The sequence below is a fragment of the Hoplias malabaricus genome, chromosome 15 (assembly GCF_029633855.1).
Source record: "Hoplias malabaricus isolate fHopMal1 chromosome 15, fHopMal1.hap1, whole genome shotgun sequence".
Classification (NCBI taxonomy): domain Eukaryota; kingdom Metazoa; phylum Chordata; class Actinopteri; order Characiformes; family Erythrinidae; genus Hoplias; species Hoplias malabaricus.
The window spans coordinates 5461124-5533212 of NC_089814.1; the positions used below are offsets into that span (position 1 = coordinate 5461124).

The 72089-nt window shown below is 43.5% G+C and overlaps 2 protein-coding genes across 4 annotated transcripts; one reads left to right on the plus strand and one right to left on the minus strand.

Annotated features, from left to right (window-relative positions):
• Positions 1-6937: 6937 nt before the first annotated feature.
• gsna (gelsolin a) lies at positions 6938-29987 on the plus strand. Its single transcript, XM_066645483.1, has 16 exons — positions 6938-7007; positions 14765-14958; positions 15340-15494; positions 16636-16797; positions 17385-17534; positions 17623-17712; positions 17804-17936; positions 19967-20271; positions 20458-20591; positions 21052-21142; positions 24869-25039; positions 25646-25820; positions 26641-26762; positions 26999-27076; positions 27367-27427; positions 29730-29987. The coding sequence occupies exons 2-16, from the start codon at positions 14766-14768 to the stop codon at positions 29897-29899; spliced, it is 2190 nt and encodes a 729-aa protein (XP_066501580.1). The 5' UTR covers positions 6938-7007; position 14765; the 3' UTR covers positions 29900-29987.
• Positions 29988-32925: 2938 nt separating this feature from the next.
• stom (stomatin) lies at positions 32926-53744 on the minus strand. 3 transcript variants are annotated; one of them, XM_066645843.1, is made up of 8 exons: positions 49126-49273; positions 48017-48049; positions 44574-44683; positions 42782-42854; positions 38312-38394; positions 37527-37730; positions 36919-37053; positions 32926-36281 (listed from the first exon to the last, which is right to left on the minus strand). In XM_066645843.1, the coding sequence occupies exons 1-8, from the start codon at positions 49184-49186 to the stop codon at positions 36093-36095; spliced, it is 888 nt and encodes a 295-aa protein (XP_066501940.1). In that variant the 5' UTR covers positions 49187-49273; the 3' UTR covers positions 32926-36092. The 3 variants fall into 3 exon arrangements, with proteins under 3 accessions (XP_066501940.1, XP_066501942.1, XP_066501941.1); XM_066645845.1 differs by lacking the exons at positions 48017-48049; positions 49126-49273 and adding an exon at positions 53620-53744; XM_066645844.1 differs by lacking the exon at positions 48017-48049.
• Between the last annotated feature and the right edge of the window lie 18345 nt (positions 53745-72089).

Here is a 72089-nt window from a genome sequence, read left to right on the forward strand (position 1 = left end):
TTTCTCCCCCAGACGGCCGCTCTGAGCCAGGCTACATTACAGCTAATCCGAGCTGGGGTTACGAGCCAGGCAAAGATCAAAAGTTCAAGGAGGCCCGGTTCTCTGAGTGTGCACATGGTGGAGAAGGGCTCCATCTGGAGGACACAACGCTAACACTTTAAAGCATTCATCCGCCTTTTGCAGAAGTTACAGCTTCTACTCTTCTGAGATGGACTGACGTAATAAGTTGGAACATTTCTGTAAGAAATTGATGGCATTCAGCCACATAAACGTAAGAGACGTGTGGTTCTGTTGTTGAAAGTTTAGTTCTGGATCATGAGCACCACTCATCTTAAAGGTACTGGATAGAGCTCTGTTATGCCACAGAGGGCAAGACACACGCTTTGAAATGAGCATGGTGAGTTAGGCTCATGGACCGTCTGTTATTGTTTTTTTTTAAGAGTAGAGATGATGAGGCCTGGCCTCTGGTAATGATATGGCAGTGACACTTCTACAGTGCTTTTCTAGACTCAGAAGCCTTTTATGTTTTTTAGAACAGTAAGAAATGGCCTCACCCACCACCAATATGCAGAATCCACATGGACGATGAGACAGCGGCCATCTTGCGCCAGTACACTCACCACATATTAGCTAGAGAGGAGAGGACATGAGAAAGAGTAACCAAGAAGATTGGGATGATTAGGACACCAAACACCAAGCTTGTTTAGTATGGTCTCCCTGTCACTGCACTCAGGCATTGGGATCCATACAGATCACAAGGACAGCGCCCCCTGTTGGCCACATCAACACCACTTTCAGCAGCCGCCCAAACTTTCTTTGGAAGCCTCCCGTCCAGGTACTGGCTTAGCTTCATTCATTCATTATATGTAACCACGGACACTTTTGCGTCACCAATCCTCCTACCAACGTGTGTTTTTGGACTGTGGGAAGAAACCAGAGCACCTGGAGGAAACCCACGTGGACACTGGGAGAACACACCACACTCCTCACAGACAGTCACCTGGAGGAAACCCACGCAGACACAGGGAGAACACACCACACTCCTCACAGACAGTCACCTGGAGGAAACCCACGTGGACACTGGGAGAACACACCACACTGCTCACAGACAGTCACCCGGAGGAAACCCACGCAGACACAGGGAGAACACACCACACTCCTCACAGACAGTCACCCGGAGGAAACCCACGCAGACACAGGGAGAACACACCACACTCCTCACAGACAGTCACCCGGAGGAAACCCACGCAGACACAGGGAGAACACACCACACTCCTCACAGACAGTCACCCGGAGCGGGAATCAAACCCACAACCTCCAGGTCCCTGGAGCTGTGACTGTGACACTACCTGCTGCACCCAGCTTAGCTTCAGTGGATTTGTATTTTCTGTTGATAAGGATAATATTGCTCTGGAGTGGCTTTGTTCTGAGACTTCTTGGCAGCTCCATCTTCTTTCAGACCCACAGCACTGACAAGAGTTCTGAAAAAGAAGTAAATGTGGTGTGGTCACTGACTTGTACAAGGTACACGGATTGGGCCCTTAAACCTGAACAGTCCTGGAGCCCTACACAAAACTACAGGGATTTCCGTAATTTAACACAGACACAGTTCACTCCAATGAGGTGTGAATCAAAGAAAAGCTTAAATTGTGTCTTAAGCTACTCATTCAAGAACACTGCACTGTTCACCTCTTTAACAAAGTCCTTTATACTTCACACCTGAGTCACATGTTCCAGTGAACACATAGCTCCCAGTGGAGGGCAGATAAAGGCAAAACTTCACCCTCATCCCCATGGTAACGGTTCACTGCTGAGCATGAATCACACACCAGTTCTGTATTTCCTTCTCTCCAACTCAGCAGGCACGAGTCTACAGCACATAACTCGGGCGAGGCTATGTTCACATGACTTATTTACTACAGCCAGTTCTAGACTAGGGCTACTCCATTAACAGTGTGTGGAGTTTCAGTACTCAGTCAGAAGTGTGGCTCACTGGATTTGGATACTTTTTACACATCACTGCGTTTTACAGGAGTGTGGTGTGTTCTCCCTGTGTCTGCGTGGGTTTCCTCCGGGTGACTGTCTGTGAGGAGTGTGGTGTGTTCTCCCTGTGTCTGCATGGGTTTCCTCCGGGTGACTGTCTGTGAGGAGTGTGGTGTGTTCTCCCTGTGTCTGCATGGGTTTCCTCCGGGTGACTGTCTGTGAGGAGTGTGGTGTGTTCTCCCTGTATCTGCGTGGGTTTCCTCCGGGTGACTGTCTGTGAGGAGTGTGGTGTGTTCTCCCTGTGTCTGCATGGGTTTCCTCCGGGTGACTGTCTGTGAGGAGTGTGGTGTGTTCTCCCTGTATCTGCGTGGGTTTCCTCCAGGTGACTGTCTGTGGGGAGTGTGGTGTGTTCTCTCTGTGTCTGTGTGGGTTTCCTCTGGATGACTGTCTGTGAGGAGTGTGGTGTGTTCTCCCTGTGTCTGCGTGGGTTTCCTCCGGGTGACTGTCTGTGAGGAGTGTGGTGTGTTCTCCCTGTGTCTGCGTGGGTTTCCTCCGGGTGACTGTCTGTGAGGAGTGTGGTGTGTTCTCCCTGTGTCTGCGTGGGTTTCCTCCAGGTGGACTGTCTGTGATGAGTGTGGTGTGTTCTACCTGTGTCTGTGTGGGTTTCCTCCGGGTGACTGTCTGTGAGGAGTGTGGTGTGTTCTCCCTGTGTCTGCGTGGGTTTCCTCCAGGTGACTGTCTGTGAGGAGTGTGGTGTGTTCTCCCTGTGTCTGTGTGGGTTTCCTCCAGGTGACTGTCTGTGATGAGTGTGGTGTGTTCTCCCTGTGTCTGTGTGGGTTTCCTCCGGGTGACTGTCTGTGAGGAGTGTGGTGTGTTCTCCCTGTGTCTGCGTGGGTTTCCTCCAGGTGGACTGTCTGTGATGAGTGTGGTGTGTTCTCCCTGTGTCTGTGTGGGTTTCCTCCGGGTGACTGTCTGTGAGGAGTGTGGTGTGTTCTCCCTGTGTCTGCGTGGGTTTCCTCCAGGTGACTGTCTGTGAGGAGTGTGGTGTGTTCTCCCTGTGTCTGTGTGGGTTTCCTCCAGGTGACTGTCTGTGATGAGTGTGGTGTGTTCTCCCTGTGTCTGTGTGGGTTTCCTCCGGGTGACTGTCTGTGAGGAGTGTGGTGTGTTCTCCCTGTGTCTGCGTGGGTTTCCTCCAGGTGACTGTCTGTGAGGAGTGTGGTGTGTTCTCCCTGTGTCTGTGTGGGTTTCCTCCGGGTGACTGTCTGTGAGGAGTGTGGTGTGTTCTCCCTGTGTCTGTGTGGGTTTCCTCCGGGTGCTCCGGTTTCCTCCCACGCTCCAAAAACACACATTGGTGGATTGGCGACTCAGAAGTGTTCCTAGGTGTGAGTGACTGTGTGAGTGTTGCCCTGTGAAGGACTAGCGCCCCCTCCAGGGTGTGTTCCCGCCTTGCGTCCAGTGATTCCGGGTAGACCCACCACGACCCTGAACCGGACAAGCGGTTACAAACAATGAACGAATGTATCACACACAGGTATTTTTAAGGATAATCATCCACTCCAGGGGCAGCTGATCAACAGAGGGCACTAGGGCACTTCCTGGTGAAAAATATATATTCTGACATTATTAAATGAACGTTTCTGTAAAAGTATTAAACACTTTTGAGATATGAGTAAACTACCAATGTAAAATAATATGTTTCATTTAAAATATATTGAGAAAATTAGTTGTTTCTCCTGCAATGTGTTCCATTTGCTGCTCTGTCTGCAGAGGGTGAAATTTCAGGCCCCGGGGGTCAATGCTGAAGTACACCCACTCAAAAAGCTCAAAAAGTTCAGTAAGTTCTCTCTCTTCAAAGTCTCTCTGAGAGGAGAGGTTTTGTAAAGAAACTGCATGTTAAAAACCTGGCAACACACACACAAACACACACACAGACTTCTGTCCATTCTTGAGAGCTTAGCTCAGTGCGTGTGGGTGTTATGTGATGTGTGAGCTGTCATGAAGCATGTTTACCAACAGACAAAGAAGGTGCTGTTGTTCTCAGCATCACTGGAAATGTTCAGACTTTATTTAAGATACAAGCAGGACCTGGTGTGGCAGGTAGTGCCGCTGTCACGCAGCTCCAGAATTGTGGGGTTGTGGATTCAGTCCCCACCTCTGATTACAATCTGAGAGGAGTATGGTGTGTTCTCACTGGGTTTTTTTCCCCTTTGTTGAGTCGGACAGGAAATGCTTTTGGGCTGAACTCTAGTCACTTCTGTTGCTTTTCCAAACTTTTCAGCTGTGTACTGGGCACACAAAGTGCTGAAGTCAGTGTCTTCACTGGACCAGGTTAACCTCATATTTCTAACATATTATAGTTTATCACCATTTCTTGTAGATGAAGCCAAAATGACACAATGCTGAGACGAATCATCAGCGGAAACCACCCTGTTTCATTCAAATCAGAACCTGCTGTAAACACAGAGACTAAAACACAAGTCATACATCATCCTGATCAACACTGGCAACCCATACACTGCTGCTGCTGTTTACTGTAACATTTGGAAGAGCTCATCTGTGCAAAAAAGAACATAACGAGGGATTTTTTGAATGCCCTCAAAACGTCAGAACCGAGGACTTTTTCCTTTAGAGTGGTTTCAAAACTTCACCAAGAACACTTTATTTAACGCCACTGCTGTTAATATCACTAGCTGTTGCTATAGCAGCTCTGGAGTTGCTCAAGGAAACTAAAGGAAAGAGAACACTTCATACTTTGGAAGTTCATGTTCTGCTTTAAATTATCCAGAAATCTGAATCTATGCTTAAATCTCACAGCTTTGGAAACCTGCTGATTTCACTAGAGACCATTTTTTTAGCCTCTTCACCCAATTCTTCAATAGCCAGGGCCCCCACAACACCACCACAGAGCAGGTATGACATGGCTTGCGGATCCGTCTCAGAGCTGCAGTGCCACTGACATGATGGTGGGGTGTTAGTTTATGTTTCTGTGTGGATCAGACACAGCAGTGCTGTTGGAGTTTTTAAGTTCCTCACTGTCACTGCAGGACTGAGAATATTCCACCATCTAGAAGTATCCAGCCAACAGCATTCAGTGTCCAATGCTGAAGGACTAGAGGAAGACCAACGCAAGCTGTGCAGAAACAGATGAGCTACCGTCTCTGACTTTACATCTACAAAGTGGACCAGCAAGGCAGGCCACGCTAAGCTCTTAAAGCTGCATTAGTTGGTCTCATTTTCTTCATAGTTTACACTTAATTTGTACTAGTTAGTAAATGAATTTAATTTGTCTAATGCACCGTTAATGAGCACCATTTACAATAACAGCAATATCCCTGAACTGAGAGTGCAGTGTGTGAACAGCAGATGGCGCCAGAAGCACTTCTAAGACATCAAAGACGTCAAAGACATCAAATCTGTGCTTGTTTTACTCTCATGACTCCTGATTAAATTCACTATCAATGTCACATCACACACAGGCGGTGCAGAGAGGATCGTGGATGTAGAACTTACAGTAACGTGCGTTTATAAGCTGCCTTTGCAGAGAAGCACTAAGTTAACGTAGCTTTAGCCGAGTCAATAAAAAACGAATCGATACTTCGAATCAGGGCACGCTGTAACCGACAGTTGACTCTAAAATCTAGGACTCGGTTCGAAAATAATTTCAGCAGGCAGAAAGTAGTGTTTCGTAGATCTTCCAGTGCATTACACTCAGTAAATAAATAGAAATTGTGCGCTAAAGTTAGCGGTTTAAGTGTGTTCCCTTTAAAGGATGTGTTCACTTACGAAATGAACTATTTGGTTTGGTTTTGGGAATACATGGCCCTCGTTTATAAATGTCCTTGAATTTCATGCTAAAATCTGTTCTTGTGTTCTTAGCAAGGCCTCAGTAATGTCACAGTGTCCTTAAGCCAGCATTTTAAAGCCTAAAATATATCTGTAACACAGACTGAGGTCAAACTAACGGATGGGAAGCTTGGGTTTATCAACGGCTTTGATTATAAGCCTCAAATTATCAACGTTCAATTCAGGATCAGCGTGGATATATGAGGCTGATGTAGGGTGACCAGATGTCCTCTTTTACCCGGACATGTCCTCGTTTTTAGACTTAAAAAATGTCCGGCTGGAATTTCACAAACGTCCGGCATTTTGTTTTCTAGAGCTTACATAGAACTTCGAGAAGTTTCGTTCACAAACTAGTCCCGCCCTCCCCTACTCCGATTGGTTCGCTTGAGTGAGAAGGGGGCCTAAAATCTTCTGATTGGATGGGCTGACTGTAGAGCTACCGTTATTGGTCGATAACCTTCTCTGTAAACATTTAATTGGTCAGTCTGCACGTCAGTAGTCGCCCCCCTCTCCTCAGGAATACCTCAGGCCCTTTAACTGCACACTATTGTGACGTGTTCAGAGGATGAATACATGTTACATAGCATAAATAGCACATCTCATTACTATTTATTCTATACTCATATTGGGACACGCCCTCTGTGTGAAAACAAGGTCTACAACACTCTTGCAAGCTCAACAAAGACCTGTTACACTTAACTCTTTAAGATACAACTAAGGACCAATCAGAACAGACAGTTTATTTTATATCAACACAGTTAAGAGAAAAGTACTAGCATATGACCCTGTAGATCCGCGGTCACCAAAATGTAGGCTTTGACTAGGAAGTCACGACTTAGGGCTCCGTTTAGGACACGGCTTTATTATTAATATGTGGATCGACTCCTGGAATCGACTCCGTAGATTCCAGGGCCATTGGATCGAACTTGAAATCGACTCCCAAATTTGAGGATCCGAACAGCTAGACGCATGCGCGGTGTAGTGCAGAGATTTGCCTCGCCCCATGCCTTGTCTGCAGAGTAAGTGAGCAGTGTGTGTGTGTGTAGAGGGGGAGTGGGAGTAGACAGGCCTGTTTTAACCACCGACTCACAGGGGTGTTACCCTTCCTCAGGATTAAAACAGACCCCTTACCGTCCAAACCTCTACACTCAGCAGCAGTCAGTCAGTCAGTCAGCCAGCAGGTAAGAGCTTTTAATTCACTCATCCTACCCTCCCTTTGTTCCACACTTAGTTTCAAGCTTTGTGTCTGATTACTTTACAAGCTGCTGCTTCTTCTTAAGCCAGTATAGGCTTTAATTCACATGGAATAATAATAATAATAATAATAATAAAAAACCTAAGTGGCTTTAGACAATGAGTTCCCTTCACCTGGGTTGGTTTTACTAAACCACACTTCATTTGCAGTTGTATTTAAATGTGACCTAACTTCCATTACCCTTTTTCCAACAAGGCCATATATGGTATTATGGTGGCTGTGGCAGGATTTGCACAGATTAATCCATTAATTCTTCCAGATTCACAAGGTCAAAATTCTCATCAATGAACAAAGCTGCTAACAAATGTGCCTCATTTCAAACTAGAGTTTTGAAGTGTTAATAAAGTATGGCACAGTTAGTTGTCAGTTAAAAGCGAGGAAGGTAAATGAATGCGTTAATTCCAGACACACTGCCAGATTTAGTAAGTTGTGTTAATCATTGTTTTGGCCATGTCCTCCTATACATCAGCTGCAGAATTTGTGGACATGACTTTGGAACATCACTTGCTTCTGATAACGATCTGCAAAGATATTGATCATATCATCAGTGCACTCAGTACGTGATGTCAGCTCCACCAGGCAGCAGTGCAGTGAAAGTGAATGTGTTGATGTCGTTCACTCTGATGCATTTTCAGAGATATAATAATAAATCAGAACACATTTAAACAGATACACTTTTTACTTGTTGATTAATCATTTTAATAAAGTATTCCAAATCTGAACAACATATCTTTGAAAAAAAAAACAGTTAAAATATTGTATGTACTTAGTGCAATAGCTTAAAATATTGCAAGATTAATTTGTCATTTTGTGTAGTCTAAAATTTGTATTGGCGTTTGATACTTGAAACAGTGATAAAAGTACTGTACATGATGAGCTCAAACTTAAAGGCCCTTAATGGACCTCCATGAATATTTCACATTATTTTAGTTACTGACAGATACAAGTATGAATTAAAATGAAAATAGCAGCTTAATTCGCTTTAAAACTGACAATTTTATTAAATTGACGGAAAAACCCGAGCTCGCTACGGAAATTCTTGAACGCAACCGTGACGTCACTGGTGGACAACAGCTGAACAACGCCGCGGTAAAACACCGTTATGACTGACTGTTATGACAGTATCTAGCTAAATAACCAACATTATTCATGACAATAGCCTAGCAATAAGCTAAACTCAAATTTAGAGGCACCTTTATTCTTGTAAATGTGATCAAAGTCGAACTTGAATTCATCCGACACTATAAACCTCCGTAATGCAGCTACGTAGCCGAGTATAATCTGAGACACCGAGTTTAGCGAGTCAAGCTAACGTTAACTAACACCAACTAAAACAGGCGAAGTGAGTGTCCTTACCCTGTGTACCTCCATGTTACAGAGGCTCTTGAACACCTTTCGTTGGTGTCCTTACATGCCCATATTGTTGGAAAAGCGCCAGTGAAATGAGCTACAGATAACGGAGTGAGCGGATGGTCCTTTCCAAAGTGCCCGTTTAAAGTTGACAAATTTAGTCCATTTTCTGGATATTTTGGGATCTTTGGGCCATTTGTTCACAGATGTCCCACTGTACATTGAATGATTGCAGCCAAAAACAACACACCTTTTCCTCATTCTGCATTAAATTAAGTGCAGCTTCTAGAGTTGTTGTCCACCATCTACGTCACAGGCAAGACGCCTATTAGAGTTTCCCAACACCGCTGGGAGGGGGGACCAACGGTCTTTTAAACCTTATTCCTTCAATTAGTAAGAAATAACGTGTTTTCTGACGATCAATAAACACAAGTTAGGAACTCAAATTCCACTGGATTTATTTGTTTGACACTTTCATAGAGCTGGTGCTTTTAAGGGTTCTCCAGTGCTCAAATTTGAGAATGTAACTTTTTTAAACCGTGTAACACAACCCCATTCATGAGTCGAAGGAGTGCTGTATGCATTCAGTCTTAGTCCCTCAGGCTACAAGTGTTACCAGTTGTATGACCCACCTATTACAGTGTAAGGGTAATACAATCACAAAAGGCTCGTCTTGCCCACGGCCTCAAATCTATTCAAAGTGAACATGAGGAATTTACGTTGGCATGAAGAAGTGTCATAGGTGAAGAGAATTTCCTGTTTTGATTGCTAGGCAACCTCTCATGTGAAGATACCCACCATCACCCTGGAAACACACTCAACACAAACAAACACCATGACTGCACTAAATATACTCACTATCACGAGAGGAAGTACTTGGTACTTTAGTTGTTGCATCACTTCATGGAAACCTAGAGTAACTGCAGACATGAAGATGACACTAAATACACTGCAGAAGATCATATTTATCTTGTAACTATAAGTGACACACACACCCCTTACATATTGTTGCTGTTCAAATAAAAACACATCTCCAATACAGTAAAAGCCCTCTTAATTTTGGGTGGTAGTCAGTGTACAAAGATTTAATTCCAAGTCATTTTGGAGCATTTCTATTGGTCCATTCATCATGAAATTGTCACACAATGCGAAGGACAGCTGCTATGTGAGTAATGCTCCCTGCAGCCTGTAAAATCAATAATGACGTCATCCTGCGTAGAACCAGGAAAGGCAACACATTCAAATTGACCAAAGCCTGATAACACTCTAGAGAGACTTTCTTTATGCTTCAGCCACTGAATTTATCTTGGCTTTAACAAAGGCACTGTAATCTATGAGCAGCTGGCTCCTTCAGAAAGGGATGCGCAGCCTCAGCTTCACACCAGCATCCAGCGGACAGTCGCCACCTTCCTAATCTTCTAATGTTGTGTTCTGTAGCTCCGCCGCAGCACAGTGCACTGTTCATCGTCCTGCAGCTTTTACCCCATCATTCGGACCCAGCCGTTAAATTATACAGCAGGGTGCCAGCATCCCCTTCCTCCGGACTAGTGGAGATCACAACTCGGTCTTTACAGAGTGTTTTCAGATCAACATGCAATTACACTGTGCACGGTTACGTCCGGAGAAGACTTTGAACCCTTATATAGTCTGGTTTACGCTCCAGATTACTGTCCTCTCAGCTTCGGAGTGACTTTTTCTCTTTAATTGTGTAATAAACAGACTCTTTAGTGCACTCTTTAGTGAAGGTCTGTTCCCTTTGGATAAACATCATGCTGGGTTAAGGGCTGAGTGGGTGCCTGAACAGCCCTTCTACTCCTACATTTCAGACTAAAGGACTTAAGACAAGGAGGTGGGGGGAGGGTGGCCTCTGTCCACATGGAGAGAATGAGTCACCAAGGAAGCTCAGGCTGAGGCATGTGTTTGACCAGGGATCCAGGAACCACCAGAAAAGTGTCTTAATAATGGACTAAGTCATAGACATAGAAAATACTTCTTCTGTACATGTCAACTCTTAAACCCTTACAATTACAACTTCGCTGACCTGTGATTGGGGAAAACGGAGCATTTGTCGCTGCTGCTTGGGACTCAGCACTGCAGAAAGAGCACTATGTAACATTTGGAGGACAGTAGGAAAACAACAACCTCCCTCCCGTCCCCATTGATTTTAGGACAGTGCTGTAAATGTGAGTTACTCTCGACAACTGTAGGGGGTGGGGGTGGGTGAGCAATGACAACAGAGGCTCTTTTCTCCCTATTACAGGTTAGCGGAGCATCACAGGAGAATATACTACAGAGTGTTGTTTTAAAATGTAGTTCTGCTGCTTTGTGTGCTGCATATCAACCCTCCCTTCAAAACCACAGAATATCTGCTGTAATATCTCACTGAGTAAGCACTCGGACAGCAGAGTGCAGGATGAGGCAATGTGTTTTGAGCTGTAAGTGTATCTACCTGCAGTGGACCATCCGTTTTTAGATATCACTAACCCCAGGCTTTATTTGCACGGTTCCACCAGGAACAACGATGGATCTGAACAATGGAATGCTATGGAAAATTGCAAAAAGCTGAAGCTGTGATTTTAAATTTAATTTTGACTGGTGATGCACTTGGAATTTTGGGCCAGTGGAAATATCTGATGTTGGCAGTACGTAAGCATAGATAAATACAAAACATAAGCAACCCACCAATACTGGTATTCTCCTGATATCAGTGTTTTTAACCAGTTCATTATCCCATTAGCTATGACCTCTAATATCTATGACTAGTAGCTTTAAGCTCTGTTTGAGAACCTCTCAGTTCCATTGGCTTTCATCGGTTTTCTAGAAGTGGATCAAATAACTGAAGGTTAAACCTGCTTTTCATCCTCCTCTAGATAATTTAACAGTGTTCAACAGTTAAAGAATGACCTCAACACCTTGGGAACTCTTCTTTATGACACTGACCTTCCCCCTGTGTATACTCCCTCCCTTACACCCGTGCAACAACATGTATACAGTCCTTCTAAATAAGGGCGTGACTGCATGCTTACTCACTAAGGCTCTTCCCAAAGCCCTTCTCTTCCATGAGTCTCTGAGGAAAACATCAGTCATATGACCTGGGCTATTTATAACCTCTGGGCCAGTAAACTGCCTCCCACTGCTACATGTAAATACAGGAGAAACACATGTAACAAGTGTAGATCCTGATGAATTATATTATATTGATCTATAATTAATATCAGACCCTGTGTCGTGTCTACATTAATCAGGTGTTTTAGGCGAATGAGATTTCCGCTTCACTTGTGCACACATTTATCTTTCAGATGTTTTGGCAAAGATCTAAAACAGACTTTATATTGTGCTTCCCAGAGTCAGTGGTGAGATCTTACCCACCGGGGAACAGTTATGTGTGTGTTTGATCACACTTTCTGTAACGCGTATGGCACTCCTGAAATAAAGCTGTGTGTGTGAAGCACATGTCTCTTGATGCAGATTAGATCTAATAAAGCTGTGCTCAAAGAAAGCACAAGGGTAGCACTGTTGCCAAGCAGACACAAGCTGTGGCTGCCAGTTGCCTTGGGTGTGGTCCTCTGTGGGAGATGCTACTGTATACAGCTGAACTCGAGGCACTGCTTTGTGTTTGAGCAGCTCTGCTACACTGTGTTCTGGCAGTAGCTGGGTAGAGTTAGAGTCAAGGCAGCAATTATTCACAGTTTTCAAATGTTTATATTAGAGCTGTGATTATCAGTTACTAAGACAAATGTCATCCAGGGTTTATTTTGCCAATTAATTGAGTAATTGGTTTAGTTTTCTAATGGAAAATAAAATACTTTTAAATTGAAGACGATAGAATCATCATTACAGAGCAGTGATAATGCAGAAATCATTTTGAGCTACCAAACATGCATGTGTGAGACCCTGCTGGTGTAGGTGCTCTCTTTTTGAGGAATAATCATCAAAAGTCAGACTGCTCTGGTCTCAAACACAGGCCTGTAGTTGTAGACTAAACTCTGGGCCAGGACTAAAGGGTGCATGAACCGAATGGCCTTAAAACCACTTCTCTCAGCTGGTAAGAATCAAGGAACGAATTCCTGGTCAGCTTGTTGACTACTGGAAAAGAGGACCAGGCCCTGAGAGGGTGATTTAGTCTTCAGTGGTGGGAAAGGAATTCGAAACCAAGGCCTGTCTAAAATGAGTAAGCAGCAAATAACATTTAGGGAGTTGCCACTGAGAGAAGCTGTTTACAGCATGAATTTTGATTGAGAGTTGGGTGCATGCGCAGTGGCTTTTTGATGCACAGTGGGTTTAGTAGGGTTTAAACGTACAGTAGGGGCCGTTGCCTACTGGGAGTGGTACAGTGATTCTTAACCCAGTGTGATGCCCTGTATCATATGGTGTTAATTAAGTTAAGTTATGTTTAAGTTAAAGTAACTGTAGGTAGAGTTTTGACCTTAAAATTACAGGTTCAAAATCATTGTGATGCTTCAGTGACATGTATTGGTTAGAAGATACCTACTCTCATTGCAACTCTGGGCTCAGCACTGCACAGACTGCACTATGGAACCTTTGGAGGAGGGTAGGAAACTACGCCCAACTTCCCCTCGCCTCCTTGATTTCAGAACTGTGCTGTAAAAGTGAATTACACTTTGTAACCATAAGGACTTAGGAGCAAAAAAATATCAAATCTTACTCAGTGCTCCTTTAAGCCTGTGGTAGCATAAATGCGGCTTCTAAAGTTACTGCTGTCTTAGTATAGTTTACCATTCCAGACATTTCATCTGGCTCCATGCAGCTCTTGCTGTGGCCTGTAAAAACAATAGACGTGTCATGGCTCTACTGTAACATAGTTGAACTACGCAACCAAAAACATCCCAAACATCTGCATGAAGCTCCATGAGTGGGTGTTAAACTCTGAAAACTGGCAATATTAACTCTTCTTAGACTTCCACTATGATGCCACGTTTGAATCGAGTCGGAGCACAGTGTGGAAGTTCAGAGGAAGCTTGTGTTTGAATGTAAACGTGACTGTGTTGAGGTGGGTGGGTAAATATTCTGGGCATTCAGCAGCTGCCATTCTGACTCACTGCTCCTCCTCTTCCTGAAGGCCAGGGCTAGCCCAGCTGTCTTTCAGCTCAGGACTAAACTTCCTTGATTTTATAGAGACTCCCAGTTCACTGAGTTTACTGTAATCATTGTGCTGGGCCTTTGTGGAGAAAACCCAGCACTAGTCTTTAGGCCAGTTTTGAGTTCTGGAAAATGGGCCCTGCAACAAAATACTGAAGAAGTTTCAGTCCAGACACATTCATATGATCAGTGCAAATGCGAGAAGTAAGTTCAGAAAAGGTGTGATCCAGCATGTACGTCCAGTGTGGTCAATGGTAGAAATGTTTACACCCAAGAGAGCTGTATTGCAGAACTGCAGCTCTTAATATGAGAACCATAATAAAATAGTGAAGAATAATCACACTTTTAATAATTAAAAAATAAAAATGAAATGTTGTACCCTCACAAAAGCACTTACACTTATGTTACATACAAGTGGGCCATTAATATGGATACACCTTAATAAAATGTTTGGTGATATTAACTTCCTGTTTGTGGCACATTAGCATATGAGGGGGTGTGGGGGGGGTAACATTTCAAGTAACCATTTAGATGTGCAGCACCTGAAACAGCGGATACTGGAAGCCTGCGCTAGCATTTCTCCTGTGGTGTTGCTATCAGTGTGTGAAGAGTTGGAGAAGAGGGTTGCAATGGCAGCACTTTGAACACATTTTATAAGTGGTCAGAAACTTGTAAATAACTCATTAAATAATAAAATTACGTTAAAACCAAGCACACCATTGTTTTTCTTGTGAAATTTTCAATAAGTTTGATGTGTCACATGACCCTCTTCCCATGGAAAAAACAAAAACAAAAGTTGGATCCAAAATGGCCGACTTCAAAATGGCCACCATGGTCACCACCCATCTTGAAAAATTTCACCAACCATTCCCATTGTATTAAGGTGTATCCATATAAATGGCCCACCCTGTATATCTTAATGTCTTAACCAGCCTCTGGTAAATCAGTGTGTTTATTTTTTGGAAAAGGTATTTTGTAGTTACTTTGAATAGAAACAATATTAAAACATACCCCTTAAAAATTGAGTATAAAAAGACAGGAGATTATTACAATAGTATGTTGCACAAACAATGCTTTAAAACCTTACACAAAATAGAATGTGTACAGACACCTTTTATAGGCTATGGTTTAAAAGTGATAACAAAAAAAGAAACACTGTTTCAAAAAGTTATACTTCTGAACGCTATATTTTCATCAGTGAGAGTAACCTGTGCCTGACCTTTCTCCCGACAGCATGGTGTACCACCCTGAGTTTGAGCGGGCGGGACAGGAGCCTGGGCTGCAGGTGTGGAGGGTTGAGAAGTTTGACCTTGTTGCCGTGCCCGAGAATCTCTATGGAGGTTTCTACACAGGTGATGCCTACGTGGTCCTCAACACCATCAAACAGCGCTCTGGTAACCTCCAGTATGACCTCCACTTCTGGCTTGGTGAGTCCAGATGGGATTTAAGGGAAGTGTACCAAGTCAAGGACACTTGGCCTAGTTTACTAAAAGCTTTTAGCAATATTTGGCACAAATTAGCTTCACTCAAATCAACAGCAGTGACTGGATGAGGAATGTCTCAAACATTTTAAGTAATATATGGCACTGTTGGATTGCTAACAGTTAGCCTCAGTTAATCTGTCTCGCCACTCTGTCTTCTGGCGTTATGTATTAAACAGTTTCTTTATCCCTGTTACAGAATGATTGATTGGTCTTGGCATAATCATTTAGTGCTGGAAAGTTTACATGTGCTGCCACAAATCTTTCAGGCACAGGGAATTCATCATTCTGTTTAACGTGAAGCTAAATTCCCACCTTGTTTTGCAGGTGACTACTGCACACAGGATGAGAGTGGAGCAGCTGCCATTTTTACGGTACAGCTGGACGATCACCTCGGTGGAAAACCCATCCAGTACCGAGAGGTCCAGGGCTTCGAGTCTAAAACTTTCCTGGGCTACTTTAAGAAAGGGCTGCAGTACATGGTAAGGGGCCACTGGATTTAACTGGTGTAAAATGATCTCACCTCTATACCAAGTCATTGCAGCACAGCTCCAGGATCTGTGTCCTAGGTTCAATCCCTGTCTCGGTTGATTGTCTGTGAGGAGTTTGATGTGTTCTGCTAGTGCTTTCCACCAACAAGGAATCAGTTTTGTTCCCAATCACAAGCCTAATTTGGAACCGTTCAGCATGCTTCTCACACAAGTTGATTTTACAAACTACAAAAGTTTATTTCCTACTGCAAATGACTTCCTTAGAAAAGTAGGTTCTTCAGAACAAACTGTGGCAGCTATTGTTGGCATTTCCAGAAAGGGAAACTCGAGAGAGCTCAGAGCCTCAAATAAAGTGTTGTCGTGCGCTGGATGTGGTCATTAACAGTGTTCTATATAAATAAATAATAGGAAATAAAACAGGAACATGCTTCATTTGTGGGGTTTTTCTGGGGCTCTGTTTAGAATGATATGATGTGCATCGGCTACTTTTTTCCACTGTTCATGAGCTCACCAAAAGACTCAGAACTGTGCCACGTTCGCACACATATCATATCTCACTCTGATCTGACACTGCTTTAAACAAAGAATAAACAATGAAACTGTCATCTATGGCTCTGGGGCTGGCGCCTAATTCAGTCAGTGACACTGGAACCAGGACCCTGCCACTTCCCCTGCGGAAAACACGTTATTGGTTCCCATCTAAACTGGTGGAAACACAGGTAGGTTCACTGGAGAGAACCAAGGGTCCAAGAATTAGGAACAGAACCCGTTCAGAGTTCTGTTGGTGGAAAAGCGCTATGTGTGGAGTTCCTCCAGGTGCTTTGGTTTCCTCCTACAGTCCCAGAACACATGCTGGTAGGCTGATTGACTGTGTGAAATTGCCTACAGCTTTGAGTGTGTGAGGGGCTTGGTAAATGTGTGGCACATTGTCCAGGGTGTGTTCTTGGTTAAAAAAACATGAATTAATAAATTTACCAATTCATTTTCATAATTATCCAAGTCTAAGCTGCCCATATATTGTGTGTGTGTGTATACACTGTGACTGTGGTCATTTCCACAGTAATCTTCTATTGACAATATGCTATTGCAGAAAGCCTGCAATTTATGTTGTTTTAACCTTATCTCTTCTCAGAAAGGAGGAGTTGCCTCAGGATTCAGGCATGTTGTCACCAATGAGGTCGTGATGCAGCGACTGCTCCAGGTCAAGGGTCGCCGTGTTGTCAGGGCTACAGAGGTGCCAGTGAGCTGGGATAGCTTTAACAAGGGAGACTGCTTCATCCTGGACCTGGGTAATGTGAGTATCCCATGCAGGATGAGCTTGTAATGCTAAAGGTAAGGTATGGAATGTTTGAAAATATGCAGATGTTTGAGAACCTTGGTGCAGGGAATTTCTCAAACCACTTCGTCAATACCCAAGTCTCTCCAAGACGTATTCAGGAGCCCAAACCCTGCGTAATACAACCACAGCCCTGTCTAATGAACCAAACCCTCCCTAATACAACCCAAACACCAACCACTATAAACAAAACCCCACTCAAAACAACCCAATCCAACCCAGTGTAACTATAACCTTTCCTAATACCATTCAAACCACAGCCAATATAAATAAATCCCCACCCAATACAACCAAAACACTGTCCAATAAAATTGTCCCTTTATATTATATAACACACATTAACCATAACCAGGTAGAGGCTAATCTTGGAGCTGCTTTGCATATTTTGCATTTCATACTGGATTCCAAATCAGCTAAGCAGAGATGCCTTTCACCACCAACTGTAAAAGCATGGTTCGACATATGCTGTCCCTCCAGGACTGAAGTGAGTCATCCCTGTTACAGACCAGTCAGGAAATGACTTATATCCTCTTTGTGTATCACAGGAGATCTACCAGTGGTGTGGATCCAACAGCAATCGGTTTGAGAAGCTGAAGGCCACGCAGCTGGCCAAGGCAATCCGTGATAATGAGCGTAGTGGACGAGCCCGGGTCTACGTGTGTGATGAGGGTGTTGAGAGAGAGAAGATAACTGAGGTCAGAAGCTGAGAAAAGTCAGAATTTATTATATTCATCAGTACTCCTGAGTCTGATAAGAGGATTCATTTTTTTCCCCAAACATCAGGTTCTAGGAGAAAAGCCAGACCTGCCAGAAGGAGCTGACGATGACCTCAAAGCTGATGCTTCAAACAGGAAACTGGCTAAACTCTACAAGGTGCTGATTATTCAAATAGTTTGGAGACAGTTGAGTAGGTGTGGGCAGGGTCTTACTGCTCTTGTGTAAACTCGTGTCTCCTGTTCTGCAGGTTTCAGATGCCTCTGGAACCATGGCCATAGCCTTAGTGGCTGACGAGAATCCCTTCTCTCAGAGTGCTTTGGTGTCCACTGACTGCTACATTCTGGACCATGGCACAGATGGCAAGATTTTTGTATGGAAAGGTACACATCAAGTTTAGATTCTTCTAATGGCTTGAATATGGAGGCACAGTGAAAGCAAAATTGCACTTGTATCAGCAGATGTTTAGATTGAAAATGAAGTCAGATTTGAGCAATAATTCAAACTGATATTCCATGATACGTTTATTGTTCTCTGGGAGAGCAGACATTTGGGTTGATTCTGTACTAATGTGATTTGACTGAATTTGTAACCCTGTAAGATTTAGACTACTCTCTGATGCTAATGAAGGTAAGTATAGCTACTGGGTAGCTAGGTAGGTGTGGGCAATTATGGCCTTAAAATAATATTACGATATTTCAGGGTATTTTTGTGATAGTGAAACACCTGAAAAATATTTGATTAATTTCAATAAAATGTTCGTATAACAGTAACAGTTTCAAAGTAAATCTGTAATTTTTACTTTATTTATTTATTTTGTGGTTCTGTACTGTACAAAATTATTCATTCATACTCTGTAAGTGGTTATCCAGGGTGGCGGTGGATCCAGAGCCTACCTGGAATCACAGGGCACACACACACCAAACTCCTCACAGGTCCCTGGAGCTGTGTGACTGTGACACTACCTGCTGTGCCACCGTGCCGCCCCATATAAAACAAATTTTTTTTAGTAGATTTATTTGTCAAATTATTAATGTGCAGAAAATTTTGCATGCATATAAACAGCAAATGTAAACCATCCATGTATTTCATTATCTGTAACCCTTATCCAGTTCAGGGTCACGGTGGGTCCAGAGCCTACCCCGGAATCATGGGGCGCAAGGCGGGAATACACCCTGGAGGGGGCGCCAGTCCTTCACAGGCAACACAGACACACTCACACCTACGGACACTTTTGAGGCGCCAATCCACCTACGAACGTGTGTTTTTGGACTGTGGGAGGAAACCGGAGCACCCAGAGGAAACCCGCGCAGACACGGAGAACACACCACACTCCTCACAGACAGTCACCCGGAGGAAACCCACGCAGACACAGGAAGAACACACCACACTCCTCACAGACAGTCATAAGGAGGAAACCCTCACAGACACAGGAAGAACACACCACACTCCTCACAGACAGTCACCCGGAGGAAACCCTCGCAGACACAGGGAGAACACACCACACTCCTCACAGACAGTCACCCGGAGGAAACCCTCGCAGACACAGGGAGAACACACCACACTCCTCACAGACAGTCACAAGGAGGAAACCCTCACAGACACAGGAAGAACACACCACACTCCTTACAGACAGTCACACGGAGGAAACCCTCACAGACACAGGGAGAACACACCACACTCCTCACAGACAGTCACACGGAGGAAACCCTCACAGACACAGAAAGAACACGCTACACTCTTCATCGAACCCAATCAAACCAACGACTTTTAATTATATTGATATTATTGGCTGCAAAGGACTGGTAGTCTTCAGACCCACCATGACCCTGAACTGTATAGCAGTTGCATATGATGAATAAATGAATGACGATGACATTGTAAAAAATCAGTTCCCATATTAATTCCCCCAACTTTAAACTGTTTACATAGAGGACGTTTATAAAACAGTAGGCTAAAGCCGTGTCTTGATTCTCTATGATCCAACGTCTAAACTTATGTTAAAGCAACACTATGTAGGAGTTGTACCTTAAAATTACAGCTTCAAAATTATTGTGATGCTCCATTGACCTGTAATAGGGTGAATAGAGCCTCTGTCACTGCTACTCAGGGCTTGGCACAGTAGAAACTGCACTATGTAAATTTTGGAGGTGGGCAGCAAACCTCTAGTGAGAAATGGATACAGATATTCGCCACACATCACACACACCAGCAAGTACTGAGAAGAGAAAAGGAGGCAGCTGACCTGATTCTTAACAGTGCTGTAAAAATGAATTGCACACCAGCTGCAGGGGGAGTACAGGAGCAGAAATAGCAGTACTGACGTCGTGTGGCTTTAATGCGGTGAATTCAGAAACAGCCACTCTGTATCTAACGACAACTATAATCTTACACTGAATATTTTCCCGAACAGGAAAGCAAGCTAATGTTGAAGAACGCAAGGCCGCCATGAAAGCAGCAGATGAGTTTATTAAGAAGATGGGCTACCCCAAACATACGCTTGTGCAGGTCTTGCCCGAGATGGGTGAAACTCCACTGTTCAAGCACTTCTTCAAGAACTGGCGCGATGTGGACCAGACGGATGGCATGGGCGTGGCCTACGTTTCTAACCACATCGCCAAAATTGAGAAGGTGCCATTTGATGCTTCCACTCTTCACGATTCTCCTGCCATGGCAGCACAGCATGGCATGGTCGACGATGGCAGTGGAGAGAAGCAGGTGAGAGTGAACACTACCTGTAATTATTGTAAGATGGTTTAAAAGTTATCTAAACATATGGTATTCCTATGAAATATGTAGGAGACACTAGCCATATTAATGTGTATGACATATCTAGTATTGGTTAACTGAAAGAAAGTAAATGCACCTAAATGGAAGTGAAATATCTTTGCTCATCTGACGCAGATCTGGCGTATTGAAGGCTCAGATAAAGTTCCTGTTGACCCCTCTACATTTGGCCAGTTCTATGGTGGAGACAGCTACATCATCCTTTACAACTACCGCCACGGAGGCAGACAGGGACACATCATCTACATCTGGTCAGAGCTCAGCCTGTCACTTGTGGTCCCTTATATATGCAAACTCCTCAGTTTACACAGTCATTGTCATAAAACAACTGTCCAAAATAATATATATTTACCAAGTAAATATCTGGTGATTTAAGCAATGATATGGCACTTTTGAGAACTGGATTAGAAGGCTCACCAATGCCATAGTAAATCCATATTACTTTAATTTGAGGCTTGGTTCTTAGCAGTTCTAGTATTGGCCCCTGGCCAGTCTCAAAGTTCATAGGGCATGTTTCATCTGGATGACGTGGGTTGAGAACACTGGCAGCTGGAGAGCTCCGTCACCAGGTGGCATTTCCAGACAATTGGAGAATCATCAGGCACACCTGGCTTCATCAGTAGACTCTGATTGATCACTGCCGATCATAAGACGTCTATTGGAAGAATCCTCAAGATCACTTTTGTTTATTGAGTGCTGTCTTTCCTGCAGGCAAGGTCAGGACTCCTCTCAGGATGAAATTGGAGCATCTGCCATCTTGGCTGCACAGCTGGATGATGAGCTGGGAGGAGGACCTGTACAGGTAACTCGTCCCCAGTCCTGCCAAACATATGTTATTCACATTTTTTTAATCGTATTTTTATACTCTGAAGGCCAAAAAATGCTTGTTTTAAGTCAATATATTGAAGATGTGCTCAAAAATATGTGCAATGTGGGGCTGCCTGGGCTGGGATTGGAACCCCTGCTTTAGGGCACATCCATAGAAGAACCACTGTAGTCTGTTAAATAATCACATCACATCACATACAGACAATATTTTATTTATTTATTTATTTTATTGCAACCCACCTCATAGGTACATATCACTGTCCTCATTTCACTTTTGCTGTGTTTATTCAGCCCATTTCTTCCTGTCCTGTCTTTCATCCATCCCCTGCCTCTCTGTCTGTAGGTGGCCGGTGCTCCTATCACTACTCAGGTAGCCACGTCTCAGGCCAGCATGCCTTCAGTACTGATAGTAAAATTTCACCAGGGTCCATTTAGATTAAGCAAATACCCTCTGAAGTGTTTGCATGGTCTGATCATTATCCTGCTCCTTTTGAAGCTGAAGGAGTCTGTTAAGGTCCAAGCAGGACTTTCCACTGAAGGGATGATGGAGTTCCTCATATTTTCCATAGTCTTTCTAAATTACTCAGCTTAAAGGGATCAATTTCCACAGTAACTCTGAACTCCTGATAAATGAGCATACACTCCATGGACAAAAGTATTGGGACACCTTACACATTACACCTACAGGAGCTTTTAAGACAATTTAATTCTACAATTTCATTTCATTTGCAGCTATAACAACAGATTTTGAACTCTGCATCATTTAAGTGAGCTCTGTAACTTCACATGGTTTTCCAATTTGTGGCCGAGTTACTGTGGTTCCTAAATTGCATCAACTTTTCCATAATTCCAAGTTGATCGTGGAATATCTAGAAGGAAAGATATTTTACAAATTGACTTATTGTAACTATAGCGTCCTACTACAGCACCATGCTGTATACAGCATGACTTTGGTATCATTTTATGTTTATTTTATATTCTTTTGATTTCATAGACAGGTGGATATGGGACAGGAGTAAACACTTGAATGCCATGATTAGGTGGGCTGTCCTAATACTTTAGTCCATTTAGTGTAACTGTACTCCATGCAGAATTAACCCTTTTGATAAGACAGAGTTAAAGTTCTGAGTGAACTGCACTTTCCTGTGAATCTCTTCTCCACTCTGTTCATGTCTGTGCTTGCCTGTGTATGTAAACTTGCACAATCTGTGTTTGTGTGTTTGTGTGTGTGTGTGTATGTGTGTACCTCATTTCACAAAAGGGTTGTAACGAAGCATCATGACATGATAAATCTCTATGCAAATGTGATGGCGTCAATCGTGGAGACAGACACGTTGTTTATTATGGCATTAAATTTAGTTGCAATTGATTTAACTCACAGAAGCATGTCCAACTCCACTCTCCCGCACTTGTTTACACTGCAGCTGTTTCCATTCAGCAGTGAAGACTGGTGAAGGAATTGGAGCTTGAGGATGCCCTGTTGTGATTTAAAACCCCATGTCCTGCAGTGAAAATATTCTTGTTATTTATGTTTCTCTCACAATGATCTAAAATATATTTCAACGTGTATATATTTGAAACTTAGACCATTCTGCGTTTCTGGGGGTGCATTTATGTTATGTTCAATACACTATGTTATTGAAGCCTTTTGGAAAAAGGTCAGTTTAATCCTGCCCACAGGAGCAAAGACTTCAGGGAGTTACATGTTTAAAGGCTGAGCTAAGCTCAGTGGGATTGTTTGTTTAGTTTGATTTAAATTTATGATCCATTATGTAAAGTAGGGAGAGGCTGTTACAGTAGCACCACTGTTCTTAGTTTTTTCATTCAGTAGCAGTGGACTAAAATCAAAATTTGATACAAAAAATATACATAGGATTTCACATTGTCTGTGCCATTTTACAAACAAAAAGGAATGCTTTTAATTGCTAATATAATGTGAATAGCAATAGCAACATTTCATTGCAGAAAACCAAAAAATGTATACTAGGAAATGGAACATTTTTTGTATTTTCATTCATTCATTATCTGTAACCCTTATCCAGTTCAGGGTCTCGGTGGGTCCAGAGCCTACCTGGAATCATTGGGCGCAAGGCAGGAATACACCCTGGAGGGGGCGCCAGTCCTTCACAGGGCAACACTCACACACACATTCACTCTACCAACGTGTGTTTTTGGACTGTGGGAGGAAACCGGAGCACCCGGAGGAAACCCACACAGACACAGGGAGAACACACCACACTCCTCACAGACAGTCACCCGGAGGAAACCCACGCAGACACAGAGAGAACACACCACACTCCTCACAGACAGTCTCCCGGAGGAAACCAACGCAGACACAGGGAGAACACACCACACTCCTCACAGACAGTCACCCGGAGGAAACCCATGCAGACACAGGGAGAACACACCACACTCCTCACAGACAGTCACCCGGAGGAAACCCACGCAGACACAGGGAGAACACACCACACTCCTTACAGACAGTCACCCGGAGGAAACCCACGCAGACACAGAGAGAACACACCACACTCCTCACAGACAGTCTCCCGGAGGAAACCAACGCAGACACAGGGAGAACACACCACACTCCTCACAGACAGTCTCCCGGAGGAAACCAACGCAGACACAGGGAGAACACACCACACTCCTCACAGACAGTCACCCGGAGGAAATTTTTTTTATTTTATTTTTTTTAAATTGAATTGTTCATACACTTAAGGAATGGAAAGGAAACGTCTCTTATTTGTCATTCAGATGGTTTATAAATATTACAAGAAAAATATCTAATCGAATCGTGAGCATAGTGCATCGTTACACCCCTATCTCACAATCTAGTATTTTATTGTTCACATGTGAACTTCGTGTGTCTCTCTGCATGTACAATTTAAATGATTGTTGGTCTGATAGTTGTTTATTATGGACATTATGATGCACAGGTGTACATTACTATATGCAGTTTCCAGGTCCTGGTACCATCTCACTGTACATCATTTGTTCATAAGGCTATATGACAGTTTAATAAGCCTTTCATGATAACTGAAATAAACCTCTGTAAACCTGTAAAAAGCAACATTGACGTTTAAAAGGAACAAGCCTCTACAGTAGTTTAAATGCAGATTTGTGTCAGCTGTTGTGAAAGTCGCTCTCATGAACAGTGTTAACCAGGACTGTGTGATAATTAAGGATGTTTAACACATACCATCTGATAAACACTATTTATATATGCAGAAAAAAAAAACAGTTTATACAAACACACCTCAGTGCAAACAGAGGCTCCTAAGAAACTGCTGAAATGGAAGCATGCGAAATGTGAACAAGCTCATAATTCAGGCAGAGCAGTCCTGTGTTTGGGAGAGGGGGCAAAAAAGACCCATTTTGTGTGAAACCTGATGATAAAGCAAGGCTTTTAAAAGGGTTGGGACGGCCCACTGTAGCACAGCCAGCCTGCCAGACCCAAAGGCTGCTGGGAATGTTGGCACAAACTCCACATTCCAAGCGTTTGGCTCACAGCTGCCACCTTGTGGAAATTTGTGTGAAGAACTGGTGCATGTATGAGTATTTGGTAAGGGTTTCATCCTGTTTAGGAATGCAGTGACACTCAGATAGACTTCCAGTTATTACTGAATGCATGACTACTTTCAGGATTGTGACCACTCACTGCAGTACATTTGGGTGGGATTTGACCTGCTGTGTTTTTCAGGTGCGTGTGGTTCAGGGTAAGGAGCCAGCTCATCTGATGGGTCTGTTTGGTGGGAAGCCCATGGTGGTGTATAAAGGAGGAACGTCTAGAGAAGGAGGCCAGTCTGAACCTGCGCAGACCCGTCTCTTCCAAGTGCGCTCCAACTCAGCTGGCTGCACTCGGGCTGTCGAGGTCAGTGTGTTTTCAGTTTGCGTGTTTCCGAAGGTGATAATTCTTGCTTCTTCAAGGCACTTCTGCATACCACTAGTGTGGTGGCTTTAGGTCAGAAAACTTCAAATCTGGACCTTGGATCCAGATTCCAGGCCAGGATTTTAAAATGGCCAGCTACCAGTTGCAGCTATAGTGCCATTCTGGCCTGGAACTTGAATCAGAGGTCCAGAGTTGAAGATATATACTGAATAGCAACAAGTATATGGTAATGGGGGGGATATTTCTGTTTGTTCAATCACCCGACAACCCATTAGTCCCAAATTCACAGAGCTGCTGGGACCTGCTCTACACTGTCCTTCACTGAGCTGAACACGCAGTGTAAATATTTGTGTGAGCAAGGAGGGCTGTGACATGAGGCTGTAAAGCAATTACACTGTCCTTAGTGCCCACTTACTCAGTGAGTTTAGGCAAATTGCACCTTCACATAAAGGTTATCTGTAAACTCCAAGTTAATTATAGTTTAATCTGGGCCAGAAAACAACCCATACTTTTCATGAGTCTTAAAAGCTCTTGCCTCTCATTAGTGTGCTTGAGTTCTTCAGCTTTTATTTAAATTCTGCTCCACAGGTGGATGCTGAGGCGTCTAACCTGAACTCCAATGATGCCTTCGTCCTTGTGACCCCTGGAGGCTCCTACTTGTGGTTGGGTGTGGGGGCCAGTGACCCGGAGAAACAGGGGGCTCAAGAGCTCTGCAACATCCTGGGGGTCTCTGCTTCTGACATCTCAGAGGGAGGCGAGAGCGGTACGTAGGGCTGCACCAAGTAGCTTTCAGTTCCTTTGCAGAAACCAGAAATCTGTGGTGCACTGTAGTGAGCAACAACACTAACTTCTATGCAGAAGACTTGGTTTCAGTTCCCAGCTCGGGTAGGCACATCCCCCTAGGGCAAGACTCCTAATGCTGCATTAGACTACATCTGTACCATGAATACAATTGTACGTAATTCTGGATAAAAGCCAAAGGTCATAATGCAGTATATTTTTATTATACTGTAGTAATGGCTGGATCCACTGCCATGAGCGCCGCCCCTCAGAAGAATGCTTTGAACTAAAAGGCGCTTCTGAATGATGGGTAGTGTTTATTTTTATATATATTTATATTATATATAATCCAGTTCAGGGTCGCGGTGGGTCCAGAGTCTACCTGGTGGGGGCGCCAGTCCTTCACAGGGCAACTCACACCTACAGACACAGGGAGAACACACCACACTCCTCACAGACAGTCACCCGGAGGAAACCCACGCCGACACAGGGAGAACACACCACACTCCTCACAGACAGTCACCCGGAGGAAACCCACGCCGACACAGGGAGAACACACCACACTCCTCACAGACAGTCACCCGGAGGAAACCCACGCAGACACAGGGAAAACACACCACACTCCTCACAGACAGTCACCCGGAGCAGGAATCGAACCCACAACCTCCAGGTCCCTGGAGCTGTGTGACTGCGACACTACCTGCTGCACCACTGTGCCACCTCTATTATTACTATTGCAGTATCATATTGCAGTTATACTGTGGCGAGCTAAACTGATTATTGTACTAATATTTATTGTGCAGATGATTTCTGGGCGGCTCTTGGCGGAAAGGCTGCATATCGCACCTCCACCAGGCTGAAGGATAAGATGGACACCCACCCTCCCAGACTCTTTGCTTGCTCCAACAAAACCGGTCGCTTCATTGTGAGTGATTCCAAACAGACACGCAAACGCTCTCCTGTGTGAATCCTGATGTTTTTAAAGCTGTACAAATCAGACTGACTGTGTTAATTATGGCGTGATGTTACCCCAGTACGTATTGGCATTATCTGTAGATCCTTGACAGTAATAACTGGAGGGGACAGTTAGAATATACAGAGCAATGTAGTGGTAGGCGAATAGGTGATGAAGCAGATGTGCTTTTTTTGGTGACTGTGCAGATTGAGGAGGTGCCTGGGGAGATGACTCAGGAGGATCTGGCCACGGATGATGTCATGATTCTGGACACATGGGACCAGGTAAGACTTCACATTATTCCATTTCCCTAAAGAACCAACGTAAAACTGACCTCTCAGCATATCTCAGACACTGCCTGGTAGAGCCTCTGAGAACTAGCCGTCTTGGACTCGACTCATTCGCTCTGTATGAGTTACCATGTGATTTCATGAGGTTTTAAGCCGGGCATAATTTGAAGCGACTCTCCAGCCATCTCCACTTTGTTAGCTGACACAGACGAGTGCCTCCATTGTCAGAGCACCACGCTGAAGGACCCTGTGGGGTTTGTAATTGCCGTGCTTGTGTGTTGCAGGTGTTTGTGTGGATCGGTAATGAGGCACAAGAGGAGGAGAAGACGGAGGCAATGGCTTCAGGTGAGACTCATTAAATTCTTCACTCATGTGATACGAGTAATGAACTCAGACATGTGCAGGAAGCACCTCATTATACATGTGTTTCACATTTACGCCGTAGTGGATAAAAACAGCTTATGTTAATCTGTTCCATGAAAAGAAAGAAAATACAAGCACCCTGTCAATTAGTCATGCGTTTACTGCACTTATCCAAGTATTCATTACAAGAGCGTTTTAGGAAATGAAGATTACACACACATCTGCACGGATTTGTTGACACATAAATCAGAAGAAATACCTCCTATAGTCATTGTCTCTGGGATATACCACTAATGCATTTTACCAGTATATCTATCTATTTATATAGAAAAGGCTCTATGTGAGTTGCAAGGGGGGTGTATCAAGTGAGGGGTAGACACCAGACGCGCCATCGCCCTGATCAGGATGAAACGGTTGTGGGAAAAAAAATGAAGGAATATTTATTATCATTTATTTGAATCTTACTTAATGGGCACATATAGGGCTGGACAGTGCATCAATATAAATCGCAATATAAAATGTTTCAATACCAATTATATGATTTTTAAACACATTTTCAATATTTCAATGTACAGTTACGTCAGACCCGAGTTACAATGTTTCGTGGTTACGACACATCTCCCATTTACTGTATAAAGCCTTGTTTCGACTTAAGTGGTTTTGCGTCGTAAACGTCGTAACGTGAACTTCGTGTTTGGTGCGGCGCGGCAGAAGAATACACGGTTACGCGGCTCGGGACCGAGGAGGATAGGTGTTAGGATAGGATAAGTGCTTACAGTATGTTATTTACGTACAGTATTTACGTATGTTCCGACTTACACCAAAAATCGGTTTACAACGCGACGTAGGAACGGATAAATGTCGTAAGTCGAGGAACCCCTGTACTCTATTTACCACATCTTTCACTGACTGACGGTCATTACAGGGCACTGTCCTCAGTTCAGCACTCAACTTTAAATTTAGTTTAAAAATATTAATACTGACAAAGCCAAGAGGTTTGTTTGATGGTGATGTCATGTTACTTGTTGTTCTTAGAAATTTTCAGTGGATTTGATGTTGTTCATATCGATATCTGATTTATATCGTATCGACCAAAATGAAGAAATATATTGTGATATAAATTTTGGCCGTATCATCCAACCATAGGCACGTATCAAGGAAACGTCACCATCACACACCTCGTGAAACAAGATCACACAGATGAGAGGGTGTAACAATTCTGAATTGCCATATTGTTTTGACATAAGTAGCACAAAAAAAAAAATAAAAAATTGACTAAGCCTCTCCAATCACAGTGCAGGATTGCATGTATGTAAGCAAAACAGACACAAAATGTGTGGAGAAAAGCAGAGTTTCTGTTCCTCGCTCCTCACTGCTGTCTGCTCGTGTTGGGGTGAAGCAGCTCATTACTATTTAAAGGAACAGGCACTTTTATTATTACTATTCATTATCTATAACCGCTTATCCAGTTCAGGGTCGCGGTGGGTCCAGAGCCTACCTGGAGGGGGCGTCAGTCCTTCACAGGGCAACACACACAATCACACATTCACTCACACCTACGGACACTTTTGAGTCACCAATCCACCTACCAACGTAAGTTTTTGGACTGTGAGAGGAAACCGGAGCACCCGGAGGAAACCCACACAGACACAGGGGGAACACGCCACACTCCTCACAGAGGAAGCGGCTCATTATTATTTAAAGGAACAGGCACTGAAACTAACTGTACTGAACAGCACTGTTCAATGCTGATGTGGTGTTTGATTCTTGTGGTATTTTGACCAAAGCATTTAACATACGTTTCACTTGGACCCCAAAAGTCTGTAGAAAGGGGTTGGATATATCCCCTTTTTAAAGTTTTAATTTTAAGCTGTTTTATAAAGCAAAAATCTTTCAGAGTAAGTTTAAGTTGTGAATTCTTTTTTTGCCAAATGATATCCAAATGAATTGCTTCTTTAATTTGCTTTTAATGGTCAGAAAATAATCATGACAAATATAAATGCAAATAAGAATTTGTTATATATTTAATTCTGAGTAAGAAATGGTTTGTTCCACCAAAATGAAATGCCCTGAATTGTCATTTCTTTAGGGAAAAACATGCTTGAAGGACAGCTCTTTAATTTACAGATTAATAGTAGGATCAACCAGGATCAACAAATAAAAATGATCTACAAGCCCACCCCCCGCTAGTATAGAATAAGTTGTGCCATGTTCCTCACTAGTGTAATTGCAGCTTTGGAAACTAGTGATTACCTTGAGGCTAAACCTCTGTTCCGTCCCTCAGCTGCCCGCTACATCGAGACTGACCCAGCGAAACGTGACCCGCGCACACCCATTGTGAAAATCAAGCAGGGCTCTGAACCGCCCACTTTCACCGGTTGGTTCCTGGGTTGGGACTACGACTACTGGAGCAGTGACCCTCTGGAGCGGGCCATGGCTGAGCTGGAGATCTGAACCTTGTCTTCTGACTTTTACCTTTTTAAACCCCATTGCCTTAGGGATAGTTCTAGAAGTTGCCTTTTTCCATTTGAATGGGCCGAGCTACTGAGCTGCCGCCAGATCAATGTAAAAGGGCAACTTCTGCTCAGACAGCCTTAATGCCCCAGTCTGTAGTCCCCAAAAGTCTGAACAGACAAAGCAATGCATCTTTTCTGCACTTTTGTTACAGCAATATTTAAGTGATAGTTTCTTGCTTTGACCTAGAAATGTATTTGAAGGTGTGGCAAACATGTGAAGGTTTAGATTGATGAACAGAGGTGGTATTCACAGAGCATCTGCTTTCACAAATAATACATGTTTTTCTTCTGGTCCACTTGGTTTAGTGATTACACAGAAATGAAGTGAGTTTTAATGTGATCCAGGATCTGCTCGTCTATTTTGAGATGCATTTGTGAATATAAACCTCAGCCTATGGATGACTCTGAACACCTACATTATCCTAAAAGGTTTATTCCAAAAAGAAGCAGTAGTTAAAATATTTTCCAGGGGGTAACATTTGGTGAAGTAAGCCTTAATTTTAATCTAGCTTCATATAAGTTGTCATCAAATCCTTATTTTGGTGTCGTGTAAGCTTCTGAATGATGAGCTACAGTAGTGTTACCATAATATTTAAAGCTCCAGTCAGCAATCATCAAAAGATAATATTGACTATGACTGGTTATAGATCGTACAGTATATAGGTTTTAGCAAGACTGTCGCTAAACTAAGAAACCTCCATACATGGAGATTCCTGGGCTTTTAATGAGACACGTCTGTTTCTTGTTCCTTTTGCATGTTTGCATCTAAACTGTCTCTTTTTTTTTTTTTTTTGTCTAAGAACTGATTTGTTTTCTTTTAAAGTGACCAACATTAAGGGCTTTAAACAGCAACACTGGCTTTACTAGGAATCTCAGCAAAGCATTTGCACTTGTTTTGTTAGTTCATTTAATGTTAAATTTTGTAACTGAAATGATGCCATTCCTCGTGTCATAGTGCCTCAATAGCAATTCTCAATAAAACACAATGGCCACCGTGACCTTGTTCGTGTCTCTCTTCTCCACCATGACCTTACAGAGTGGCTGCCACTGAACTTTATGAACCACCTGTAGGTCCACGCTTTGGGAACTGTATCATGAAGATGTAGAAGATGAGGGACCTCAGATTTTCTACATTTTGAAATGAGCAGAAGCATGCACCAGTTTACCCAGCAGAAGTGTGTCCTATTTATTTTTAAAACAAATATAGGTAGGGAAGGTGACTCGTCCTGAAAAATGTTTTTTTGTATATTTCTTAATGCTAATAACATTCCACTAGAAATTAGTAAAATAAAACTGACAACATGAAGATTGAGCCACTATAATAGGGTGACCAGATCTGAGATGGTGAAAGAGGACACGCCTCCGGGGGGGAGGAGCTCCCGCCCCTCGCTGCAGTTGTATGCTTAGCTGAACCTGTGTGCGCTTTTAGGTCCTTTACACCTTTATTTGCTACACGAAACATGGGAATTTCTTTTTTAATTCATCTGAGAACTTACATTTACGTTTCGTCATAGCTGCTCGAGATGAGGGTAGGTACATGAGCTTTGCCTGACGTAAACAAGGACTACTGACGTGCAGACTGACCAATTAAATATTTACAGAGAAGGTTATCGACCAATAACGGTAGCTCTACAGTCAGACCGTCCAATCAGAAGATTTTAAGCTACTTCACCACGCCCCTTCCCCACTCGAGCGAACCAATCAGAGTAGGGGAGGGCGGGACTAGTTTGTGAACGAAACTTCTCGAAGTTCTATGTAAGCTCTAGAAAAACAAAATGCCGGACGTTTGTGAAATTCCGGCCGGACATGTTTTTTAAGTCTAAAAAAGAGGACATGTCCGGGTAAAAGAGGACGTCTGGTCACACTACACTTTAAAAGTTACAGGACTATTAAAAACTCCATCCATTTACTTCTATTCAACTAAATGAGTGGATGGCTTGCCTTCCTACCTACAACACCTCTCTACACGCATGCGCCGGCTGGGATGCTGAATAGATAGAGGTAGCTGTTGGGTGATTTCTTACATGTGAATGTCACATAAGGTAAGCGGATTATGTTTGAACATGGCACCCTGGACACCTCACTCTCTCACAAACATCAGTTTGGACACCACAGAGTTCATTAAGAGGTGATACTGCTATAGAGATATTGCTGTGAGGAGCAGGGACCAAGGCAGGAAAACGTGCCAGCTTTGTATTTATTTGTTTGGCTGGTACTGCATATAAAACACAAAAAAAAAGTGCCCGGCTTCCTACATAGTGGACTTCACAGATTATAAAACTATTAGTACACTGCACTAAATGTTAGAGAGGGAGTTGTAAAATTGTCTCAGGCAATGACATCATGTGCCATTCCTGTGGTTTTAGAAGGGGTGTGTAATGGAGGGGGCACTATTTGGTGGATGGAATATAACTCAGTCCTGAATGTCTTTGTGGTTCCATCTCATGACTGAGCAGTTTCTCTTTCCTGCAGCAGGGGGAGCTACAGGACAGTTGTCACCATCCTCATTTAGATCAGTCACTTCTTTGTAATGTCTCTTGAAACATGTCGCTATAAAACTGTCCATGACCAAACAACAGCTTTAAACTGGACAAAAAAAAAAAATATATGTTTGTTTTACAAGTTTTCCACCACCAAGAATTCAGGTAGACGTCCTTGAATGTTATTTCTGTCATTAAACACGTCTGACCAAACTGTTTACAGTACAACAGAGAGTCTGGCTTTGGCCTTCAGGAAACATTCTCTATGAAGATGCTATTTTGGGCTTAAATTGATGACAGTAACAGGATTCATAAACCATTTCAAGAAGAGGAGCTCCGACTCACAGTAAGTCATCATCACAACTGTGAACTCTGTTGTTTCTACTCTGTCAGCTCTGTTCAGTGTCTGTGTAATTGTCAGAAAAGCTTTATCAATGTCGCAGTAAGAAAAAAAGCAGAAGGCTGCTGGGTAAACAATTCAGGGATATTTATATTTTAAGAATTTCAGATGCAAATATTTCATTAGCATGTGAGAAATAATAATAGTAAAAAACAAAACTATATTTTACTCTGCTGTGAATACAAATGCAAGAATATTAATGAGGTTATGAAATACCTGAAGTTTGAAAAGTAAAAGTCTGAATGTCCTTCATACACAGGCAAACATACTAAGCTACTTAATTAGAAACACCTGTATAGACACCTCGTTTTCAGAGCAATCAGGGTAACAGCTAGATTTGTTTGATCTGATAGAATGGGCACTGTATCGTGAAATAATACTCATTAAAATTATAAAAAGAAAAGCATTAATGAATACAATACATTGAAGGGGGATGGGCTTCACCAGCAGAAGACCACAGCATGAATCTGCAACAATTACATGATACAGTGAGATGAACATGGACTATATAAAATAATAATAATAAAAAATGCTCTGCACCTTGTTGAATCCAAGCCACAAACAACTGAGGGTGTTCTGAGAGTTAAGGCAGGCCCTACCTACTAATTAGACTGGTGTTCCTAATAAAGTGGCCAGTGAATAGATGTGAAGGTCCATATACACAAATCACAGCTTGTCAGAACAACGCTTTGTATCTTCATTTAGTCCGCTTCGCACGTTTATTTTTTTACATCATGTTACAGCAACAGTTGCCTTGCTTAGAATCTACCAGACGTTTTTGTTCTTTCAACTGCAAAGCTGCCTTATTGGAGATAAATGGTTTTGTTCTGACAGTGACACTATATGGCCTTCCAAAAGTTCTCTCCTATCATTCATTCATTCATTCATTCATTCATTTATTATCTGTAACACAACGAGAACACACCACACTCCTCACAGACAGTCACCCGGAGGAAACCCACGCCGACACAGGGAAAACACACCACACTCCTCACAGTCAGTCACCCAGAGGAAACCCATGCAGACACAGAGAGAACACACCACACTCCTCACAGACAGTCACCCGGAGGAAACCCACGCAGACACGGGGAAAACACACCACACTCCTCACAGACAGTCACCCGGAGGAAACCCACGCAGACACAGAGAGAACACACCACACTCCTCACAGACAGTCACCCGGAGGAAACCCACGCAGACACAGGGAAAACACCACACTCCTCACAGACAGTCACCCAGAGGAAACCCACGCAGACACAGAGAGAACACACTACACTCCTCACAGACAGTCACCCAGAGGAAACCCACGCAGACACAGAGAGAACACACCACACTCCTCACAGACAGTCACCCGGAATAAACCCACGCAGACACAGGGAAAACACACCACACTCCTCACAGACAGTCACCCAGAGGAAACCCACGCAGACACAGAGAGAACACACCACACTCCTCACAGACAGTCACCTGGAGGAAACCCACGCAGACACAGGGAAAACACACCACACTCCTCACAGACAGTCACCCGGAGCGGGAATCGAACCCACAACCTCCAGGTCCCTGGAGCTGTGTGACCATAAGTGACAGCAAGCACACATAGCCTTTAGAAAAATAAATGTAAAGATCATGGTAGTTTCAGTAGCCGTATATTACTTTTCTGACAGTTGAAATGATTATGGCACAATACAAAATTAGAAAAAAAGTTAAATGTAGCAGAGTCAAATAAAACGTATACGATTTTGTCTATTCCTTACTACACCACATTTAATGTTCCTAAACGCACTCATGCATATCTTTGGCGATCTCTTGACCCAGTCCAAGAAAAAAAATATCTATTTATATATAATAAATCATGGAAATCAAATTCACATTCAGCAAACGTACAGATGTAACAGTCTGCCACTGTGTAACGATGCAATTTGTCGCAGTCAGGAACTAAACTTGTATTTCTGTTTTTGCCATTTTACTTTTTTGCATAAAAATAAAACACTCGCACTTTGAATCAAATCTTCTGACAATAACTGAAATCTCAGAAGGTATCAGAGATACAAGGTTATTTTCCAACAGCATTAATTTAATGACTTTTCAAAACAGCCTAGATATGAAGAACGCTAATCCAGCTCCGGATATGACAAATTAGCTCTAAAAAAATTATAAATCATAGTATATATTAAATTCATATGAATATCATGAAATCTGTAAAAAGCCTAAAATCTAAACTGTGAAAACTGCAAAGTGTTTGATTATGGCTTAAGGCTTCATAACGACAGATATGAACATTAATTATAACAGCTCTTTCACAGAGAACGATAGGCACGCGGACAAACTGTTAAAGTAATGCTGCACCATTTCTGGACCAAACATTACACAGCTATTCAGCTTCCACTATACTGCTCAAACTCCACTAAATACACACACGCAATATAAGCACAGACATTGATGAGGGGAATAAATGCTAATTATTCAACAGTGCATCCAAAGGTAACGTCAGTAGTAAATGGCACTGCCCTGTACACTCTTAAAAATAAAGGTTTCTGAACTGTTCTTGCACTGAAATAACAGACCTACCGTACGGCCACACACAAGAAAACAACACAGAAGCCCAAACTAAATTTACCATCACTTTCAGCATGTCCACGCGTATTATTCAAAGTCATACAGGAGGCCTGCTTTACTCTAAAGAAAATAAACAAACACATTTTTTGAAGTTCAGTTTTAGAAGTTGGTTACTTCTGTTGCATTTTACCGTTAAAATAATAGCAGTTACTAGTTTGGCATTCTCATTTATTTCATGGCTTAAACATTAAGTAACAAAGTTCCAAAGTCCCGTTTTCCTTCATCGATCATTTCCTCTGAAACATCACCCGAAGAAATAAATGACTTGTTCTTAAACACTGTTTTAATGACAGTTTAATAAAGAGTGGCCTGTCACTTTCATTTTCTACTGAACCCACCATTAAATGCTTTGTAGGGAACCGAAAGTTATTTCTATGGCATACGGCACCTTTATATTGAAGAGTGTACCTATGGATTATGAGGCAGATTATTAGGCTTTCCATTAAAGACCCTGAACTACAGCGAGTGTCTGTTACTGTGTACATGAGTCTGAAGGAGTCTGTATGTCAGTTGCTTTAGGAGAATGTATTTCTGTTGCATAAGATCTGACTTCCTCAGTGCGTTCATGCTCATTTTTATACTGATTAAAACTGTGTTATTATACTGTGGGTATGTAGAGATGGAGAGAGAGGAGCTCAGTGTTTGAGGAAGCTCTGCATCATGTCGATAGGAAGAGGGAAGATAATGGTGGAGTTTTTCTCGGCTGCAATGGTGTTGAGTGTCTGCAGATAACGCAGTTGTAAAGCGGACGGAGACTCGGCAATCACCAACGACGCTTCCTTCAGAGCACGGGACGCGTTCATCTCTCCCTCGGCAGCTATGACCTACACAGCCAAACAGAGAGCTGTTAAACTCAATCTGAAATCAACCTGGACCTTTGTTAGTTAATGCCCTACATCATATTTAAACACAGTCCAAAGTAGCATGTTATTAGAAAGACACTGATCTATGTGTAGTGACTGTTGCCCACAGCTGAACATCTGCTGGCATTAGTCTACACATAGGCCACTGTTCTTTACAGATCTAGGCACTGTTCTCTAAATGTGTGAGTGATGAACTGAAAGACTTTCTCACTTCTGCATTTGTGTTTCTATTACTGTATGTTGACCTGTGATTTATTTCTAGGCCAGTGTGTGAGCACATACCACATGCTCTTACTTTCTTTTTTAAAAAGATTGTGACAAAAGTAATAAACAATACAGCTACACATTATTTACATTAAATAAATATAAAAACAGCATTAAGTCATGTTTTTAAGAGACAAGCACGGACTAAATGAGCATGAAATATACAGTGACACGCACACACACAGGCACACGCGCACACAGTCACGCACGCAGGCACACGCACGCACACATACACACGACCATTTAACACTACAGCTTTATTGAGTTTGTAAAGCCGTCTGAGTTTATATGTTTGTATGTATGTGTAAGTGTATGCATTGTGTCTGTAACTCACCTTAGCTCTGGCCTCCCTGGCTGCCTCAGCCTCAGCAGCCATGGCTCTCTGGAGCTGCAGTGGCAGTTTAACATCCTTGATTTCCACTCTCTCCACCTTAATTCCCCAGTCATCCGTCGCATCATCTAAAGTGCTCTGTTAAAGAGACAGTGTTCAGCAGATGTGTTCATGTTCACGCAGGACAGCAGGACTCTAAATATAATGACACACTGGTGGGTGATGGGAAAACCTGTAGTATTTTGCATTCAACACAACTTTCTTCTATGCTTTGCATTAATTGCTGTTTATATCATCAAAAGGCTTCAAAATATAGCTGTTAGGTGTTGTTTTTCACTAGGTTAAGAGGTTAAATAGGCTCCACAGTGGCATACGTGTCTAAACACTGGCCTTATTATAACGAGCCCGTGAATTTTCTGATAGAGTAGGATGGCCAATGCAAGTGTCTCTAACTAATGCACCGAAATCAGGCAGGGAGTGTTCTCCTCCAAGCAGCTCTAGAGTAAAAAAGCTTCCCCAGAACCTCTACATTCATATCCCTCTGCTCTAACACACCTGATACACCTAATCACCCAGTGAGCCTTTCCTCACCAGTAGAACAGTGGTCATACCTGCATGCTGTGAGCAATCTCCTCACGGTCAGACAGGATCTCTGCCAGGTTCTTTGTGCCCAGCACATTCCTCAGAGTGGTCTGTGCCAGCAGACGGGTGGCAGCATCAGCGTTGGTGATGTTAGCCACAGCTAGAGTGGCATTCTGCACTCGATAATAGACCACACCATCCACGCTTACTGTCACTGAGTCTTTAGTCAGGACCTGGGGACCCAGAAATTTAACATATTAATAAATAAATAAATAAAAATCAGAGTAAAAGGTATTTTTGTATATTCTATATTTTACCCAGCAGTTTCCTGTTTCTCACTGAAGTTAGTCCATGTTAATGTACAGCCATAATTACTTTTACATGCCTATTGCTTTTAAGCTCTCTGTATTTCTATTAAACTTTTATATTCACATGAACTCTGCTGTGCTTTATAGAGCCTTCAGCGGGAATGTGTGGGATAGAGACTGAAAATGTGAATGTAAGTTAATGTTCCGTTTTTGGGACATCAAACAATTAAATATTACAGTGCCTTCATGGGTGGTACTGTATAACGATGGTTGACATAGTGAATCTGTGTTCACATGCTTCATTGAATTAATAAAATATGTATTTATTTTTATGTGGTCTTTAAGTGCAGCGTTCTCAGAGCCTCTTTTCTGCTCATCTAAAGCCACATTGTTTCCAGGCAACACTCAAGACCAAACCACAGGAGATGTGAAAAGTGTTCATGTGGGTGAATGTGAAAACATATATGTGCATGTGTGTGTGTGTGGGTTGCAAACTTATATCTCACCTCCTGAGGGGGGATGTCGAAGGTAATTGTTCGCATGTCCACATTAATGAAGCTGTCGGTGCAGGGCAGTATGAAAAATAGACCTTCAGGGTGACCACAAAACACAGACAGACACAGAGAGAAAATAATAATTAGATTTTTACATCATGTTCTGTGTAATAATATTTAATAAGATCATCTGATAATATTTAATACAAATTAAAATAAAAAATAAAAAACACACAAATGCTTGGAATAAAACCTTTGTTCTTTTGCTTAGAAAGTTATTAAAAACACAACCTGTGCATGAGGGGGGGATAAAGCTAATTGACGCTCAAATCCTATGGAAACTAACCCCAAGTGCATCTGAGTTGGGCTGTGGGCAAGGTCTCACCTACAGTTTACACTCTGTGTACATTTCCCTTAACCACAATACTTTCATATTCAAGTTTGTTAAAGTGAATTACTTCTGAAGAACTTTTTGGTAAATGCCATGCACTTTCAAAGCAATCAGTAAAACTCTACAGAGGAATTACACTCCCTGACACCTCAACACCCACTGAACATCCACCCAGGCTTACGATTCGGTTGTCCATCCTAAAGTGGCTGTTGACACAACTATTGAGGACTGATGAGCTGTAGATTTGTTGTGAGAGCGCTGCTGAGTAAAAACACCTGTGGTACAAGCTTGCGCCACATGCTCATCAAACACCCCTTCTGAAATCAAGGGTACGGACTGGCAGCTTGCCCCACTTTACACACAGTAGGAGGGTCTACTCTTCAGACTACCCTTATGAGTAGATTTAGCAACAGTATTGTGAGGATATGATGGCATTCAAGCATGTGAACACTGGTGATGTCAGCGACTGATTCTGAACGATTAGTTCCGGCTCATAAATATCATGCTCATCTCAAAAGGCACCGGATGGAGCACCATCACTCCAGAGAATGCAGTTCCACAACTTCACAGCTGGCACATGGCATTGGGCATGATGACCTATATGATTTCAGCACCTTGCATTGTCAGAATAAAAAGGTACTGTCACGGAAGCTACAAACAATAAAAGGTACAGCAGTGGACATTAATATTTGTATGATTACCCTACAGATCTGTGCCAAATAAAATAGTCCTGGAGATGAAAAATCAACATGTAGCTGAAACCACAAATAAGGGATATCTACAAACTTTTGGCCATGTATTTTCAGTACTAATCCAGAAGCTCTCTTCCTAGAACACATGACAATGGCCTTCCTCACAAAGAACACCAGTCTCTCTGTGTAGACTCGTGTCTGTGACTGGATTCGGCGATAATGCCTATAACACCATCCTCGGCTTTGCTTTGATATTACCGCGATGGTACAATACGAAAGCACTTTCTAACACGGCACAAAGGTTTACAAATGTATGAATTAAACATTTTCTGTTTCATTTCTGCATGGACAAAACAGTTGGGTCCACCGAGAGCTGCTTGTGCAGGTAGTAAATCTTCCAGCAGCTCTATGAGGACGATGTACACGCTCCGTCTGATGGATTCAGATGTTCACTCCACTGAAGTCTCCCCAGATTTACAAGTACATATGCCTATAAACTGCAGGGTATGGATGTCTTCTCATTCAGATTGTATCTCCTAAACCCCTACTGCTGAATAAAGAATCAAACGCTGGGAGTGATAATGCTTGCCAGAGTTAAGCTGGGTAGGATGTGATGAGGAAGGCAATCAAGTTGGTTCAAGAGAGCCCTGGCTCTGGAAATCCTCATTTTCAGTATGTACGGCATACTTTTCCCATAGTCTGAAAAGGAAACTGGGATGTGGGCCAGACAGCAGATTGGATTTGTTACTCTGCTTTGCCCTGGTCTAGTGTGGTGCACTTCAGGAAGTAGTGGAAAATTCCAAACATTCCCACACTTTTATTGGGGGTGGGTTGGTATTGTTTGTATACATTTTTAAAAAGTGTCAAAGGTCAAATGTTCTTGACAAGCAAAGAGAAACAGCGTTGGGTTATGGATACATTACTTAATAAGGATTGTGGAAGGGCCAAGGGGGACAGAAGAAAACTCCTCGTTGGTTTCAACTCATTACTAGCTTTCAGTGCAACAGTGACAACACAGCTGACTACTTCTAATGATAGCCACTTCCTTCAGCGCTGTAATCCAGATGGAAATTTGTGGGAATGCCGCAAGGTCACATTCCAAAAGTGCAGGGCATGCTGGTCCAAATTTGAACCAGAGATAAGTTACAGTTGAGCACAACATGAGTGTGCATGTAGAGCATGGCTTACCCAACTGAAATGTGATGTAACAACTCGTTATACCCTTGTGTAGGCACCAAAAACTCTTTGCATTTAACAATGCAGCTTAAGAGAATGCAGAGACCTAGACCCAGGTCAGCAAGCAGAGGTCATAGTGGAAAGGATAATTCCACCCTGTTTGTGCTGGATTATTCATCAGAGACCAATCCAAGGTATGCCTGTACCTCTTCAAAAGGCTGCTGCATAACTCTAGAAGCTAAAAACTGATGCTTTTACTGCTGTAGCTCGGCGATTTTACAAATGGCGAGTTTGTGCTGGAATCGCGATTCTCTAGTGGCGATTAGAATTTGAATCACTTTCTTGGCCACTGTGCCTCACACAGAGGAATATGTTCTCTGCGCCGTAACGCAATCCATGCAGTGAAACACACATTTACACACACCCCCTGGTGAACACTAAGGGGCAGAGAGCACACATGCCTGGAGCGGTGGGCAGCACAGGCACTTCAGTTATGACCGCTCTGGTCATCTAACCGGCAACCTCCCAGTTCCCCAACCACCAGGCCAAGGCTGGCCCTATTTTTTTTTTTATCATATTATACTAAATTTGCCTAGTGGAAAGGCAAAACAGCTGAGTAGAGTAGTGTAGGTGCAATGGAAAAGTGCAGGGCACATCAGCGGAAGGGGGAAAAAAAAAACAAAAAAAACATCTGTAATCTGGTACTCCCCGAGCAGTAGCTGAGGCTTGAAAATATAAAAGAAACTGTTGAACTGTAATGGCATCATGTAATGCACCACCATCAAACATTCTGCATGTGTAGTTAAAGCCGGTCCATCATATAACGCATCTTATGACATTGACCTGACCATGACCAATGAGTGGGGACCGTCTAAGAAAATTCCCTGACGCACAACCGCTCCTCATCATACATCACAGCTCTATGGCAACAGAGCCAAAGCTCGTGAAGATGGCCATCAATTCCGCAGCCCTGGTCCATTAAGTAAATTAGCTGGCTGCAGTGAGAGACAGAAAGGCTGCATTCTTCAGTAGCCTGTGGATATATATATGGTCACTTAACTTTAAGATAAGATTACCTAAGGCCTTTGCAGAGTATGACTGATGATAACCATTCATATCTGATATGGTCAGCCTTTACTCTCAGAAACCCGTGAGTGAGTCAACCTTTAAATTAAACCAAATCACCACGGCTGTTTCACTGCACCATTCTCTCAACAGAGCACATTTCCTGAATCGGATTTCAGTTCATTCCAGTTTTGTTTTAAAGCTCTGCTGTGTTTTTTTCTGCTTACACCAACAGTTCAACTTCTGCAATTGTTCTTTGTATTCATCAGATTCGATCTCTGCTGGCAGTTCAAATCTCTTCCACTGCAGACAGAAGTAGAGAATGTAGGACAGCGGAAACAGAAGAAAAAAAAAAAAAAAAAGAAACATGCACATTGTTTACGCTCATTATCACAGCTGCTTAGGCGGACCACCGTGATGCAGCAGCAAACAAGTGGCTTTTTTCATGTACACAGACCTCGTGATCTCTCCAAGCATTTTCAGAAATAAACAGCCTGGAAAACGACACGTCTCTGACCACAAAAGGCCAAGAGGAGAATGTGAGTGATTACTGTAGATGCTGCACTTTGAGATTTCATATTCCAGTATTGCCAGTGGGTACATCTTAAAGCCTTCAACTCCAAGTCTGTCTCATTGCGCCCAGAATTGGTCCTGCCATCACATCCAGCCACAAAGCAAGTCCATTCCTTTATACTGTGTCACAACTGCCTGACAAGGACCAACACACAATGCTTCAAAATATTAAATAACATTGCAATGACAGCCATTCAAAGCTGGGAATTATTTTCTACCTTCTATTGAGCTGCCATTTTTTGCTGTAGAGTTATGAAATATATATTTTACACATGTATTATTCAGTCACTACTATGAATTAAACAGTAAATACAAAGAAATTTGGTGACAACCATGAACTACTGGATGGTGAATTCACTCTGTCAGTGTCTGGCCTGTGTGAAAACATGAATGAGTCTGTAATAGATAAAGAATTCTTTTGGAACGTCAAGATATTCAAGAATTCAATAGCAAAACATTTTAGTTTATTAAGTTTGTTTTGTTTAACTTTAACCGTGTATTTTAGTTTTATTTTGATTCGTCTGGATTCATGGCTTGATCAATGTAACATTTTGGTCAACATGTTTGTTTTACAGTCTTTCGTACCTGGTCCTTTGGCTCCTCCTCGCAGTATACGTCCCAGACGGAAGATTATAGCCCGTTCATACTCCTTCACTATCTACAGAAATGGAAAAAAAAAAAAAACATTTAGGTCTGTTTCTCCTAGGTCTTCTGCATCAAGTGTAATAATCAGATTTGGTGGTTATTGTGTGCAGTAAATAAAATGTGTACATTTGAACCCTGCTTCCTATTACCATCAGTATAAAAGGCACCGTCTTACGTCTAACTCGTCTGAATGACTTCATTCATATCGCCATTATCCCATTAATTTTTCATTGTTCCATTATTTGGAAAAAACAAAAGAGCGTACATTCCCTTAAATTAAACATAGCACTTGAGAACACAAAATGTTACATCGACTGGGTGGACTCCTACTTCTGGGCAACCTGGTGCTGTGTGTAGTGCCAGGAACACTGTGTGTAAAGGCAGGAAACACTGCTCTCTTCAAATAACAACACTAACACCTGATATAACGTAGGGAAGTACACCCTTAACAGAGCTTCCCAGTAGACCGTGATTTTTCAGGCATCCGGTGTCGGGAGCTGCAGGACTGGACTAGAAAACCAAGGTCAAATAGCTTTATCATTATCTGAGAAGTGTGTGAAAGCAGGAAAACACAAGCATGTGTGACGACTAGAAAGCCTACAGATTTCACAAACCTCAGTTTTCACAGACTGTCTCTTGTGAAAACCACGGAGGTCTAGCAGGGGTTTTTCAAAATTACATTCTTTCAGGACTGACATTTTTGATTGAGGCTAATTCAATTCAATTTTCTAGATTGTGTATGTGAAAACTGCCCTGATTCCACAAAGCTTTAAACATATCAACAACACCTGTGATGTAGTATTAAACCCCTAGCTGCCCTTTACATTCATTTAAAATGTCATGGGTCAATCCTTTAACATTCTCTTTACAATAACTTCCACAGAAAGCTATTAAATGATTTCCATTTTTCTGTGAAATTTCTATATTGTCCTCAAACAAGAAAAGCCTCAAAAAAAAAAAAAAATCACAAACACTAGATTTCCTAAGCGACTTCAGAAAACGTCCCAGTCATTTTTGGTGTTGACTGTAAAATGCAACCGCCCACGTTCTTCTGAAAGGATGCAACCACAGCCTACGGAGATAGTTTTGATCACAGACAGAAGACTCAGTTAAAAGAAACAGGTGATGATTCACACATTCACTTTTACTATTTTTGCAACATCTCTGTCAAATCCTGACGGTCTAGTCAAAATATTCAGTGTTTCTTAATCATCGGTTAATATCTAATGGCAGTGTATGAATTAATAGAGAAAAAGGATGGCTTGGACTATTTCACGTCTAAAAATACATTAATGAAACTACTGTTCATCTAGTCCATAATAATCTATCGTCATTTAGCTTTAAATGCTGTCTTTCTGCTCTATTCTGTTACTACTACCATAACACTGCTCAAAGCAGGAAATATCCAGGCTTAATATCATCACTGTCCTTTTGACCAGGGGTTGCTAGGCAGCCCACGGGCCTGTCTTGACTCATTAAAGGATGATCAGCAAAGAGCATTAGCACAGCATGAACTTAACAGGGCTGTACATGTGCTCCAGTGGAGGACTGGTAGAACCACCAGTACAAGAACGTGAGGTTACAGCACTTTGATGCTATTGTAACAAAAAATGCAGGTGTTTAAAATGACGATGCAGGTGTCATGTAGACGAGAAATAAAGATTTTATATTAAAAATATAACCTAGCATTTAATGGTGTATATAACCAGGAATATCCAACCATGGAAGTTACCTTGATGCACATCCATATGGAGATGGGCAGAGTAAAGAGGGTCAGCAGGATGGAGAACAGCACCAGTAGCCACCCACATAGTCCGATATCACTGTCGGAGCTTTCCAGAGCTAAAACATAATCAGAGGAAGCAAACAAGAGGTTGTTAAGATTTTTAAAGTCAAAACACCGAGGTGTGTACATCCTAACTCCTCAAAATAGAAAGAGAAAATGCTGCCTACGAAATCATAGCCACTCGCATTCACCCAGGGGTACAGCATATGATGCCTTTTAGAACATTACCATGCATTCATTTGTTAATTGATCTATCACAACTGATTTTTTGCAAAATTACAACTGACAAGCTTCTCTCTCACACACTCAGCGAATTAAAACACTAATTTCTCCACCAAACAAGAAACCTGCAGTTAAAATGGCAAAAGCAGTGAAATATTGGACAAAGAAATGGTGGAAAGGTGTAACACAGCTTCGCACAAATCTGTACGAGAGAAAGGTATTTTATTTTTATTCCTGAAGATGACGAACCTATTAAAAGAGGCCTATTTGGACAGGACAAGTTTAGATAATGGATCCAATGGAAAATGGATCTTAAAGGACCCCACCCACCCACCCTCCCAAGCCACTGTCTGTTCTCACTGCTGGTGAGTACAGAAGCATGCAGTCCAGAACCAGTCGGTTCCGATGCAGCTTCTTTCCCTATGTCATTAAGATGTTGACCAGCCAGGACCACAGTGATCTGGTCGACAGTCATCACAATCAATCCATCTTACAAACTCATTCTGCATCTGCACTTTACGACAGGAACTGTAAATTACTGCATCCTCCAGGTCACAGTACTTCTCAAACCCTTTCCACCTATACTCTAACGCTCATGTGTAATTAGTTAAAGTAATACTTACTTCTTCGTAGCTATATCTCTTTATACATTTCAATACTGAATTTTTAATATATGTGCATTTTAATGTAAAAGAGAATGTTAAGCTGTGTACATACTAAGGATGTATATCTTCACCACTAATGTCGATTCGATACGCATCTCGATACACTGCCACCGATACGATATAATTGCTATACACTGAAAACCCTTGTCGATACGATGCGATACAAATCACTCCTGTTCAGGATACAATGCGATTCAAAAATTATTTGATAACGATATGACTTAATTATAAGAGGATTTGGTTTTATAAGTAATCATTCGATACAGTTAGTTGAGGTTTGAGGATGTATTAGCCTAACCCATCAGTTTTCTTAACTCAATAGCACAATTCTGCTTTACTCTCTGTAACAATCTGAGGGATGTATGCATCTGGTTGTTTTCAATGGAGTAAAACCAATACATAATATAAAAAATCCATAATTCAATACATTCAGACAGAGAATTACATTTTATTCAGTTGAATTACTCAGTTATATTCTCCGTCTATATTTATACAAAATGTATAAAACATATAAGATGAACAGTTTTCAAAAGTGCAGTATTAAAAATATGCATAGAGAAAATTATGATTTGCAACACATACTATTGTCTGCTAGACTTATCTGCTACTCCACACCGTGCCGTCGTGCCGTCACCAGGTTTGTCGTGCTACTAACGTATTTTATAGCCCCACGGCATTGCTTGCAGATTGAGTGCATCTTGTTAAGTTGACCACCTCGCTTAAAAAAACCCAAAATATGGTCACACGTTTGATTTGTGTGTCTTTTTTGGTGCATTAAATATCTCTTTGTCGTTGCTAATGCTCTCGTTTCCTTCCATTTTTGTTGTGTACGTCTGCGTGCTTGAGTCCGTGCCTGAGGACACGATGGTGCATTTATGTTGCCTCAGAAAAAAAAAAGAAATCAATAAAAAAATACGTTGACTCAGAAAATACGTTACAATAAGGAATTAATACTGCAAAACAAAACACCCGATTTAACCATGGTATTTGCCGATGCAAAAAGGCTAGAGGCGATGCACCGTAAATTCGCCCGCAAATTAAACCCGATGCAACTTGAATCTACCGGTGCAGTCGCATCGCAGACATGTGTGCCGAACCACCGATGTGAATCGGTGAATCTCCCCATCCCTAGTACATACTATACTTCAATATATGAAGTATATTGAAGTATATACCCCTCACTGGCCTTGATTTTGATCAGTAGGCTGTTCTCAGACAGTAGTGACAGTTTAACAACCCCAGTAGCTTTGCTGTGTCTGATCCACACTGTGACAGCAATGCGTAAATCAATAGCTGCTCCCATCTATTATTTTCACCAAGATTTCGACCCGAGGAGGATGGCTTCCCCCGTATGAGCCTTGGTTCCTTAGGGAGTTTTTCCTTGCCACTGTTGCTCATAGGAGGCTTGGACCCGGATCTCTGTAAAGCTGCTTTGTGACAACTTTGTTGTGAAAAGCACTATATAAATAACATTTGATTGATTGATTGATTGCTTATCCAGTGCAAATCCATCATAAACATTACTGATGTCTGTTGGTAAAATGACATTACCCCAGCTCCCCAACTAAAACTTATTCTGTCCGAATAGGGCTAAAGACTGCATTTGAGGCTCAGGAAGTTTATTACTAACAGACACACCCCTGCTGACTCAAAGGAAAGTTAAACTTTATCATGTTTGCTGTGCTTGATAAAGAATAAATATTAATTAAAACTTGTGTTTTTGTGTGAAAAATGTTTGGTAAGCTGGTTCGGTGTGAGCTTTAGAATCTACTCACACCCTGGACTCCAAACACGACATTTTGGGCATGTAGGATGTCCATATTAATGAACAAGCAACAGAGACTCCCCCCCCCCCCCCCATGACCAATGATGCTGTGTATTTTAATCAAAAGAAAAAAAAGTATTCACCCAAACTCATATGAAAAGTGACAATATCTCCATTCCTTGTTTTAGTTCCTTGAGTCATACTGCCCCCATTTACCCTTCTAATTATAACAGTGACGATGATACCAAACGTGCAAATACAATATGTCCAAAGGTTTGTACACAATCTACTGTGGGATCATCCTTAAAAGGAATAAAGTTCTTAAAACAATGCGCTATTCTACAGTCCTTATTCATTTTCAGTGTGGATCTTTAAGAGAGGACCCTACACTGACACTGGTGCAAATGGGGATCAACTTGATTTGACTAATAGCTTTGTTGTTTTGGTGTGCACCACTGTAGGTTTACATTACGTTGGGCATTTTTATATTCAAGAATCTCTACTTTCAATATCAAGATGTAGTGCATGCATTAGAATGACAAGAAAACTAACCAGGCCGTTTCTAATACCCTGGGGTACCAAATTCATTTTTTTAAAGTGAATTAGAAGAGCCATAGCACACGTCTAGTCCAAACAAGCCATGTCTTTAATAAAGCTCAAAAGGGAAACATGCTGTAAATGCTCAGCACCAAAGACATTAAGAGCAAGAAGCTCTTCCCTCCACGCTTATATCATACCTTCAGTCTCAGCAAATGTATTACGCCACTGATCTAAAAAGAGACGCCACAGTGAGAAACATGGGTGATATTCACAGTTCATTTAAGCCTTTGAGGCTTCTGCCAATAGTAACAATGTACAACACAAGGCATCACAAAAAAACACAGCACACACAAAAATATGACCATATCAAATTCATGACTATTCTACACTATTTTTTTTTTCCATACTCGACATACTAGCATCCACCCTGAGTCCCTAAATAAGGAAACAGTAATACACTGGTTTGTACCACTTTGACTCCCACTATAATTATAGGCCTCTATGGTTACGATACTTAAAGGGGAAATACACAAATTTGTCTATATTTCTACATGACTACGTTAAGATGCAAGCAAAGGCATTAAGAGTGTTTGATTCAAAAGAATGTTCTAGAGAACTCACAATTAGAACTGTGGTGATAGGAACCAGACGTCTAAACAGTTATTACAAAACAATCAGCCAAATACCTGAGATACTGTTTTATGAATCTTCATATATAAATGTAAATTATATACTATTTATTGATTTAATCTGCTCAAGGCAGGAATACAAATGAAAGGCAAAACTTGGCAAACACTTACTATTAGCAATAGTGTTTAATTACTACTAGTGTTTTCTCGCATTGTGGGGACCTTACGTAGACATCCATTCGTTTCGTGGGTGATTTTATGTTTAATTTTTCACCCGTAAAACGCGTCTTCAGCTTAAAATGTAATAATGCACGCTGTGGGGACTGGCGTGTGGTAAACAGGGTTTAGTCCCTACAACGTAGCATAAACCTGGTGAAACACACACAAACAGTTAGTCAGCACTGGGCCACGCCCACATTTCGTCCAACGAAACCAAATCTACACGGAGTAAAACCCGCACAATGAACTGTTTTAAACACTGCTAAACCAAGACATGTTTATATTTTTATTAAGAAAAGTGTTCAGAGCGTGTAGTAGCACGACGAAACACGATTTTAAGACCCAACTCTGCAGCTGAATTATCGAAAGTGCTGCGGACACTGAAGAGTGTCAAGTTACCGTTATAGTAATCTACGTTAGTGTTCGTGCGAAATGTGACATGCGCAGTGAGGTCTCACCCGCCTGTCGATCCTTTCTCCTCTGCTCTGCTATCGCACTCGTCTCTTTACTGTCATCCATCTCGCTTTCTCCTTCTTTCTGCAATGTAGCAGCTCCTTTCTCTTTCTCTAAACTATCCCCCAACTGTGCTGCTGCTGCTGGACAATCCGGGGTACAAAGGGGCGGTCACAAGGGGCGGTCTCTGATTCAACCAGAGAGCGCATGTAAACAAAGAGGCCTGAGAGAAACTCACTGGCGCCTTCTGCTGTCAAGGAGACACTCACCCCTTACATACTGCTGGCCCAAGAAAACCGTCACCGTCCATTTTGACCAATTTCACCGACCCTATAGTGCAATATTTATTCTACAATAAAACACAGGTTACTCCATGTGTTGTTGTGCATACATTGTTAAGTCCCTTCCAGTCTAAACTAATGCTGAGAACTCCCACTGGACCACCACAGAGCAGCATTCTCAGTGCTGCAGTGACAGTTGCGAGTGGATTGAACTCAGTTTTTGGAGCTTAATCCTCAGATAAAAGTTCACCAAACAAAACCCTGCAAGCATCAGCCTCCAGTGTGCAGTACCGTGTGACCACTGATTAAACATTAACTGTGACTACACGAGTCAAAAGTCTTTGACTTTATCTACAAGGTGAACCAACAAGATAAATGTCTAATAAAGTGGACACTTTATTAGCAGCACTGCTGAGCCTGATCCAGTAACACCAGCACAACACACACTACCACCACATCAGTTTCACTGCAGCACTGAGGATGATCCACCACCCGAATTATAACTGCTCTGTTGAGAATATTAGCAGTGAAGAATAAAGAGAAAGGGCGCTAACCATGTATGCAGAGCAATATGGACATTCTCTAATTGAACCAATATAGTCATTTGATCTGAGCTACACACTGTATAAATGTTTGTAATTGTAGTTATTGTTGCTTTCCAAAAATAAAATCATTTTCACTTACAAATTTTTGTGTATATTTTTTTTCCTGCCATAAAATACCCCCCTGTGGGTGACTGTCTGTGAGGAGTTGTGTGTTCTCCCCATGTCCACATAGTGCTCTGGTTTCCTTCCACAGTCCAAAACACACACACACGTTGGTAGGTGGATTGGCAACTCAAAGTCGTCCATAGGTGTGAGTGAATGTGCCGCCCTGTGAAGGACTGTCACCCCCTCCAGGGTGTGTTCCCACCATGCTCCCATGATTCCGGGTAGGCTCCAGACCCACCGCGACCCTGAACTAGATAAGAGTTACAGACAGTAAAAGAATGAATTAATACATGTGAAAGTTTTACCCATTCATTTTAGTGATTACAACTTTAATACTGTAACAATGAACAAACATAAGAAATGCAGGTTTGTTTCCCCCAAACGCTTCAGTGTATTGATAAGTTTCTTTGGGGAAAAAAAATTTAAATAAATGGAGGAAAGTGCAAGCCGTAGACATAAAAATAGCCAAGGAAAAAAAACTGCAACTTATAGAACTCCAGTATAAATCCCAATATATCCAGCCTCTGTCAGCATTGAGATTAAAGTGTTCACAGCTGCATTTTTCTATTTTGATGTACTCTTATGTTTGGGGCTTTTTATTTTGCTTTTTTAACAAGAGATGTCTCACTGTCTCTCCATATATACATACAGGGGTTGGATAATGAAACTGAAACACCTGGTTTTAGACCACAGTAATTAGTACGGTGTAGGGCCTCCTTATGCGGTCAATACGTCTTGGGAATGACATACTTTTACATTTATGCATTTGGCAGACGCTTTTATCCAAAGCGACTTACAAAAGAGGATCTAACATTCGAACTACAGCACGATTTATACAAAATACCAGGAAGTAATAAGTGCATTAAAGAAAGACATTCAGTGCAAAAGATACTCTCGATTTCTTGAATGCTGAGAGGGTTTCTGTTGCTCTGATAGTGCTTGGAAGCTCGTTCCACCAGCGTGGTACCAGAGATAAGAATAGCCTCGACTGACCTGTACGGGGGGTTGGCCGTGTTCGTTGGCGCTCCTTTGAGGAACGGAGAGGGCGGGCGCTAACGTATGGTTTTAAGAGTCTATTGAGGTAGATGGGAGCAGAACCAGTGAATACTCTGAAGGCCATCATTAGTGATTTGAATTTGATGCGAGCAGCTAAGGGTAGCCAATGCAGCTCAACTAATAGGGGCGTGACATGTGCTCTTTTTGGTTGGTTGAAGACCAGGCGTGCTGCAGCATTCTGGCTCATATGTAGTGGTCTCACAGCACAGGCCGGAAGACCTGTCAGGAGGGCGTTGCAATAGCCAAGACGGGAGATTACTAACGTCTGAACGAGAAGCTGTGTTGTATGTTGAGTTAGGTATGGCCTAATCTTCCTATACACAACCTTCACATACACAAGTCCTGCACAGTGGTCAGAGGGATTTGAAACCATTCTTCTTGCAGGATAGTGGCCAGGTCTCTACGTGATGCTGGTGGAGGAAAACGTTTCCTGACTCGCTCCTCCACAACACCCCAAAGTGGCTCAATAATATTTAGATCTGGTGACTGTGCAGGCCATGGGAGATGTTCAACTTCACTTTCATGTTCATCAAACCAATCTTTCACCAGTCTTGCTGTGTGTATTGGTGCTTTGTCGTCCTGATACACGGCACCGCCTTCAGGACACAGTGTTTAAACCATTGGATGCACATGGTCTTACTGGTGCAATGTGCAGTTAATGAAGATCCGCCACCAGGCTGCTCCAATTTAGCCATGACACCTCCCACACTACAATGACAGGTGTTTCACTTTCATTGTCTAACCCCTGTATATATGGATGGGTGCATCACTTCAGCCACCTCACATCTCTCTGGAACAGGGTAAATCTGGGCTCACCAGACCACATGACCTTCTTCCATTGCTCCAGAGTTCAATCTTTATGCTCCCTAGCAAGTTTAAGCCGTTTTTGCTGGTTAGCCTCTCTGATGAGTGGTTTTCTTAAGGCTACACAGCTGTTTAGTCCCAATCCCTTGAGTTCCCTTCACATTGTGCATGTGGAAATGCTTTTACTTTCACTGTTAAATATATCCATGTTGTACTGTTGTTTTTCTACAATTTGATTTCACGATCAATCAAGATTTTGTCCCGACCACATTCTTTCCTGGAAGATGTTTCTCCACTGTCCTTCCACGTTTTAATAATAAATTTTACTAGTTTCAGCAATCTCCTTTGATGTTGTCTCTGCTTGATGCATGCCAATAATTTGACCCTTCTGAAACAGGTGTGTTTTTTGACATGGCTGTTTAAAAAATGAAAAGCTACTCACGGCATCAGTTAGCATTAAATAACTTGTCGCCAGCTGAAACATAATCACCCATGCAGAGCCGGATCACCCTATACACTCACTACACACGCTGCGTAGGGCCCCCGCAAACTAACGAAGGCCCCCTTGTGTCAAGTTGGGGAGAGTAAGTGTATCATCAGGAGATGAGGCTAAAATATCACTAAGGATAGCAAAAGAGGAAGGGGGGGGGGGACGACTCCACAAGACTGAGCTGCAGGAACAGCAGTGGATTGTTAATAAATAAGTATGTATATAGCTGCAGGAGAGGAATACACCTTGAAGGGGGCCCCAGTCAACACACACACTCACACCTACGGACACTTTTGAGTCCTACCAACGTGTGTTTTTGGACTGTGGGAGGAAACCCACACAGACACAGGGAGAACACTCCACACAGACAGTCACCCGGAGCGGGAATCAAACCCACAACCTCCAGGCCCCTGGAGCTGTGTGACTACGACACTACCTGCTGCACCACCGTGCCGCTCCCTAATATTTCATTCTGTAATGTGGCAGCTCACCCAGGGGTGGATTGAAACAGGGCAAGCCACCAACAGAGCACTAGAGAAATAGGCCTCAAGTGCAGAGACACACAAACAACCCTAACTCTGAAAGTTAGGAACACCGAGACAAAATGAAACACAAGAGAAAAACTTTAGAGGTCAGGGGAAAAACTGATCAGCTCAGAATTGAGCAAAAGAAAACAAAGGCAAGAGAGCTTCTCAAAACAAAGGGGACTAAAAAATCATAAAGAAAAGATAATATTGAATCCCAGGAGAAACCAGAGAGAAAGCTCTTGTGGAGAAACAGAAGATAGAGACCCAGGAAAAAAAAAACTCAAGAGTGCCCAGGAGAAAACTCGAGAGCCTTTACCAAATTACCGGCCAGACTTGTGTGGCACTCTGAAAAGAGAAACCCAAGACTGAGCGCTGAGGTGTGTGTTGGCTTCCCTTAAGTAGGAGTAGCCCCAGGTGGAACCAATTGCCCAAATTAAGAGTTTCTCTGTCTCCCTCTAGTGACTGGGGGTGGCTTAGCAGGCAGCCTCGCCCCAGCCCCAGGCAGACCTCTTACACCATTCCACTTTAATGTTTCTATGTTTCAGTTCCACCTTAAATGCTGCAACGATATTCACACAATCACATTTCACAGTTTTCGTTACACCTTAAACAGTGAAGGATCTACAGGTGCCTGGACAAAACTGCTGCATCATTTACGAGAGAGAGCATCACAGAGCTGCAAGCTGGAGAACAAACAGCTATGTTTGCTTTTTTTTCTTGTATTCCACCTTAGGTGCTGTAGATGTTACAGAATTGCTCACAGAGTTCAGGTAGGTTGCTCAGGGCTCCAGGAAAGTCTGGACCGACTCTGCACCCATGCAGTAATTATCCAATGGGAGTCTCTTACCTATTTGCTTAGTTAAATCCAGGTGGTGACCTTGTTTTGGCCAGGTGTGTGTGTGTGTTGTGAGAGGGAGGACTTGTTGCAGGGGCCTATAGGTGACCCTTTAGAGCATCAGAATGACTTAAATCTGTCCTTTTACCTTGTGTATCAATGTCTAGTCTTGTTCATTATTCTTCTGCCAGGATTGTGCTACATCTATAACCCTTCCAGTTATAGAGAGTGGGCTGTAAAGCAGTTGGCTTGCTGTAAATATGACTCTCACATTGGGCTCATCGTTTCTAAGCGCATAATTTCACACACACTATTGGCAGATGAGAAGGAAGCAGAGGAGGTGGTGGTGGTGGTGGGGGGACACAGACCTTGTGGGCTACTGCTGTCTGCGTGGTCAAAGTGACCGAGGCTTACGGGTGGCCAACAGAAAGCCATAACTCCATAACTCTGCCGGCCTTGCTTTTTCCGGGCGGCAGTCCAGAAAGCCCCTCTCTGCCCGTCCCTGCCGTTTCCTGGAGGTGCGATTATCCAGAGAAAGTAAGGAGAACGAGCGCTCTGCACGCTGGAGTGGGCTGGGGCTCCATGCCGGCTAATCCTCTTTTAATTAGGCTAAGGAGAGGGGATATGGGACCCCCTTGGCTTAGTCACAGCACATTGACAAAGCATCAAGCTGGGACAAGTGCACATCGCTGGCTGGCAGCAGCCAGTTAAGGCCTAACTCCGCTCTCTCAAGCGTGAAAAAATGCCTTGCCTTCACCCGCCAGCCCCCACCGTTCTAACCTTCTCCTTCAGAGCTAAAGATCTGTCTCTCTGTCCCGAGCGACCAAGATGGATGTGTTACAGAGCATGAGTTCTCTCACATTTCCCACCTCTCTCTCTCTCTGCAATCCCAGCTTTTCTCTTTATTCTTTTCCATCAAACCCCTCTCCTCGTCTCCTCTTATCTGCCTTTGAGTCTTAGGAACTGGGAAAAACAACACAGAGGACTAAGAGTGACTGACAATTCAGTCAATATTGCAACAAAGCTAAAAGCATTACAGAAACATTGCTGTACACTCCCACAAAAAAGGATTATGATGCCACTTGGGTGGTAGCAGAGAGGGCATAGAACAGGGCTCACTGATCACACCTACAAAAGGAACAGCTGACTGGAGGCTTTATCCAGCCTGAGAACCCATACCACACATTTAAACATTTAATTATAGGTGAATGTTTGCGCAACCTGGAATATTCATTCATTATCTGTAAGCGGTTATCCAGTTTAGGGTCGTGGTGGGTCCAGAGACTACCTAGAAGACACAGATGCAGACACAGAGAGAACACACCACACTCGTCACAGACAGTCACCCGGAGGAAACCCACGCAGACACAGGGAGAACTCACCACACTCCTCACAGACAGTCATCTGGAGGAAACCCACACAGACACAGAGAGAACACACCACACTCCTCACAGACAGTCATCTGGAGGAAACCCACACAGACACAGAGAGAACACACCACACCCCTCACAGACAGTCACCCGGAGGAAACCCATGCAGACACAGGGAGAACTCACCACACTCCTCACAGACAGTCATCTGGAGGAAACCCACGCAGACACAGAGAGAACACACCACACTCCTCACAGACAGTCATCTGGAGGAAACCCACGCAGACACAGGGAGAACACACCACACTCCTCACAGACAGTCACCCGGAGGAAACCCATGCAGACACAGGGAGAACTCACCACACCCCTCACAGACAGTCACCCGGAGGAAACCCACACAGACACAGAGAGAACACACCACACTCCTCACAGACAGTCACCCGGAGGAAACCCACACAGACACAGAGAGAACACACCACACTCCTCACAGACAGTCATCTGGAGGAAACCCACGCAGACACAGAGAGAACACACCACACCCATCACAGACAGTCACCCGGAGGAAACCCACACAGACACAGAGAGAACACACCACACTCCTCACAGACAGTCACCCGGAGGAAACCCACGCAGACACAGGGAGAACACACCACACTCCTCACAGACAGTCATCTGAAGGAAACCCACGCAGACACAGAGAGAACACACCACACTCCTCACAGACAGTCATCTGGAGGAAACCCACGCAGACACAGAGAGAACACACCACACTCCTCACAGACAGTCACCCGGAGGAAACCCACGCAGACACAGAGAGAACACACCACACTCCTCACAGACAGTCACCCGGAGGAAACCCATGCAGACACAGAGAGAACACACCACACTCCTCACAGACAGTCACCCGGAGGAAACCCACGCAGACACAGGGAGAACACACCACACTCCTCACAGACAGTCACCCGGAGGAAACCCACGCAGACACGGGGAGAACACACCACACTCCTCACAGACAGTCACCCGGAGGAAACCCACGCAGACACAGGGAGAACACACCACACTCCTCACAGACAGTTATCTGGAGGAAACCCACGCAGACACAGAGAGAACACACCACACTCCTCACAGACAGTCACCCGGAGGAAACCCATGCAGACACAGAGAGAACACACCACACTCCTCACAGACAGTCACCCGGAGGAAACCCACGCAGACACAGGGAGAACACACCACACTCCTCACAGACAGTCACCCGGAGGAAACCCACGCAGACACGGGGAGAACACACCACACTCCTCACAGACAGTCACCCGGAGGAAACCCACGCAGACACGGGGAGAACACACCACACTCCTCACAGACAGTCACCCGGAGGAAACCCACGCAGACACGGGGAGAACACACCACACTCCTCACAGACAGTCACCCGGAGGAAACCCACGCAGACACGGGGAGAACACACCACACTCCTCACAGACAGTCACCTGGAGCAGGAATTCAACTAACAACCTCCAGGTCCCTGGAGCTGTGTGACTGCGACACTAACCTGCTGCACCACTGTGGCGCCCCACAACCCGGAATAATGATCGAGTAAAACCGTTAACACATCCTCTACGAGGTTCAGCCATGATTAAACTTACCTTAATGCACTCTGTTGATATATTACTTCTTATAAATGTGCAAATGTGTGTTCCCTGTGAAGAATGCTGAACTTATTTTCACTGAGCCAAGCGAGGCCTGTTGTGGATACAATCAGTGACCCATGTTCTATACTTTTTTAGCAGTGAAAGAAGGAATAATATACCTATCCAAAATGACAAACACGTAACAAAATGACTCTCTGAATGAATCAACAACAACACCTCCCTCAATCTGTCCAAAGAAAAAACTAAAACAGAACAGATTCTACAGTTCAGAATATCACCCAAGATACTCCAGGAGCAGCTGGTCCTCTGTCTGGAGGTCAAAGCAAACTACAGTAACACAGACAGGACAGAAGAGGGCAGTATTGCTCCTCAAACCGTTTATGGATCCAGCAGACAATTCAGTACATACCGAAGAAGGCCTGGTCCAGGCTCAGCTCTGTTTATGCCATCTGCTTCCTCGGCTCAAAAAAAAAAAAAAAACAGCACATCACCCAGCTGACAGGAGATATGCAAAGATGTTCAGTTACATCAGCAACAATTCACTGATCAGCTTCATTTCACATTTACATGTGTTTAAAAATGCTCTACCTGTTATTACTGCAGGCTGCACCGCTGATAGTGTGATGAATTTGGAGCAGCATCAATATTTCTGTCAGATTGGAAACTCACTCATGATGAAATTCTTTAATTTAATATATATAATTAATTATTATAATATATATAATTTTATATATATATATATATATAATAATTCATTAATGTATTGTCTGTAACCACTTTTCCAGTTCAGGGGGGTCCGGAGCCCACCCAGAATCACTGGGCACAAGGTGGGAATGGACACTTTTGAGACATTAATTCACCTACTGACTTGTGCTTTTACTTTTTTTTACTGTGTGAGGAAACTGGAGCACCTGGAGGAATCCCACGCAGACACAGGGAGAACACACCACACTCCTCACAGACAGTCACCCGGAGGAAACCCACGCAGACACAGAGAGAACACACCACACTCCTCACAGACAGTCACCCGGAGGAAACCCACGCAGACACAGAGAGAACACACCACACTCCTCACAGACAGTCACTCGGAGGAAACCCACGCAGACACAGAGAGAACACACCACACTCCTCACAGACAGTCACCCGGAGGAAACCCACGCAGACACAGGGAGAACACACCACACTCCTCACAGACAGACACCCGGAGGAAACTTTTATTTATGTATAACTCTATATTTGATTCTATAATACACAAACCCTATAAAGCTCTTTCCGCTAAGAGTGCTGTGTAACTGATAATAAGCAGTGGAGCAGCACTTGTTTTCCTTCTTAATGGTCACACAGATGCAGGAATGCCATCACAGCTCATTGCTTTGCATCCAACCACATCGACCACAATAGTGGAACTCATCCAGGATCGCGAAAAATAGTTTTATGGTGAAAGAAGTGATGCAAATCCTCTCACAAATGTGTTCACACTGAGAATACTCCAGATCCTCCTTCAGCTGGGATCACGGGCCTGGCTTAGCTCGCTGTCACAGGCGTGCGGTGGCTTCTGCTGGCATTAAGCAGACATTTGGGTTTTTGGGGGTGTTTTTTTTTTCCCCCCATTGTAATTACGTGCGAGTCTGCGCGCTGCTGGTGGAGGTCTTGTCTTGTTGTGCTGGCTGCTGCAGGTGAGAGTGTTGCTGAAAGACACTCGGCATTCCAGCCCATCTCCCCCCAGCGAAATGAGCTCTCTGTCAGGGATGGAGCATCCAGGGCCCACACAGCTGCTCTCCCCTGAGCTACCGTACATAAAACATAAAAGGCCAGTCTATATGAAAAATGCACAGAGCTGTGGATTATAATGCGCTTGATACCCTGCTGTTGTCGAAGAGAGAGGGGGAGAGAGAGGGAGAAGAACAGGCCTGCCCCAGTAGATCCCCCCCTTCCACTAGAATGGTTTTGATGGCAGGCCTGGATGACTGCCTGTGCAAACATTTACTCGCAGTGCACCGCCATCCTCCGATCGCATTACAAAGATTGATTGTTCGCTTGCTCGCTCACCTACTGCTGTTTCATTGGCCAGAGCGAAATCAAACACAGCCTTTGAAACACGGGAATAAGGAAAAGGGAGGGAATTGTTATGCACAGGGGACAGGCCAACGTGAGGCAGCAATAAAGCGTAAAGGACGAGAGAGAACACACTTGTAGCCTCTTCTGCAAACTCCTTGCCAGTGCTGAGCGTGAGGGGTGGGAGAGATAATGTATATACCACGCAGCCGTGAAAGCTAGATCCGAGTCGACAAGGCTCTGGCTGCAAGGTGACCCCGAGCTTTTACCCCAGGCTTTTCCAGCCCACTTCACCAGCCACATCCAATCAGCACCTGGCAACTTAATATCGCCGAGAACGGAAAGACACCTCCAATTTTTCCATCAGTTACTGACTGGGGGAAATGAATGCTGGCTAAACACGAAAAGGGCTGCTGTGTGGAGTCGGAGTGAGAGCGAGAGGAGCAGGCCCAGGGTCAGCGGGCCCCCGGCTACCTCGAGTGGGCGCTGATGAGGGGCGCTGACCCCTCCGAGGAAGGGTCAGTACACAAGGAGGCGAGGAGGGACTGCTCAACTCAGTTAACACTCCCCTCTCTCCTCCCTTTCAGTCAATTCACAGCTGAATAGCAAAGGTAAAGCACTACAAAACATCCATCTACCTCCGTATCTATCTCTCTATCTATCTATCTATCTAGATTATCCCTCGCTGTTGTGCTGCAGCCTTGCGGAAGCGTCACCTTCACTCCCCACGCAGCATGCTCATGTCGTTAGCATTTAGATAGGCGCGAGCAGCAAGGCCTGGGTAATAGGCTTTTCCCATCGCCCTGCTCCAATCAGCTGAAGAGAGAAGGATTAAATCAAAAGAACAACAATGATGAGAGAGAGAGAGAGATAGAGAGGAGAGAAGGAGGGATGGAGCATTCCGCTTGATCAGCTATGAGCTCATTAAGCGAGGCCTCGACAGAACTGATCTTAGAGGTGATTGGAGATTATCACGTTTAGGGAATACTTCATCCGCTTACATGCAACAACCCCCTCCCCCCACACCCCTCTCTCTCTCCTCCTTCACCATGATCCCTCGCTCCCTGCGCCGAGATCCAGAGTCTCTCTTCTCTCTCCATTTCATCCAGGTCAGCTGGCGTGGTGCTGCGTGGCTCCTGGGGGACGGGGCTGGGGAGATAGCATCAGTCTGCTTGATCTTCTAATTCTGCTTCATTTAAACCTCATCAACTCTTCCACTGGACCGGAAGGCGAGAAGAATGGAAGCAGCTTGCGTCTTTTTTAACCTCCCCTCTCTACTTTTGTTGTCAGATCTGATATTATACCTTCACACGCCAGCAGACCCCTGTCACGCTTGCCCACGTACACATTGAAATACAACCCCAGCCCCCCTCCCTTAACAGTATCACAACCTGGCGATCGCAACAGAATGGAAAAAGGCCACTAATCCCGCGTAACCCCCAATCGCAGCTCCCCACCACCCCTCACAAATTTGGCATGCCCCTCCGGCTGATGCAGAAAATGAGATTACTGTATTTAAATGACTATGATAATAGAGTCCGTGCCTCCGGCCCCCCGTAGAAGAGGGGGATTTCTCCTCTGCTCATTGTTGGCAGTTTAGCAGAGCGGCCTTGTCTGCGCCAGCCCACAATAGGGATGTCATATGTAAAGGTCTTTACTTTCTTTCGTCTTCCTCTCTTCTAGTCTGTCTCTCTATCTCCGTCACCCCCCCCCCCACACACACACCCAGGAGACACAGATGTGGGACTTTGCCTTTTCTCTGACCCCCAGCCCAGACGCTGTAGGTGGATGGTGATGGCCGTGCAAAAGCCATACGGGGATGGGACACGCTTAGTGCATTTTTAATGACATAATCCCAGCGCTAATCAGAGTTTAAGGGACGTGAACACAGCGGAGATCGTTTCGTCTCTCGCCGGGCGAGACAGGACAGGTGTCCGGGAGCTGAGGGAGCAGAGTGAGGAGTTTATTTAAATATGCAAACAAGAGAACGGCTCGGACCTTCTACTCAAAGTCCTTCTGGTTCTGCAATAAATAAATAAAGGCACTAGAGTGAGTTGATACACAATAACCACGTTTGGTCCTCCAAAGAACCTTCCAGTCTGAGCAGTGTAGTGGGTAACTCTGCAGTAACTCTGGTAGAGCCACTGCAAAAAGATCCTGGGCATATTATTATTATTATTATTAGTTATATATTCCTTGTTTATTAGGGAAATAATGATTATATATCTTTGTATCGCTGTAAAAAATCAGTTTTTGGACATTTACAAATAAGTCAATTAAAGTTAGCCTTAAATAACCATTTAAAGGTGAAAGAACCCTTCTTTTCTAATTCTTCTATCTTTTTTGGGGGTGGGGCAAATTCCCATTGAGAAAAGAAAAGAGAAAAATTCTTTCAAGCAACGGAACCTGAAGAAGAACCACTTTTTTCACACATTCTGAATGTTCTTTACTTCCGAGAGCCTACAAATCCTTCAAAGTGCTTTAAGCATTAAATGGAATAAAGGAATCAAATAAGGTCCTCGTCACTCTTTAAAGATCCCCTTGTGGCATCACATTTTATTTTTGTTTTTCAAAGAACGCATGTTTCCTAAAGCTTTGGTCATTGAAAAAACACTATTAGTTCCTTAAATAGCCTTTTTTTTTTTTTAAATGACCATCTTTACAAAGGTTCTGTAATAAAGAGAAGTGTGTGATTGAGGCAGGGACCATTAGGAACCTTCGTATTTAAGTGTGTAGCACAGACACCTGGAGGGGGAAGCAGCCTATGGTTCATGTTATTTACTTCTTCCAAGCACGCTTTTATATGCAACACCCACAGTTGCACAGGGCTCTGCATTGCAGAAAACAACACACACACACACACACAGAGAGAGAGAGAGAGAGAGAGAGAGAGAGAGAGAGAGAGAGAGCGCCGAGGAGCAGAGGGAAGACATATCACTCAGTATGCTCCCGTATGCATTAACCAAATATGGGAGGGAGTGTAGGGCAGGAGAAAATAGTTGCATATAGATATAAAAATATGTGTAGGAATGTGTGTGTGTGTGTGTGTGTGGAACCACCGCTGTGGCAGAGATAGCAGAGGCGCGTCACAGAGCACTTCATCATAGGTGGTTTTTTCAGTGGGCCCCAGCGTTCCCGCATCTCGGCTGTGTCTCCCTCAGCCCCCCGGCCCCCCGGCCCCCCGCCGCTGGGCTGATCTATGGCTGCCGCGTGGCGCTGGGAGCGATAAATCAGAGTAATGTGGCCGGCTCATGATGGGTGCTGTGCGCACAGATGAGATGGATCTGTGGGAGATGCTTACTGCTGGAGTTTCAGCACTGGAGCTTTCCACCGCACACACAGAACTGAGCATTGTGTCTGTGTGTGTGTGTGTGTATTGCTAAGTGGGAGGGGATGTTATGAAGCAGAGAGAGGAAAGATGTGATTTGGTGGGTTAGAAATTAGCAGATCACTGATTAAGATACAACACTGTGTTCCCATCAGAGTGGTACAGGAAGAGAGGGAGAATGAGAGAGAGAGAGTGAACGAGAGGGAGAGAGAGGGAGATAGAGGGAGAGAGGGGGAGAGAGAGAGAGATAGAGAGAGAGAGCAAGGTAGAGAGAGAGAGAGCGCGCAAGAGCGAGAGAGAGAGAGAGAAAGCGAGAGAGAGCGTGAGAGCGAGAGAAAGAGAGAGCGAGCACGAGAGAAAGAGAGAATGAGAGAGAGAGAATGAGAGAGAGAGAAAGAATGAGAGAGAACGAGAGAGAGAATGAGAGAGAGAGAACGAGAGAGAGAGAACGAGAGAGAACGAGAGAAAGAGAGAGAGAATGAGAGAGAGAGAGAGGAGAGAGAGAGAGAGAATGAGAGAGAAAGAATGAGAGAGAACAAGAGAGAGAATGAGAGAGAGAGAACGAGAGAGAGAGAGAGAGAACGAGAGAGAGAGAGAATGAGAGAGAACCAGAGAGAGAGCGAGAGAAAACGAGAGAGAGAGAGAGAGAGAGAGAGAGAGAATGAGAGAGAGAACGAGAGAGAAAGAGAGAGTCACAGTAGAGGGTCAAAATTAAAATTTTTAGGGGACAATTAAAGTCTCATTTAAGTCACTATAATGATTTTAGCCTTCGAGGATGCCTTGGGTTATTTAAGAGACTCACAAAAATTGCAGAGCAGAGTTTACGGCAGAAACGGCAGTCCTGTGAGGTCTGAGTGGCCCCTGGGCTCCTAGAGCTCTGCCCAAAGGCCGGCTGCTCCAGTGCTGCAGCAGGAAACGCAGAGCTGCACACAATCGCCTGTTTAAGTGCAGTTTCACTGTGTTTCATCAGCGTAAAAGTGGTGCGGCAGGTGGGAGCCTGAACACTGCTTTGGGCTTTTGTTTACTTTCGTTTACACACTTGTTTGTTGCTTGTTGCACGTCTCGAGCCGGATGCCTCAAAGCCATTCTCATTGAATCAGACAGAGGCGCCATGTTGTGTTACAAAAGAGAGAAAAAGTGTGTGTGAGTATGAGAGTGAGAGAGAGAGAGAGAGAGAGAGAGAGCGCAAGAGAGTGAGAGAGAGAGAGACCGAAATTGAAGGATATATATATATATATATATATTCTCCTTTCCTGCAGGTGATGTAACTCTTCAGGCCAGGCTGAGCGGCCCAAGGCACACGTGTCTGGAGCCGCTTTTAAACCTCTGCATTTTCTCCCACTCTTGTTCTCTGTGCTTCAAGAGGAAACTTTATTTTGCGCTTTAGTTTGTGTGAAAAATTAGGCCTCAAAGAGGGCACTTAGCTCTCCACCTTCACAGAGCGAGATCATCAGAGGAGACTCGGTGTTCTTTAGACGGTGGTTAAGAAGAGAGAATGAGTGATAAGGGCGAAACAGACAGTGTTCTCTTGTGCCGTGCTTGTTTTTCCCAGCTCAGGATGGGAGCCTTAAATAAACTCTCCTCCACTGTAACAGATTAAAGTTCGATTGCATCAGTTGTGCATTTGAGTGGGAACTAATCACCAGCTCCTCAAACGACGCATGCAGTGAGAGCAGATTATTGCAGTGTCTCATTTCACCTAGTCGTTTGTCTAAGACCTGTATTTGTTATTATTTCTTAAGCCCCACTGTGGAAAACGTCTGTACATTTTACGGTGAAAAACTGTCAAAGCTGAACAGTAAAAGACTGTAAACTCAAAAAAGTTTAAACACTTAAATACTACATTTTTCTATCACAGAAAAACACTGTAAATACATTTATCCCAAAACACAAAAATGTCTACACCCCTTTACTGGCAAAGATATAAATTATTCCAATGTTAATACCGTTGCAAGCGGCACGGTGGTGCAGCAGGTAGTTGTCGCAGTCACACAGCTCCACGGACCTGGAGGTTGTGGGTTTGATTCCCGCTCCGGGTGACTGTCTGTGAGGAGTGTGTTGTGTTCTCTCTGTGTCTGTGTGGGTTTCCTCCGGGTGACTGTCTGTGAGGAGTGTGGTGTGTTCTCCCTGTGTCTGTGTGGGTTTCCTCCGGGTGACTGTCTGTGAGGAGTGTGGTGTGTTCTCCCTGTGTCTGCGTGGGTTTCCTCCGGGTGACTGTCTGTGAGGAGTGTGGTGTGTTCTCCCTGTGTCTGCGTGGGTTTCCTCCAGGTGACTGTCTGTGAGGAGTGTGGTGTGTTCTCCCTGTGTCTGCGTGGGTTTCCTCTGGGTGACTGTCTGTGAGGAGTGTGGTGTGTTCTCCCTGTGTCTGCGTGGGTTTCCTCCGGTTGACTGTCTGTGAGGAGTGTGGTGTGTTCTCCCTGTGTCTGCGTGGGTTTCCTCCGGGTGACTGTCTGTGAGGAGTGTGGTGTGTTCTCCCTGTGTCTGCGTGGGTTTCCTCCAGGTGACTGTCTGTGAGGAGTGTGGTGTGTTCTCCCTGTGTCTGCGTGGGTTTCCTCCGGGTTCTCCGGTTTCCTCCCACAGTCCAAAAACACACGTTGGTAGGTGGATTGGCGACTCAAAAGTGTCCGTAGGTGTGTGTGTGTGTGAGTGTGTGTTGCCTTTGAAGGACTGGCGCCCCCTCCAGGGTGTATTCCTGCCTTGCGCCCAATGTTTCCAGGTAGACTCTGGACCCACCGCGACCCTGAACTGGATAAGAGTTACAGATAATGAATGAATGAATGAATAATTACCGTTGCACTGTGTTCATAAAACTGACATATTACATAATATTAATATAACCGACAACACAGTCATTTTTAGCATTTATTTTGGTGAAAAATACATTTTGTCACTGGGAAATTCCCCAACTATTATGGGAGGTTCAAGTAGCCAAGCACTGGGAGGAACTAGGACTCATGGGGGAGCTCCCAGCATGCCCCACGGCTCCCACTTTTCTGGGATTATTTGAGTTTTTCATTGTTTTGGGGTTTTTTGGAGTTAGGGTTGTGTTGGGGGATTATTTCGTGTTTAGTGTTGATGTGTGATGAGATGTGTGTTGGTCAGGGGAGGTCACAGTCAGCCTGTGTTTGAGTACTGGAGTGTGGCAACCCCTGAATCTCGTCACACACCGTGCCCAAATACAGCCAGTGGTTTTTTTCCCCTCCCTTCTGCACTGCACCCTTTTAAGGGCTGTATAAAAGGTTGCTCACTTAGAGTGCGGCTGTGTCCCAATCTCCATGCATTTGTCGTAGTATTTTCATGTTAACCACATGGCAAAACTATGCTGCTTTCTGTGGTAAATGCTGTACCTATACAGTAAAAATATGAAATCAATTTTACAGGTAAACTCTGGCTATCATAAATTGTACAGATATTTTCTTTACAGTGCCCAGTTGAGTAACACAGCTCTGATCCTCAGCAGAGTGTATATGGGCTGTTTTGCAGTGGGCTCTGATCAGGGGAGGAGCAACAGCGGCTCATCTCACCATTCCCCCAGCTTGATCCCCTCATTGTGTCCCACTCTCCTGCCTCTCCTCCCCAAGCATGCTAATTCCCTTTTGATGAGGCGTGCTAAATAAATCCTATTTCCATGCCTTTATTCCCCTCTGGCTCCTAAAGCGAAGATCAGGGCAGCAGATTTCGGGGCTTCTGCTGTTCACCCGCTCCTTCAATAGGGTCCCGTCTGCACACACACTGGCTATCGGTGCTCAGGCTCATTAATGCACCAGCTTCCCCCCCAAGCCACACACACGGAGAAAAGGGTTCTCCTACGCAGGAGGTCTTTTTTGGACTCGTCCGGTACCTTAACATAAGGGTTCTCGACTTCTGAGGACCAACTGTCCAGCATGGATTTAAACCACTGCTCCAATCCACCTGGTCCAGCTCATGAAGGGCCTAAGGATTACATTTCATTGTTATTACTTTAAGAGTTCAACTACTATCCACGGAAATCTGGAGCTGAATGATTTTAAGCTGTAGCACCACTGCATGTGTCTGGTTAAACGCTAGTTAGTAATATACTCGTTTTTATTAAATACAGCCTCATAGTGATGATTCACTGACCTGTAATAAATCAAACAGAGCATCAGTCATTGCTACTCTGTGCTCAGCACCAAAGAAACAGTACTATGTAACTTTTGGAGGAGGAAAGAATTGTGCCTTAGCATTTAACCCACACTACTGCACTAGAGGCAGCGAGTACACACACCTTCAGCAGCAGGCAGCTGTGCCTATGTCTGCGGAGCAGATCGAAGTTAGGCGCTTAGCTCAAGGGCACATCAGCCATGGATGATGAGGGAGGAGACAATATTTCCTTCAATTTTCCTGTTGAACGAGGGGAGAAAATTAGGTATTTGCATCTGTTCTATACAACAGTTACTCGTAAATATATTATTTACTATCATTATAATTTGTAAATAACATAGTAGTATTACGGTCCAGCTTAACCCTTGGAACTCTCTACTCCTGTTTGCACTTACATACACTATATGAACACAAGTACTGAGGCACCTACACATTATGCCCACAGGAAATTTTATAATATAATCATTCAAAACCCTGTGGTTAATAAAGAGTGAGTGCCACCTTTGCAGCTATAACAGCTTCCATTCTTCCGGGAAGGATTTCTACTCAATTTTTGGGGACATCATCTTATTCATCATATTCTCTTGGCTGTCGCCAAACCCAGACTTGTTCATTAGACTGCCAGGTAGAAAAGCCTGATTTGTCAATCCAGAGAACACATTTTCACTGCTCCAGAGTCCAGTGGTGGCATGCTTTAAAGCACATCTGACTCTTAGAACTGTGCTTGGAGATGTAAACTTGCATGCAGTTGCTTGACCATGATCGCGAAATACTTGTAGCTTTGTGGACGACTTGCTGTGGTTCCTACGCTTCCACTTTTTAATGATACCACACACAGTGGATCGTGGAATATCTAGGAAGGAAAAAATGGCATATTATCCCACACTTGAATTTAGTGCGCTCATTATAATGACCCATTCTATTAGAAATGTTTGTAAAGACAGACTACAGGACTAGGTCAGTGGCGTAGCCACAGGTAGGCAACTTGTCGTCAAATAATTGTGCCCACCCACTTTTTTCAAAGCCCACCCAGTGGTCAATTTCTGGTTATGCCCCTGAGCTAGGTACACAGTTTTATACAGCTGTGGCAATGGGACTGAATGTATCAACTGAATTATAAAATTAGGAGGCGTGTACAAATGCTTTTGTCCATGTAGTGTATATTAATCTGTATGTATAAATAGATCTGTATACCAATCAATCTATGCATCTTATGATTTGGATCAGGTATGATGGGACAAGGACTAGTTCTAGCAGTACAGAGCTGATGTTGAGAAGTCTTGCCTTGGCTCTGAAGCTCCAGAGGGACAGTAACTATCCCCTCTATCTCCGAGAGCTCTCCGGTGTGACTGCGTCTGCCGGCTGCGTTATTAATGAGCAGCAGCTGTGAGCAGTGCAGGTACACGCGCAGCCAGACAAAGCCCAATCTATAACCATGAAGCCATAAAAAAAAAAAACGAGCGGATGGAAATAGAGAGAGAGAGAGAGAGAGAGAGAGAGAGAGGTGGAAGGTATGGAAGAGGTTTCTTTAAACAGACCTGGACTCAGCTTCTTCTCATTGAGACTGAGGAGCAGAGCTACAGGTCAGCTGACATCGCTGCCTCATAAAGGGCCACTTAGCAAGAGGAGAGCAGCCCGGACACTTCCCCGCAGGCCACAGGGGTCAGAGGTCAGCCCTTGAGAGGTGTAAGCGCCGCAGCACTCTAGCAGACTTTTCCAGCCTGTGTGTGGCAGCCAGCCAAAGGTGACAGCTGCATGTGGACCAGGGACGTGTTCAATCAAACTGAAGGGGGGCTTCTGAGTCCCCGTTCAGCTCAAGTGTCCGTATATCACAGCCAGTCACATCATCAGCACCGTCTACCAATAGGAAATGAGATGTGTTAGGGTTTAGGAAAATTGATTTGAGGTCTGATTTTGACCTTATTTATTCCAGCTGCGACAGATGTTAGGTTTTCACTTTTGTTGGGCTCTGCCTATGAGGTCATTATAAAAGAAAGACTTATGCCCTAATAATGTAAATATTCTTAATTCGTTTAGCTATATTATAGATGCATGATATACAGTAGATGGTAGATATTCTATTAACACTTTAGCTCTCTTTCACCTTATTCTTTAATGGTCAGGACCCCCAGAAGACCAGCACAGAGCAGGTATGGATGGATTTGGGTGGCAGATCATTCTCAGCGCTGCATTGACACTGATGTGATTGTGTGCTGTGCTAATATGAGTGGATCAGACACAGCAGGGCGTGTAGAGTTTTTAAAGCCCCTAGTGTCGCTGTTGGACTGAGAGTGTTCCGTGTCCACTGATGAAGGACTAGAGGACGACCAACACGAACTGTGCAGCAACAGATGAGCTACTGTCTCTGACTTTACATCTAGCGGACAAAACTTGAGCAACAATGCTGTGTCTGACCCATTATACCAGCGTAACACACAACAACACACCACAACCACGTCAGTGTCACTGCAGCACTGTGAATGATCTACCACCACATCACACCTGCTCTGTGCATACCTCCTGAGCACTGAATGGGGGAATGAGAAGTATGCAGAGAAACAGGTGGGTACTGTCTGTAATTCTAGAATTACAGTGAATAACAGATATGTTTTATCTGTTATTAAGATATGAATTAAGATGTACCTGTATATATTATCTTTTATTTTCCTCTTGTTTACTACAACAGTGACAGATGTTTTATTTGCTGGCTCTGCTTTCAGGGTCATGGTGAGAGAAGAATGTAAAGTGGATGGCATAAACAGATGCAGAGCTCCCAAGTAGGTCAAGCAGGCGCTCTGACCACAGCACTGGTCATCATCTCACACCAGGGCAGGACTTAGTATCAACATAGCACCAGTAAGCAGAGGAGCCTTTAAGAGGCGCTGTGAAAATAATGTAATGGAGCTTAATGTTAAGAGAAGGTTATTAATATAAGGTGTTGGGGGGGGGGGGGGGGGGGGGGGGGCAATAGAGATGATGTCACGGTCGGTGGAGGCTCATCTGTAGTACAGAGGCGTGGTGCGGGCTTATTCAGACACATGCTCCCAATTAGCTGGCCTTCCTCATGTAAATGCCCTATAAATTATCCCCCGTGCTACAGGATTAGGTGCTCATAAAGGGAGTTAGCATCTCAATAAAGTGCCAGGTTTGCAGCTCCAGCAAATTAGCAGAACAGGGGGGGGGGAGCAGCACTGTGTTTGTGTGTAGGGTGACATTGTTTTAGTCACACACTGGAAGCTTGAAAAACAGATCCATAAAGTTAAACATCTAAACAAACCAAGGATCATCTTAAGGGTAATGAAAAAGATAGTACTCCTAAACTCAAGAGGCCGAATTATTGGGCCTCGAATCTTTACATGCAATACATGCCTCAAGTCTGTGAGCCATTGACATTGCTATGTTGGGCACAATGCCTACAACTATATTACACTGGATTAGAGCACCTGCCAAATTACCTTCATTTTGACCTTAAATTACAGCATCAAAATCACTGTGACGCTCCACTCACATGTAATAGAGTGTCTGACATTGCTACGCCAAGCTCGGCACTGCAGAAACTACACTATGTTGATTACTTTTGGAGTAGGGGGATGGGAAACCAGTCTCCTCCCCCTCCATCTTGATTTCAGGAGGGTGCTACAAAATTGAATTACACTCTGCAACTGTAGGGGGAGCCCAAGAGCAAAAAATACCAAATCTTCCTTCATTGCTGTCTATTCATTAGTTTTAATTTTGTTTTAATACTCTTTTCTTACATCAATAAGACACCTACTGCACAACACCATGGTTCCAGCCTTCCCTACAAGTTGATGGTTCATTGTATGTTTATGATTAAGGAAACATGGAGTATCTGCACAAACAGAATCACTTAGTTTTCATTTGTCCTAGTACTAATGCTCTTCTAATTTCAGGTTGAGCACTACAGATGATTCTGAAAAATATAATACAGTTATTATAAATTTAAAATGAACAGTTTATATATATTTTTGTTTTCTACTGTAGCATCATGTTAGCACTCTGAGAAACCATATGTCCAATCTGTGTGTGTTATCATTAATCTAAAGAAAACTCTAACAAGAGAAAAACTATATTATAAACCCTCACGGTCAATTATTAGATCAACAGCTAAAGAAATTTCCCCTGCAAAGGACAGAGGGGGTTCATGGTCTTTTCAGCAGTCGGCAGCACACAAGGACATCTGACCTGAGTGTAAGGAGAGAGCTAGCATCAGGTGTGGGGTAAACAACAATGAGAAACAGCTATAAACATTGAGCTCTGGCTCAGTGTTTGATTAATTAAAAGACATATTCAAACCCATGTTATAGCCATAGGTTCACCAAAACATAAAATTGTTCCAAATGTAATCAATTTACAAAGATATTTTGTGTGTTTGAAGTATGCTACTACATTTGCACTAATATGCTAGTAATTAGCTAACAGCTAACAAGTGTATATAATACTACGGCAGGTTTAAATCAACACAGACCCACCACAAACCATGTCAGCACGTTCAATACTCTTTAAGGAGTTAATCTTCCTCGTCTATAAGATTAATATATAACACTGAAATCGCCTTGCACAAAATAAAGACATGCTAAGTGTTAGCATACCTTCATTAGCATCCTCACATTTCTGTGTGGTATTTGCATTCATATGCAGTTGATAACACAAACCCTCTAGAAATCCAGAAAACACAGCTTCACTGCTCAATGCCAGAGGAATTTATACCCCTCTAGCCTACGATTTGCATTGAGCATGGTATCTCTAGGATCTTTTGCAGCTGCTTTGGATGTCATTTTTTGTATGGTCAATTAAACTTTTGGACATTTATTTTTGGACTATTAAAAAAAACCCAGGCTGCAAGCACCTGCGCGCTCTCTCTTCCTCTCTCTCTCTCTCTCTCTCACACACACACACACACACACACACACACACACACACACACACACACACACACCTCGCCTGGTTGCAGAATGAAGGAAAGGTGGAGGTGGATTAATTTTAAGACCGTCTGTATTTAGAAGCTCTGCTGTGCCCAGATCAGGCATCAGATGGCGCTGTGCTCGCGGTGCCAGGAGGTAATGGGGACAGATCGGTCCGCATTACTCCCCATTATCTTCTAATTACTTGTGTGAGGAGCGCTGATCCGGGCGTTTGTGTAAGAGGAAGCACAGCCTGGATTACTCACGCTCTGTCCCTCGAGACTGCAGGGATTCAGCCAGGCTGCTGGGCTAAGATCATCACATCTAAAACAGAACAATCCCTCTCCATCTCTCCTCCCTTCACTCTCATTTAGTCCTGTACTTGGTCTCACTGAACCAAAGGCTGTGATAGAGTCTCTCTCTCTCTCTCTCGATATATATATACACACACAGCACCATACAAAAGTAAAATCCTTACTATGTTTAAGACGGTTTGAGACTAGTGTACTGTATGTTACAGGTAAGCAGTTAACATCCTGCTGTGGTGATAGAAAACACGTGATTTTAAATGAAGATGTCAAGAGGACAGGAGGAAGAGCATGACCCTGGATGGCAGTTCCCACATCCACAGGGCCAAGAGGGTCATGGATGGTTTGGTGAGTATAAAAATAATGTAAACCACACATTACCATCTTCACAGTCACCTGATTTCCACTCAGTTTAACACCCATGGGATAGCTATCCCCATCACACTAATGACTCTCCCTTCATCCATCCACTGCATATCCACTTGTTGAATCTATACCAAGACTGAAGACTGTAT

Excerpts from the sequence above, each read along its gene's own strand:
- stom (XM_066645843.1), bottom strand. The coding sequence starts at position 49,186 with ATGGATGACAGTAAAGAGACGAGTGCGATAGCAGAGCAGAGGAGAAAG. Across the intron at positions 44,684-48,016 it reads TACATTTGCTGAGACTGAAG|CTCTGGAAAGCTCCGACAGT; the intron begins GTATGATATAAG and ends ATTATGTTTTAG. Across the intron at positions 37,731-38,311 it reads TCGACATCCCCCCTCAGGAG|GTCCTGACTAAAGACTCAGT; the intron begins GTGAGATATAAG and ends CTGGGTCCCCAG.
- gsna (XM_066645483.1), top strand. The coding sequence starts at position 14,766 with ATGGTGTACCACCCTGAGTTTGAGCGGGCGGGACAGGAGCCTGGGCTG. Across the intron at positions 16,798-17,384 it reads TCATCCTGGACCTGGGTAAT|GAGATCTACCAGTGGTGTGG; the intron begins GTGAGTATCCCA and ends TGTGTATCACAG. Across the intron at positions 17,937-19,966 it reads CAAGATTTTTGTATGGAAAG|GAAAGCAAGCTAATGTTGAA; the intron begins GTACACATCAAG and ends TTTCCCGAACAG.